The 72,089-nt window shown below is 34.0% G+C and overlaps 5 protein-coding genes and 1 pseudogene across 6 annotated transcripts; 5 read left to right on the top strand and 1 right to left on the bottom strand.

Moving 5' to 3' along the window:
• The first annotated feature begins 4,902 nt into the window (after positions 1–4,902).
• LOC132066147 (uncharacterized) lies at positions 4,903–6,975 on the top strand. The gene is made up of 4 exons (XM_059459522.1): positions 4,903–5,442; positions 5,536–6,001; positions 6,119–6,159; positions 6,463–6,975. The coding sequence occupies exons 1-4, from the start codon at positions 4,903–4,905 to the stop codon at positions 6,973–6,975; spliced, it is 1,560 nt and encodes a 519-aa protein (XP_059315505.1).
• An 8,266-nt stretch (positions 6,976–15,241) lies between these two features.
• Positions 15,242–22,949, top strand: LOC132067625 (uncharacterized). Of its 2 annotated transcripts, none has more exons than XM_059460914.1 (6): positions 15,242–15,942; positions 17,177–17,388; positions 20,344–20,638; positions 21,384–21,469; positions 21,546–21,637; positions 22,617–22,949. In XM_059460914.1, the coding sequence occupies exons 1-6, from the start codon at positions 15,664–15,666 to the stop codon at positions 22,847–22,849; spliced, it is 1,197 nt and encodes a 398-aa protein (XP_059316897.1). In that variant the 5' UTR covers positions 15,242–15,663; the 3' UTR covers positions 22,850–22,949. The 2 variants fall into 2 exon arrangements, with proteins under 2 accessions (XP_059316897.1, XP_059316896.1); XM_059460913.1 differs by having other exon boundaries at positions 15,245–15,942; positions 20,341–20,638.
• Positions 22,950–25,413: 2,464 nt separating this feature from the next.
• On the bottom strand, positions 25,414–29,855 carry LOC132066731 (putative glutamine amidotransferase GAT1_2.1). Its single transcript, XM_059459961.1, has 4 exons — positions 29,561–29,855; positions 27,849–28,696; positions 26,654–26,860; positions 25,414–25,821 (listed from the first exon to the last, which is right to left on the bottom strand). Exons 1-4 carry the CDS (start codon positions 29,646–29,648, stop codon positions 25,579–25,581), a joined length of 1,386 nt encoding a protein of 461 aa, XP_059315944.1. The 5' UTR covers positions 29,649–29,855; the 3' UTR covers positions 25,414–25,578.
• Positions 29,856–37,363: 7,508 nt separating this feature from the next.
• LOC132066730 (LEAF RUST 10 DISEASE-RESISTANCE LOCUS RECEPTOR-LIKE PROTEIN KINASE-like 2.7) lies at positions 37,364–43,097 on the top strand. Its single transcript, XM_059459960.1, has 4 exons — positions 37,364–38,118; positions 38,507–38,545; positions 41,272–42,413; positions 42,860–43,097. Exons 1-4 carry the CDS (start codon positions 37,482–37,484, stop codon positions 42,881–42,883), a joined length of 1,842 nt encoding a protein of 613 aa, XP_059315943.1. The 5' UTR covers positions 37,364–37,481; the 3' UTR covers positions 42,884–43,097.
• A 13,917-nt stretch (positions 43,098–57,014) lies between these two features.
• LOC132067624 (uncharacterized) lies at positions 57,015–63,663 on the top strand. Its single transcript, XM_059460912.1, has 3 exons — positions 57,015–57,317; positions 58,695–58,900; positions 63,003–63,663. The coding sequence occupies exons 1-3, from the start codon at positions 57,225–57,227 to the stop codon at positions 63,286–63,288; spliced, it is 585 nt and encodes a 194-aa protein (XP_059316895.1). The 5' UTR covers positions 57,015–57,224; the 3' UTR covers positions 63,289–63,663.
• An 8,268-nt stretch (positions 63,664–71,931) lies between these two features.
• LOC132067623 (reticulon-like protein B14) overlaps positions 71,932–72,089 on the top strand; it is a 7,929-nt pseudogene continuing 7,771 nt past the window's right edge.

Here is a 72,089-nt window from a genome sequence, read left to right as displayed (position 1 = left end):
GTCCCCGGACGAAGGTGAGACCAACCTTATTATGATTAGCGAAGTCTTGATACTTTTTTGATAGAACAAATCGTTATGTTTTACCTATTCTATATGATAATATTCATCTTGATTGATGTGTTTTCCCTATAGATACTAGCAAGAGAGTGAATAACATATGATTCCGTAAACTAAAAAAGTGATTGAGTCTAATTTAAGCGAGTGAGCGAAAGGCATTACAAGGCAGCGTATAAGGACTTCTTCCTCAAATTTTGTTATGATCGCACACTCGATGAAAGAGCTATAAAAGTGGCTTTAGACTAGAAATTGACACCAATTTGAAGTCTGAAATTGACTCCGTCAAGGTTATACGTTCATGTTGTCTAACTTAAGAACAGATTATTAAGCATGATAACGTCCAAATCCACTCCTCAAGGAGAAAGTGTACACGGTTGTGCAAGTATGTCGGGTCCGGCGTAACTTTGGTTATTCTTTAACAAGTGTATGTCAGGTCTGGCATACTTATGGGAAGACTTTTAGTTAAGCCTTATCTAAATTCTTTTCCTAGTTATGCCTTATGTAAGTGCGTACTTTTAGTTGATAACTAAAAGTATGCCCCGTAAGGCATAACTTTTCCGTAAGACATAGACTTTGCCTTATAAGGCAAACTTTTAGTTATGCCTTAAGGAAAGTTCCGCCTTACTTAAGATACTTAGTTATGCCTTATGTAAGACTTTTAGTTAAGGCATAACTAAAAGTATGCCCCTAAGGCGGAACTTTTCCTTAAGGCATAAACTTTGCCTTATAAGGCGGAACTTATAGTTATGCCATATCCGGCATAACTTTAGTTATTCCTTAAGGAAAAGTTCCGCCTTATCGGACATACTTTTAGTTATGTCTTATGGGGTACACTTTTGTTTAAGGCATAACTAAAAGTTTACCTTGAAAAGTATTTTTTAAAAAAATAATTAATGCCTCAAGGCAAAGTCTGCCCCCATCGGCAGACTTTTGGTTAAACATGACTAAAATTCTGCCGGTGGGGACATAGCTAAATTTAAAATCTGCCTTGTGAATTTTTTTAAAATTTTTGATCGAGCGGGGTTCGAACTCGGAACCCATGGGTTTTAAATGGAAGGGCAAAATTTAAAGATTACAAATATGATAGACAAAATTTAAAGACCACCACAAAATAAGGACCCCCACTGATTTTCGGAATTTGCAAATCTGTCTCATTTTTGCAAAACTGTCCCTTTTTGACAGTATTGCAAAATTGTGCATTTTTTGTCCAATTTAGCCTTTTTTGACTTTACTTTCATTTGGTTTCTTCCAATCACTTCTAAATCACATAAAACTTGTAAAATAGATGTAAACGATATTAAATGCACTATTTTCTCAATCAAATATAGCAAAAATATAAAATTAAAGAAGAGATAAATTAGTAAAATACCAACTTATCAAAACACATTTTTTCAGAAGTATAAGTCACCTTCTTTAATTATACAAGTCAGATTCAAATTGAGAATAAGCCTAATGTTTTACAGCTTATTGAGGATAATACGTATAATTAAAGAAAGTAACATATCTTAAGTAGTTAGATTATTACATAATTGACATTTGACAAAGACGCGCATAAGATTTTCCAAATAGTGAGGTAGTACTATCTATTCAGAACACTTATGATGTGTTCATATAATCTTATAACTTGAATGTCGAAATGAAATATACTGATAAATTTAAATGGCTGTCGATGTATTCTGCCAAAAATACTAAAATACACGCACCTCGAATAGCGTGATGACAAAGGAATCCCATCAGACAAAATATATTTCCCATCACCTTCGCCGCGTCGAAACAGAGGATGTGACCGTCACGATTGTCCTCCACATAAATTAAGTCCAACTACCCTCTGTGGGGTACACTTGAGAAAGCAACATGATGCCTTAAAAGTTCATTTAATTATCAGCTCTTTATTTTATTTTTTTATAGTTGATTGATACTTATATTGATAGGATGTAAGAAGTGTGTCAGAATAATCGAGGTGAACGCAATTGATCCGAATACTATTGTTATAAAAGAAAATGATGCTCGTTTTCCATAATCTTTACGCTGGAATTTGGTGGAAATGGGTAAATGTTGCTAGAGACGAACTTAAATTTAAAATTTATGATTTTGGGATATCGTAAATTCATTGATCAATTGAATTACTAGGTTCGAAATTTATATTTATTTAAATTTAATATATTTTGTAACACATGTACATGATCTAATCCAAAACTATTAGACTGGCTTGAACCCTTAGATCATAATGTGAATCGTGAATTCTTGATGTAATCTTACGAAATTGTCGTTTAATTCGTATATGCAATTAAGATAAAATCTTTACGTGTTGAAAGATGTTGCTATTGTGACTGATGTAACAAGTTGACAAAACAACAAAAAATAAATTCAACAAGAAAAATGACAAAACAAGTACCCCAGCCCCCAGGTTAATGAATGTCGATTAAAACCCATTAGCGTTTAGATTAATGTCCAAATCAAATAAATGTCTCTATAAAACACAGCTAACGGGGAAATCAAATTTATGACATAACTTATTTGAGGTGTGAGAAAATTCTAAATCATTTTATAAACTTGTACAAATAAATGAAACAATCTCTTCCCCTTGTTTAATGAGAGAGACATATAAAAAGAAGCTTGACTAAGATATAGTTTTAATTTTAAAAGTCAAATCACACAACTATCAATTAACAATAAATGCTTAGGTTCACCAAAACTTAAAAGGGAGTCATCGAGAATTTAAAGATATGTTGGTCAAACAACCAACAATTAAATTTTTTCTCCCAAAATTATATGATTGAGGATTTAATAATTTGTCTCTCTGACCTAACGCAATTGCTACCACAAAGTTAGACCATACTTATTTCTGAAATTTCATCAATATTTCATGATTCTTCTACCTCCACGTGATATTGTTTCATCAGACTTTCCATCATGCCTCACATAGTAGTTGAGTCGCATTTCACTCTCAGCATGATGATCATTCACTCAGACCAACTACTGATTATCGTCTTGATAAGCTACTGCCTTACGAATTAGCTAATCAATCAAACGCAAACCCTTCCTCAATAGATTCCAACCTATAAGCTCTTTCATAAAAAATGCAAAAATAATGTTCTATGTCTACTTGGAATATAAGCCCATGACTCTATAAATATCGTGTGTTATTTATAGAGATTTTATGTGTTATTTTATATTGACTATGTCAAGCGAAAAAAGTCATATAATTAAAATAATTTTTATAATGGACTACAAAATTAGATCCTCATCATTTTCGAATAATTCATATGAAATACATTATAGTATAATACGAAGAAATCCTTCTTCTTTTTTCCTCAAAAGTTTTTCAAAGAACATGTAAGTCCCTTTGTTCGTACATTCTTGATTATATTTCGTATTTGGTCAAACGTATATGTGGCAATCGTGAGGCTTGGACCTCGACTCCAAAAATACATGAAGTGTCAACATGTCACAACAAGAGGTGTTAAAGTAGTTGTCTTGTCTTGTCTTTTTTTTTTTTTTTTTTTTTTTTTTTTTGGTTATTCTAATTCTTGTTTTTTCCTTCATATGTTTGGTCATTTAAATATTATTTGTTTCATAGTTTTGAAACCTAAAAAATTATATTTTACACCACCATAGATGCATAATGTATATTCACAAATTGCAGATAGATATTTTCTACTTTAACTGTAGTAAATTAATGTTTATTCTCACTATCTAAATTACTTAACTAGTAGTTAGCACAATTTGGTGTACACTAAATATGAGTAAGTTTTGACCGCAAAGGTATTCCAAATTTAATGCACTTGAAATAGGAAATTTCAATCATTTTTTGTCTAATCATATGGTATACAAAGTATACGGCCATTATTAATCTTGATTAATGTCATGGTCATGATATATTTAAAAGGATGAAAAAATAATATTATATTATGTACGTAGCTATCACACACCAAAAGTATCATCTTTTTTCCGAATTTACCCGATGAACACAACTCTTTCTCAGGTGGGTAGTGTCTATTTCCAATAACTTGTTAAATTTCACCATGAAGTGGTCATTGCCTATATACCCTAGTGCGTAAAGCTTATTAAAGAGATAAGCGTTTTCACTAAGAATTTCTCCTCCATTAAAACTTGAACCTGAAGCCTCTAATTAATGTATGAGGACCCTATGATATTGTCAAGATAATTGATCCAGTCCAAGACACAAGACAGACGGCCCACATCAGTTTCGTTACTTGACGACCCGACCCAGCTGTAGCTTTTCTATTTTGTAATTCAATTCTATTGTGACAAGTTTGAGGGACTAAAGTGTATTTTTACATAGAACATGGGACATTCTGTACACATAACACAATAGATGATATTTTCGTTTCTCTCTCTAGCCGACTCTCCCTTCTCTCTATTCACCCAACTGGGGTTCATACTTATTCCGTATTTCTTGTTAAATTACCCAAACTAACATGGTATCAGAGCATAGAAATGGAATCACCTAATTGAGATCTATCGAGCGATCTTGCCCTTGTCAAAAATTGAGGTTAATTTTTTTTTCAATTTTTCCACTGTAAATTTGAGGTTTCAACGAATTTTGGGGTTTCTTCTTCGATTGTGTTGAGATTCGGAGTTGTTATTGGACAATTTTGAGCTCATTGTGGTTCGATTGGTGGTTCGCAGCGATTCTGAGGTTTTTCGGGTCGGCTAGGGTTTCATGGTTGTTGAACAAGACCTCGCTTCTTCAGGATAAGAAGAAGTTCAATATTTTTACTCTCCTTACTCGATTTACGGCTAGTCTAGGCTGGTATTTTTTTTGTTTACGTATCTAGAATTTGTGTTTTTGAACTATATTGTCACTATTAGTTCGATAAAATGAGTGGTAACCGCACTACTACTGGAAATAATACATCGACATTTAGGGATGGTACTGCTACTGAAGGTTTTAGTCATTTCACCATAGATCCCTCTCACACTTATTATGTACATCCCTCGGATAACCCTGGAAGTCAACTGGTATATGTACCTTTCAATGGTAGTGGTTTTGTAATTTGGAGAAGTAGCATACTGACCTGCTTGTCTGCTAAGAACAAATTAGGGGTAATTGATAGCAAACTCACTATTCCTACTCCTGACTCACCATATTTCCCTTATTGGGAGAGATGCAACGATATGGTGAAGTCCTGGATTGTTAATTCTGTTTCTAGAGAAATAGCCACAAGTGTTGTGTGTTTCAAAACTGCCAAAGAAGTCTGGGAAGACATAAATCAGAGGTTTGGTAATTCAAATGGGTCTAGATACATCCAAATTCAAAGAGAGATTTCCTCAACTATTCAAGGATCCTCTGATATATCTTCATATTTCACCAAACTAAGGAACCTATGGGATGAGCTGAACTGTGCCTATGTTGGTCCAGTTTGCACATGTGGTGCCCTACCTAAATTCATAGAAGACCAACAGCTCTTTTAGTTTCTCAATGGCTTAAATGAGTCTTATTCTACTATTAAGAGCACTATATTGATGATGAATCCTCTCCCTTCTATAAGTAAAGCCTATTCAATTCTACAACAAGATGAAAGTCAAAGAGAATCAACTCAGAATTCTAGTTTCACCAGTGATTCTACTGCTTTCTTCACATCCAACTCTCACAACACCTTCAACAAATTCAATCCAAAAGTGAATTTTGATGCCAAAAGAGCCCCTGGATCTAGTAATGTGAGTTTTGATCTTAAGAGAGGCTCTGGTCCCAACAATGGTTCTGGTGGTTTGTTTTGTAAGTACTGCAAAAAGACAAACCACACCATAGAGAAGTGTTATAAACTGCATGGATATCCACCTGATTACAAATTCACCAAGAATAAGAAAGTGGCTTCTCTTGTACAAAGTGAAAATCAGTTTCAGCCACCCTCTTTTCAGCCATCCTCTATGCCTCCACCACAGGGCACTACTACTGCATCCTCTCCTTCACCTCATGGTTTCACTCCTGAACAGTACCAACACCTTCTCACTATGTTTCGGTAGTCACAACTAGCACAAGGTTTCCCTACAGAGCAGTCATCAGGAGACCTCAATGTTTTTGCTCACTTTGCAGGTCTGTTCACTGCCTATGCTGTTAATTCTGCTAGTTCTTTTGTGTGTGCCTCTTCCCAGTTAGGTGCCCCTTAGATTTTGGATTCAGGAGCCACTAACCATATGACCCCTCATAAACACCTTCTCCAAAACCTTTCTCCTCTACCTAAACCCTTTCTTGTCACCCTTCCAAATGGATATAAAGTCAGAGTTTTGTCCACTGGTAGTTTACAACTAAGAAAAGACATAATTTTACTCAATGTCCTACTTGTGCCCTCTTTTCATTTCAACCTTATTTCAATCCATCAACTTATTTCTCAACTGGATTGTATAGCAATACTTACCAAATATAACTGTTATTTAAAGGGCCCTTCTCAGAAGAGGCCACTGGTTATTGGTAAGGCTGCTGGCAGGTTGTACTATCTTCACCCAGATGATGAATTATTTCCATCTAGTTCTTCTGCAATTACTTCTCACTGTGCAGCAGAACATACTTCATCCAATTGCATTCCAGTTGCTGCTCCTTCTACTGTTGTCAATAATTCTCAGTTTTCTGTTATGTCTAATGTCATTACACGTGTTAGTATTGATATTTCTACTCCCAGTCCCAATGTTGTTTTACCTACCTGTAATCAGTCCTGTACTATAAATAAGATGGATCTCATTTGGCATCAAAGATTAGGTCATGTCCCTTTTCATAAAATGAAAACTATTACTTCTGTTGCTGCTGAAGTGTCTACAAAACAACCTTTTATTTGTCAGATTTGTCCTATGGCTAGACAACAAAGACTACCTTTCCAGAATAGCACCATTCGTTCTACTGTTCCATTTCAATTAGTTCACATAGACATTTGGGGCCCCTACAATACCACCACTTAAAATGGGTTCAGGTACTTTCTGACTTTAGTTGATGATTATACAAGAGCCACTTGGACTCATCTTCTCTCCTCCAAGGGCAATGCCCTGTCCATCCTAAAATCTTGTACCTCCATGATTAAGGTACACTTTAATTCTTCTGTCCAAGTTTTTAGGTCAGACAATGCATTTGAACTAGGCAGTAGTTCTGAAGCTACTGTTTTCTTCAACAGCCAAGGAATTCTACATCAAACCACCATCCCTCACACCCCTCAACAAAATTGGGGTTGTGGAAAGAAAACATAAACATCTTTTAGAGGTTGCCCGAGCTTTATTATTCCAATCTCATCTTCCTCTTAAGTATTGGGGTGAATGTGCCTTGACTGCCACTTAGATCATTAACAGACTCCCTTCTCCTCTTTTGGGTCAAGTTTCTCCTTTTGAAAAACTTTACAAACATCCACCTTCTTATGCTCATCTCCGATCTTTTGGCTGCTTGTGCTTTGCCACCTCACCTAAGGTTGGTAGAGATAAATTCCAAACAAGATCTATTCCTTCTCTATTTTTGGGGTATCCCACTGGCAAAAAGGGATACAAACTTCTTAATCTCTCTAATCTGTCCATTTTTTTTCTCTCGGGATGTCGTGTTTCATGAACATGTATTTCCTTACGAACATAAATCTGTCCCTTCTATTTTTTCCTGCTTCTGCTCCTAGCTTTGTGGATGTTTCTCCTCCCAATCCTGTCTCTTCCCCAATTCCATGTTCTTCTTCCTCTCCATCAATTCCTCCACCCACTTCTCCTATCTCGACCACTATCTCTCCTCCTTTAATTCCTCCTGTCATTGTCACTAGACATTCCAACAGACCTAGTAAACAACCCTCTCACCTTGCTGATTACCACTGCTATAGCGTTACTGTTCCACCTAAGGTGTCCACTGGTGAGTTGCTTGCACATGAACCTCAATTTTTTCACCAGGCAGCTGGTCACCCTGCTTGGCAGGAAGCTATGGTTAAGGAATTTCAGGCACTTGATGCCAATCACACATGGGACATTGTCCCTCTTCGTCCCCATAAGAAAGCAATTCCTTGCAAATGGGTTTACAAAATAAAGCAAAGAGCTGATGGTTCAATTGAGAGATTCAAAGCTCGACTTGTTATTAGGGGTGACACTCAAAGGGCAGGCATTGACTTCACAGAAACATTCTCCCCTGTCATCAAATTAACTACCATTAAATATCTCCTCACCTCACGTTAAAAGAGGGTGGACTGTTTTCCAATTGGATGTCAACAATGCCTTTTTACATGGTGATCTCCATGAAGAGGTCTACATGAAGGTCCCGCCTGGTTTGGCAGTTTCATCCCCTTCTGGTTCTTCCCCATTGGTTTGTAAACTCAAGAAATCTCTCTATGGACTTAGACAAGCCTCCCGATAGTGGTTCTCTAAGTTGTCTGAGGCACTGCTGTCCCGCGGTTATCATTCCAGCAAAAATGACTATTCATTGTTTACTAAAACTGTTTCTGGTTCTCTGGTAGTTTTGGGGTATATGTTGATGATATACTCTTAGCTGGTGACAATATTGCTGAACTTCAATCTTTGAAACTATTTTTGGATACTCAATTCAAAATTAAGGACCTGGGTTCAGTCCATTATTTCTTGGGTCTCGAAATCTCTGCTCATCCTGATGGTTATACGATGTGTCAACAAAAATACACCACTGATCTTTTGGCTGAATTCCATTGTGATCGATTCGGGGTCCGCCCACTCCCTTGACCCTTCGTTAAGCCGGTTGGACACGGGCGACCTCTTCCCCGACCCTAGTGTTTATAGACGATTAGTTGGGAAGCTAAATTGCTTGCAACATACACGGCCTAACATAGCCTTTTCGGTCCAACATTTGAGCCAGTTCCTCCAACAACCTCAACTGCCTCATATGATGGCTGGTTTACATGTTCTACGGTACCTGATGAATGCACCTGGGCAAGGCATTTTGCTCTCCAACTCTCCTGATTTTTCTTTAGTTGCGTATTCAGACTCTGATTGGGCATCTTGTTCTCTTTCTCGCAAATCTGTTACTGGGTATTTTGTGACTCTTGGGGCCAGCCCTGTCTCGTGGAAAAGCAAGAAACAACCCACTGTTTCCCTCTCTTCTGCAGAGGCTGAATATCGGGCTCTTCGTAAGGTTGTTTCTGAAGTTTCTTGGTTAGTTCGCTTGCTTGGTGATCTTGGTCTGTCTATAACTGCTCCAGTTCCTATATATTGTGACAGCCAAGCTGCTTTACATATTGCCAAGAACCCGGTCTTTCACGAACGCACCAAACATATCGAAGTTGACTGCCACTATGTACACGATTGTTTGTCTGCTGGTTTAATCTCTCTGCATTTTGTTTCCAGTGCTGATCAGCTGGCAGATATCATGACGAAGCCTTTGTCTGGGCCTCTTCATTATGGTCTCCTTTCCAAGCTTAGTGTGTATCCACCCTCCAGCTTGAGGGGGGGTGTCAAGATAATTGATCCAGTCCAAGACACAAGACAGACGGCCCACATCAGTTTCGTTACTTGACGACCCGACCCAGCTGTAGTTTTTCTATTTTGTAATTCAATTCTATTTTGACAGCTAAGCTTGAGGGACTAAAGTGTATTTTTACATAGAACATGGGACATTCTGTACACATAACACAATAGATGATATTTTCGTTTCTCTCTCTAGCCGACTCTCCCTTCTCTCTATTCACCCAACTGGGGTTCATACTTATTCAAAGATTTCTTGTTAAATTACCCAAACTAACAGATATATATTATCACCCAAAACAAATGAAAACATTTTTTTAAATAATATATATGATTAGAAAACAGAAAGTGCTTAATAGCCAACGATGATCTCTAGATTACATAGAGCTTTTTCACATTGACTTCCTTTATTTTGCTACCTCAGCCACAAGACATTGGCTTTGGCCATCTACTCCATAAAATAATTACTTATTAGTTAGCCATCAAATTTGCCAATTAAATGAGGAATTATAACTGTAATGGACCATCGGGCCTACAAATCCTAAAATTAGGTGAGAATTGTGGATACCAAATATTTGTGGGTAGGTTGGTCGACGTTTTCATTAATAAAGACATATTTCCTTTTCATGTGTTACAACAAAATAGTATATAATTATAGTGACCTTTTAATTAGTGTTTAATCTTATCTTTAATTTTTTCATCAATCTTGTCCCTTAGCTTGTATTACACAGCTGTTATGAATAAATGAAAACCACTAATATAACCCAAGAACCGAAAAAGAAAAGAGTTCTCAACCTTCAAACTTTCCTTTTCCATTTTTTTTAAAAATAGTTCCAAGAGTATTCCAGCAAAAGCGTCATTAAGAAATTTATGCTTTTAGTAATGTTAAATGCCGTACCATATAAAAAGAAGGTATTATTCATTAAATATTTTTTTTTCTTGCAACAGCTGGTTTAATTGTTAAGACGTCGTAATACTACTCGCAATCTCATACTTAATAATGCTGAAGGTCATCAAACTTATATATAATTTAACTGCAGAAAAAATCATCAAACTTAAGTTTTCTAATAAAAATGTCATTGGCTTTCTCTAAATATCCTAGAATATCAGTTTGATCAAAATTCAGTGAAAATTGGTTGGAACTCATCAAATACACATTCTAAAATAATTTTAAATATTTTTTTCCATTAAAAATTTACTAAAAGAATATCCCTAACCCCCTCCAAGCAAAATACCTTTTCTTATGTTTTAGTATTATCATATATTCACATTTTATCAATTTAATATCCAATGGCAAGTAACATAAGCAATCAATTCTTGTGTAAATATGTTTTTCACATATTAAAATCTTATGTTAGACTAAAAAGAAATTATATCTCTTGATTCAAAAAAGGTCTAAAGCCCTTTGACGAAATGTGAATAGAATCCATATAATTGTTTAATTCATTTTTTATATCAAAGTGGGGTTCCAATATGATGCACATGCAGAATCAGCACTCGCTTTGTGTGATTAAATAAGTACTAATCTTTTTATTTTAAAATAATCAGCTGTCCAACGCATGTTTGGAAGATCCAGTGTGCTGAAAACTATAGTTATATTTTCTAATAACCACTTGTAGGGAACTCTTTAAATGAGTTGAAACTATTAGCCGCGGAGAGTTACAGTGAGATGGATAGAATTCCTTCACCTTTAACTAAAAGTATCGATTTTAAACCCTGGGATTAAGAAAAATCATAGTGAGGAATGCTTTCCGCTTTAATGGACATTACAAGCTCCGGATTTGAATTACACGAGGCTCCGATGCGGATACTGAAAATTGGATGGAGATTTTTTTTAAAAAGTACATACTACCCATGACAAAAAATAATGCCTATAAGGTCCAATATCACCACCTTCCATGAAATTTTGCTTTCATGTTACAAGTTAATTAATTGTATGTGACATGTGATTTGAAATATTTTATCTCTTTGAAGGTTAATTAATTATTTTATACTGCATGCTCGCTCCCACACTTAAGAGCCCGTTTGGATGGGCTTATGGCTTTTGACTTATGAGCCAAAAATCATAAGTTAGGAATTGTAACTTATGACTTATTTTGGTCATTTGGCTTAAAAACAAGTGCTTAAAAGTTATTTTGGCTTAAAAGCACCTAAAATAAGCTAATCTAAACGGGCTCTAAGTATCTCACTTTTAAAGGTATATGATTTTGAAAATAATAGTTCTAAGTTTTACATGATAGTAGGGATATTATCCCTTGAACTTTGGTCAAAATTGTTGCAATACACTTTACCTTTACTAGGGTCCCTATTAACCCCCCCCCCCCCCCCCAAAAAAAGTATTTTAAAGTGTAATAAATGCCACCCTAAGTGCTGAGGCGGCATAAAGAACCAAACATTTGACAAGCAGTAAAATACATGCGCTGCCACATGTAATTTCACAATTTTTTTAAAGTTGATTTCATGTTTCTTCCTTTCTATTTTCTTTTAATTCTGAAATGTAATGAAAATATTATTTTTATATTTAGAAAAATGAAAAGTACAATTGTTATTGTTATTATTGTTGTGTGAACTTGAAAAAGAATAAGAGGTGTTGAGCATATTCGTTGTTAAAGTTTTAAAGTTCAGATTCAAGTACTAAATTCATTCTAGATCCTTAGTTTTTGATGAGATGCGAAAATGAAGAAAGAATTTCGAATCCACCATTGTTGAACTTTAAAAAAGCTTGAAGAACAAAAACAATGGGTTTGTTGAAATCTTTAGTTGTTGGCCAAATTGATTACAAGGGTTTGGTGATGATGTTATTGTGAAGTTGTAGTTGAAATTTGAGCTTGATTGGTGCGGATTTAGCTGAGTTTTTGTTGAATTTTGAGACAAAAAATAAGAGTTGGAGCTCTTGAAAATAAGTGATAAAATGGGGATGGAGAGCTTTGGAACTGACACGTGGCCATATCATATAGGTTTGAACCCCCCTCCCCCCCTTTTTTTTTTTTTTTTTTTTTTTTTGTTCCCACGCGCTTGAAGGAGGTGTTCTCACTCCCTCCCCCACGTCAGCACGTAAGGTGCAAAAAAATACAGAAAAAAATTAGTGGGATAATAGGACCCTAGTAAAAGTAAAGTGTGCCACGACAGCTTTTACTAAAGTTCAGAGGGGTACTAGTGCCTTATCCCATTGAATATATATACAGTTTTCATTATTGAACAACTTTTCATATACTAGTAATAATTTTCAAATAATGAGGTCAATGTTTAGCAAATACTGAAACGAAATGTACCTACCCCATAACAATTTTTTTAAGTTCTCACTGGATGATACTTATATTGCCTTTGCGTACACTCTATCCCTTTCAGACCTTATTTGATGAGATTTGACTGCATTGTTGTTGTTGATGCTTGCATTGAGGTTCAGACTAATCAGAGGTGAGACATTTTAAAGGGGATCAGGGGCGTTTTATCCGTCGCACCACAATTTTTGCTATTCAAATATAAACTTCAATACTGTTAAAAATCATGTATGGTTAAATACTGAAATTTGTATATACTATCGCCAGCTCACACTACTAGTCTTGGGAGTTGGGATGATAACTTTAGACAACATAGTTTCGACATCTCATCGAACACATGTCTGTTCAGCTCTCATTCACAAATCCAATTGTTCGAACTTTGAACCAATCAAATTTTTTGGCTTAGCCATTTGTTGTTCAGTCCTAACCTCCCATAGATAATGTTTCAAATTCCACTTTGTCCAAAATAGTGGTATAGAACCCTTCATCATTTGAAATAATTTACATAATTTTATTTTGATTTTTCATATGATATTTGATACTTGTATTGTGACCATACTAATTTGAATTCGCGTTGTATAAAACTTGTTAAAAAGGAAACAATATTTTTTCCATAATCCTTTTTTGTAGGTAGAAGAACTCAAACACAAGATCTCTGACTAAAAGTGGACATACTCTATCCATTGCATCACACATAAATTCTATCCAATCACAACCCTCAAGAGTAATTAATACTCCCTCCGGATAAAAAAGAGAGTCTACTTAGTCATTTGTACACTCTTTAAAAAAATATTAACTCCTAGACAAAAATAGATAATTTGACTAAACTACTAAACTACCCCTAATTAAATAGGCATTGAGATTTGATCATATAACACTTAATAGGGACAAATATGAAAAAGCAAAATTAATTTTTTCTTGATTCGATAAATAGAGGTTAATTTTTTCTTGATTCGATAGGTAGATATTTTTTTTTACTCAAGAAAAAAAAGCTAGGTAAACACTTGAAAGGGGGAGTATGATGTTTTCTACAAAAAATAGGTTCCAAGGCCTGTCGTGTGGTAGGCTACATGCTTCTATTGGTGTGGGGTACAATTCAAAGAGGGGTACACTTTTATGTACCTTGTATTTATTAAATTAAATAATTTAGTTTTGGTAATTAAAGGCAATGTAAGAATGTTTTTATTTTATCATAATTAAATGATAAATATGTAAAATGCATATTTTTGTATTAATTGATTCGATATAAATACTATATGCAGGTAAATATTAATTATTTAATCTTTAAGAGTTTATTGAAATTATTTAATCTTTAAGAGTTTATTGAATTATATTAATTCACTTTCCATAATCTTTTGACTAGATTTGGTAAAGTTTTCTTTTGCAATCTGGTCCATGATTTTATTGTTTTAAGTATTTGGTAGGTCATTAACACTTTTAAGGATCTACCAAAAAACTAAAAAGTGAAAATGAGAGTGAATAAATAGTTTATAACATTAATCTCTATGTATTGCACTATATCAATTTTGGCATGATAATAGAAGCAAGAAAAAACATGGTTAACAGTATAGGTCATAGTGATGGAAAACTTCTACTCTCTTGCAAAGTAGACTAATTAGCATACTTATTAAGACTTATGATGAGCAATTGAACTTTAATGAGCTGAACATATTAGAATCTTTCTCAATCACACATAGGTATACTCCAATCTCCAAACATAAAATATATAGTCCCAATTCCATATAATGAGATATTTTCTTAGTTCCTAAGTAATGGTTTTTTTTTTCTCCAAAGGAAATATAATTTGAACCACAATTTAAATAACTTTATTTCTTTTGTTCAAATCATCGTATTACTTCAAATATTAATACCAAATGGTAAAAATAACAAACGAGCAAACAAATAAGAACAATATCAGTAATGATTATGACAGAGTGATAAATACTTATTCATCCCAATCAAAAGTCTCAGGGTTCAAGCACTAGGTATATATTTATCAAAAGCGCTTACTCAATATCAAACTTTTTGGTGCGACTTTGAATTTAATCGGGCGTCAATATAAATTTCGGAAAAGGATCACATTTACCCTCCAATTATCGTCTATAGTTTAGAAGTACCCTTACACTAACAGATCGCTAACTAGGAGCTCTTATCAATCCACATTTTTTTATTTTAAAATTGTGTTTATTACAATGGGGTAGGGGAAGGGGAAATGCGGAGGGGATTATAATGTGGGGATTCGAACCCTCACTAACGAGGTGAAAGTTCAAGTAGCCAACCAACTGAGCTGTTAAGTCCTTACTTATCTATTCACATAGACATCACGTGTATATATAATTTAACTTTTATTTTAAATCATACCAATTGAATTTTTCCAAGTAATTTTCTTTTTTCTAAAAAAAAAAAAAAACAAAACTCTAACTAAAGTAAATCTAAATCAAAAAAAAAGAAAAAAAAAAAAGACAAAAATTCAAATAAACTTGTGTTCTTCTTTCCCACTTTCCCCTGCCCATACAATTTTATTCTGTCACTACTTCTCTCTCTCCTCCATTTTTCAACTGCAATTTCTATCTGCAAAAAATAATAATTTCTCTCTTTATACAACACTCACATGCCCTTGATTATCATATATATATATAAACATTTTGATCTGAGAGTCAACATTTGCTAGGGTTTATTCAAAATCCTTCATAAACTCACAATTCGTCGAATTCCCACAAAAAAAAAAAAAAACAATTCTTTTTTTTAATTTTGTTTATCTGTGGCTAATTTTTCCTCGTTTGATTCATTTCTACGAGTATCAATTAGCCCATTCAACCCCTAATTTCTATAATCCCCATATACATATATAGAAAAAAGGAGTTTTTATTTTTTTATTTTTATTTTATATTTAAGGGTTTTTCATTTGATATAAAGAGATATGATGGGGAGTGGATTACAGTTTAATGGTAGTTTTAACGGTGAAGATCGGTTTTATAGTGCTGCTAAAGCTCACCGTAATGTTAATCGGAGTTTTAACGGTGCTGACGTGGCAGTTAAGAGTGACGTGGCTGTTAAGCCCAAAATGAAGGCCGATGACTCGCCGGTGGCCGGAAAGTTATCGCCGGCGACGGCGGAGGAGGGTGTTTTGGGGATATGTAATTTAGAGCGGTTTTTGAAATCTGTTACTCCTTCTGTACCTGCTCAATATCCATCTAAGGTTTTAATTAAATTAATTATGGCGCTTTATTTTGCTCTGAATGCTATGTTATACTTTCTCTATTATTTGCTATTGTCTTTTTTAAGACTGCCTTGTTATGTGTCACTTGAGCGGAGGGTCTACCGGTACATCCTACCTTACTCAGACCCGACTTGTGGGATTAAATTGGGAATGTTGTTGTTGTTGTTTTAATAAAGGGAAAATGGTCAAAAATACCCCTCTACTTTGGGAAAAGGGGTTAAAAATATGTTCCGTTACAAATTTGGGTTAAAAATATCTCTCCTATCGTTAAAGATTTTAAATATTCCCATGTTTTAAAGGAAATCCCCAAAATAGCCCGATTTCATTTTTAAATCTGCTCCATTTGAACACGACCCAACTAAATAAAAAACCCATAGGGTTACCTGGTCCTGTGCGTAGTGGCTTCAAATGTAGGACTCGGGAACAAGTTGGTCGCATATGGGTTTTTAATGTAGTTGGGTCGGGCTTAAAAATGAAATCGGATTATTTTGGGGGATTTGGGGATTTCTGTTATGATAGGGGTATATTTGAAAACTTTAATTACGGGAGGGGTATTTTTGACCCAAATTTGTAACGGAGGATATTTTAGCCCTTTTCCCAAAGTAGAGGGGCATTTTTGGCCCTTTAATAAATTATGGCTTTATTTTATCAGCTGTTTAACTAAATTCTTTAAACTCTTTTATGGGTTTTGAGTGAAAGTACTTGTACTTGTATTACTGATGGGTTAATTCAAGGGTTTAATTGAATGGATTAGTATAAAATTGTTATACATTAGTAGGTATCACTGAAAATATAACTGTTGTTAAGATTAAAAGCTTGATTGGAAATGGTTGTATTGGTTTAAATTTATAATCTTTTTGCTGGAAAGATTGAAAATTTAACTGTTGTATAGTGAAGTTGAATGAAAGTTTAGCTTTGATCAGTTGTTTAGATTATTGGTTTTGATTGACACATGGTTGTATCGAAATAAAAATTTAATCTTTACTGGGTATGATCGATAATACAACTGTTGTCTATTGGGTATGGTTGAAAAAAAAAAAAAAAAGATTATTGGTTTTGATTGAAAAATGGTTGTATCGATATTAATATTTAATCTTTGACTGGGTATGACTGGTAATTTAACTGTTGTCCATTGGGTATGGTTGAAAATTTAACTGTTGTTTGTTGTTAAGATTATAGGTTTTGAGTGAAAAATTTGTTGTGTTTGTAACAGACAACTATGAGGGATTGGAAGACGTGTGATGTGGAGTTTCAGCCTTACTATGTGCTTGGCGACTTATGGGAGTCGTTTAAAGAATGGAGTGCATATGGAGCTGGAGTTCCGTTGGTGTTGACTGAAGGTGATAGTGTAGTTCAGTACTATGTGCCCTATTTGTCTGGTATTCAGTTGTATGGTGACTCTACAAAGGCTTCAGTCAAAACAAGGTATATACTCGCATGGTTTTTCCTTTCATGTTTAGCCTAAAATTTGTTGTTGTTACTCATGGTCAAGGCAATTTTGCTGGCCGTATCAATTGATATCGTCAATAACCACACTGAAGGTGTTTGTTTTTGTATTATCTTTGGTTCTCTGTATACTCTGTGATGCTTATAGCAGCTCCAAAATTATTATTTTGGGTATATTAGGCTTTGTAAGTAATGATCATCTGCATCGACATGAAGTGCGGATACAGAATAGTTGTGGCATTAATTCAGATTTGTGTCTATACTAGGTGTTCATTTTAGACTCAGCAAGGAGAAAGTTTTTGCATGATATTTTGTTTGTGCGTCTTTCCTTTTCCTTTAGGCTTGATTGAGTATAGAATTATTGAATTTACTTGGTGCATCATCACTTAGGGAATCTGTCAATCAATATTACTGATTTCAAAAAAAGTTGATAATTCATTACCTGATTTTCCTACACTATTACTAGGTGGAAAATGTTCTTTAGCAAGTGACATAATTTCTACAATAATCAAATAATATAGTGTGCTTCTTTCTTATTTATTTTAAGAGTTAGCAGGGCAAGAAGAAACCGGACCTATTTGTCCTTCCTTCTCCTCGTATAAGCATGCAATTCCACTAGTTATAATCAAGCTACTTATTCCCCCTTTTCCTCGTATATGCTTCAAGTGTTGTGCTTTTTCATAGGCTTTCGATCCCTTCTCAACTAACATTCACTTTCTAAAATGAACTTATTCTTACCATACTTGTTGTTCCTTCTTGAACTTTATACAACTGGCACACACTTTTGTTTCTGTATTGATAAGAAGCAAAATTCTTCTTTTGAATAGGTGATTACATTTATTCAACTTTTGTACTTCAGCCAACATTTAGAACTTCCATATTCGGTTGCTTTCCTTCCTTTATCTCAAACTTATTTTATGCAATTTGCTCGCTCTATCCCATCTATGTTTTTATATGTTAGCCAATTTGTGGTAGTGTTAGCAATGTGTGGATTCACTTGCCAAGTGTCCAATGAAATGATGATTTTCACTTTGACATATCTATTATTTGCTGTGTATTGTTTTTCTTTTATTTTGATAAATCAAGATCTTTTGTTAAAATCATGCCAAAATGGTGTAACTATACAAAAGAATTGCTAGTGTGTCTTAGGCCTCTCGAAAGTCTGGCCAGCTTTATATACAATAAGGAGTTTCCTTTTTACATCAAAAGTATGATTAAAATAATATGGAGTTTTTGATTCTTTGCAGTGAATACTTGACACGGAGACTAGAATTAGAGTTACATTAGCCTCTGTTTTATACTACTTTAAAGCTTAAATTTAACAAATAGTATTTTCAGTTCCTCGCTATCGCCCTATTCTCTCTTAATTCCTTATCCTTTCTAGATTAGGAGGAGTCCTTTAGCGATAGCTTCCAGCACTTAAGATTGACCTCCGTAAGTGCCAGATATTAATGTTTAACAATAGAATAATTAACAAATAGTTTACTGTTCTTCAACTTTGGACTGTTCTCATTATGATAAAATGTTATTTCAAATTTCACCTTGTGGGCCTAATGCTGACACAGAAATTGATTGTTGTTCTTGTTCTTGTTCAGGGGAATGCTATTTCATGCTTGCTATATGAAGTGAATTAAAATTTCCCATTAAGTTAAATAACGAAATAGTTTATGACTTTATTTTTGGTCAATAAGTTCTTAAATTTTTATGAGTTTTTAAACAACAGTTGTCCTGTATGACTTGACTTTAAGGGCGCGACTCCGGTAGATTCTTTTTTTTTTTTTTCTTCATTTGATATGGTTCTAACAAATTACAAATTATGTTCTTGCTCTTATGTTTAGCAGAATCATCTATATTTTAAGGAAAATTTAGTGCTTACATTAATGATGTTTTGGGGTTCATAATATCACTTAAAGAAGTCGTTTTAATGAGCTGTGCATTTTAGGTTTGGTAGAAAACATCTTTGGTCCTTCCTTGAACTGAATGCACGATATAGATCTTTTTATAGGTAAACCAGGCTTGGCATGCCGGTACTAGCCATTACAATACATGAATTAAAACTTGGGGTTATTAACTATTTTGAGGATCTTCTTTGATGACCTCTCAAACGTATTTGTAAATGTTTCAACTGATTTAGGGAGTAAATGTTTTGCTTTTCTGCCCAAGAGAACCTCTAGGGCTACATTTGTAAAAATACTCATTTTTTGTACATATACGTACATACATACATTTATTATATATATAAATTTTAAAATATGTACATACATGTTATTTATAATGACTGAATTGCATGTTATTCCGATTATCTTGATGTTAGCTTATATTTGTTGTACGACATGGTCTTCCAGCCGGCCTAACACTTCCATCTCACCAGGAAGACCCAAAAACTGAATACTAAGAGTTATAAATGCTATTTTGTTTTATCTTTCCATATATTTTTATTGGTAAGCACTGATATAGGCTTCTCATTTGCACTTTGCTTTGCTCTCTTTCTCTCTCCCTCTCCCTATTCTCAAGCCTGCTGTTCCCTATTCACGATCTGCTTTTTCTGCTTTCCAACATAGCAACAGAATATTTAGTCAAATGTTATGGAATTTTCTATTTGCCATTCTCTCTTCTGCATCCATCTTTCTTTCTGATGTATCACTTATATCATTCTGTGCCGTCTGAGATATTGTTGATTTCATCGCACTTCTTTAGCTAGTACATGGGTGGACATGTAGCATATAGATAGGTCTCATGTTTTATGAGCGTGTTTATGTTGTAAATGCACATGATTGTGTGTGAAAAGTCGTCCTATACGACCCCTCACCTCCTTTTTTTTTTTTTAAATCTGAAAGGGTCTGAAATCTTGAATTGATGCTGTTTAGATTTTGATTGAGTAGCTTTTCTGAAACATATGATGTTATTGACTAGACATTTTCTCTTGTATAGTAGGCGACCAGGTGAGGAAAGTGATAGTGACTATTTTCGGGATTCTAGTAGTGATGGAAGCAGTGACTCTGAACACGAGAGACGTTGCTTGAATTATACAAGGGAGCAACGGTTGTATCATAGCCAAACAAGTGAAAGCTCTCTTAGTGTAGACGGTTTGTCATTAAGAGACAGAAATGCTACCTTCCAAGAAGGATTTTCAAGCGATGAGAGTGAATCTGGGTCTTCTCAAGGTGCCTTGTTGTTTGAGTATCTTGCGCACGATCAACCTTATGGCCGTGAACCTTTGGCAGATAAGGTTGATCTTTTCCTCCCTCTCCCTAAAGTACTCATCTTTTGTTTCTTTTAGAGGTATCAAATTGGCGGATTGGGCTGGATTTGGGCGGGTCAAAGTGGGCTGAGTTAATAATGACCCACTCAAAAGTTACTTGGGGGGGGAATGGATTGGGCTAAAAAGCGGGTCGTAACCCAACCCGCCCAGTTCTTACGTAGTTTTAATTTCTTTGTTTGCTCTTTTATAATCTTTAAGGGTTCGTTTGGTTGGAAACAAGTTATCCCTGGATAACTTATCCTGGGATTAGTTATTCCACCCTCCCACAATGATAAAATAACACTACAATCCCGGGATAACTAATCCGGGGATTAGTTATACTGCCATTTTATCCCAATCAAACGTGGGATAAACTCATCTCAAATATAATCCCTGGATTATTTATCCTTATCCTTTGTACCAAACGAGCCCTAAGTAGCTAATAAAACTATTTTTTTTCTTTATTATGGTTATTTATGACATAGCAAATAAAAAAATATCTTTCTGAAAATATTTTGACAAGGTTTCTATGGGTCAATTTAGGCTACATATCAGTCCAACTTTTAGATGGTAGATGGGCTGAAATGAGTTGGGGTAGAATGGGCTGAGCTAAACTTGAGGGTTGGCAGGTTTTGTTTTCATGGGCTAATTTTGCCACCCCTAATAGGGAGTAATGGATAAGTTACTCTTCTTGCCTTTTTGTCTTATCTCATATTCTCATTTTTTTCTGTAGATATCTGATCTTGCTCAACGCTTCCCGGAATTAAAAACGATGAGAAGTTGTGATCTCCTTCCTTCCAGTTGGATTTCTGTAGCCTGGTATTTTTGCTTTCCTTGCACATTTCTTGTCACTTTTTTTCCACTGAATTTTAATGCTCTGTTGTCTCTCTCGCAGGTATCCAATTTACCGGATACCTACGGGACCTACTTTAAAAGCTTTGGACGCCTGTTTTCTGACCTTTCATTTTCTTCATACACCCACAACAGGTATCTAACAGTTTGTACCCTAAATTTCTTTTGTTCTTTCGGTTGAATATAACAACTGCAACTTCTTCTGTTCCCATTTGTAATTTTCCGTGTTTATTCTTTTCATATATGTATGTTCATCTGTCTAGTATGTTGATATTCATATATTTCCTTAACCTATTTGAGAGAAGGAAAAAAAGAAGAAAATTAGTCACTGTCAAACAAAGAATGATTGACTGCATCAATTTCTTAGATTCATTGCACTCAATATATTTAACTTATTTGGCATGGCAATAAGGATTCAAGAAGCCTCCAATATAGTTCTATGAAAGAAACATAATCCATGTGGAGGTGGTGTAGGCGAAGTTTCCTTTTCCTTTTTTTTTTTTTTTTTTTTTTTTTTTTGACAGAAAAATCTGTCTGGGTCAACTCTTAGGACCACTCGCAGCCTTCAAAACTCAGGGATAATGGGTCCGCCCCTCTACCCCTTCTCCACTTAAATACCAGGCTTAGTTTGCATAGTGCATATGTCGAACTTCTGACCTAAGTCACAAGGGGAATAAGAAGCTAATTTATTCTTTTAAACACTTTGTTGTTTATGTTGAAAGATATAATCTGAAAGGAATAGAATGGCAAAAAATTGGAGTTTGGTATCATAAAAATTCAAAAGTGAAGTTGACAAAAGCCTCAGTTTGTGTCATCTGTCATGCAGTGTTGTTTGGCTTGAATGACTTATGCAGCCTTAAATCTGATTTCCTCCAAATTTTTAGTTTTTTCGTCTGTTGATTTTAGCATGTTGTCTCGGATATAACTGGGGCGTTAATCTGGTAAAAAAAAGGTTTTGGGAAAAATGTCCACCAGCAAGTTCATTAACTCTTAGCTAGTATGAATAAACCTGGTGAAGTATGTATTAAGAGTGTGTGTTACAATAGCCTAACGTGGGTTACTTGTAAAATTCAACGCGAATGTGTTGTTGAAATTTTGCATTGACTATCTGCAGGAAGTCCAAGTGCTCATGCTGCGGTTGTAACATGTCCGAGTGATTCGGATGGGGCCCCTAAGGTCCCATTACCTACTTTTGGCCTTGCTTCGTACAAGTTTAAAGCCTCACTTTGGACTCCAAATGGCGGACCTGGAAGACAGTTGATGAGCTTCCTCTTACAGGCTGCTGATAACTGGCTAACACAGCTTCAGGTCAATCACCCAGACTTCAGTTTCTTCTGCCAAAGGTGAAACTAGATATTCTCCTCGGCCAGTGGTGAGAGAACCACTCTGTGCTTGATGCAGCTGTTGTTTTTGTGAGGAAGAGATGGGTTAAGGATTCACTCTATAACCTTAAGTTACGATGCTGTTATGTGTACTGTGAAGCAAAACAAAATTTGAAAAAAATATAAAAAAAGAAAAGAAAAAAGAAGAAACAGTAAATGGAAATCCAGCCCGCAGGCAAGGGCTGAATATTGATGGGAAAGGAGCGGAAAATAGTAAAAGTTTGAGGGAAGTTACGAATAAAAGATCGGTAACAGATGACCCGACGAGCAGCAATGCCTATACAGTGATCAAAAGACTTTAAGAAAAACGAGTATATTAAGATGGCACCGTAATGCTCTCATTTTCGCTTTATAGTAGAGAGAGCAGGCTGATTTTGACTGACCTGAATTTGTAGGTGTGCTATTTATATTAGCATCTATAGGATTTTAATAGAGCTACTATGGTGGAGGAAATGTAGCTTCCCCATGTCATGTACATTACTTTTTTTTTTTAATTTAGACTTTCTTTGTTAGTAATAATATATTAATAGTTAAATGGATTATTTAGGTATAATTCTGTCTATGCTTATTCTTTTTTGTTTTCCTGGATAGTTTTTGTATCTCTGATATCCTGCTTTTTTTTTTCTTTTCTTTCTCTGATCTGTTCTTGGAGCTAAAATTGAGTTATTATCTATTTGGGTGTCTTCTTGGTGCCGATTAATGATTCTCGGCGCTTTTTTCCCCAGTATCAGTTTGAAAATAAATCAGTTGTATATCCAGAAGATTAGTTGTCTGCTGGTGTTTACGCTGTGAATGAAGCGATTGAAATATAGTGGTGGCCTTCTTGCTGTTGTGAGGCTATGTTGCTCGTCGGATCATATGAAAATGCATTACTTTTGGAGGATTCGACATGCACTTGTTGGCATTTCCTGAAGAGTCTAAGCAACACAACGTAGTTGTGAGGTCGATATGTCACATAGGAATGATAATGTGGTATTAGGTAGCAATTCAAGTAATTCTACTTTTCTTAATACGTAAGGTTTTTTCCTTCTCTTTGCATCTAGCATATAACTTCAGGTGGCCACATTACATAGGAGATCAGATACATATGCTGCAAATTACTGTTGTTGTGACGTTAAGTATAGTTCTATGTTAGAGATTGCTCTATAGTCGGTAAGTTGCAGCCAGCATAAAATTAGCCAAATTATGATGATTTTTTTTTTTAAATTCATTTGAAACGTTGTGAGTACCTCTCTGCTATGTTGCTCGGACTCTTCAAAGGTGTGTGTCAGATCCTCAAAAAGTAGTGCACTTTTTTGGAGGATCCAACACGAACATGATAACAATTTTGGACAATCCGAGCAACAGGGCCTCTCATCATACATCATTAGCTTAATATTATTTGTATACATCACCCGGTTGTGTAAGTGAGTATTTTCGGAAACATGACGTGCCCTTACCATTGGAAAATGTCTGTGGTGCTCCATTTTTTAACTACTTGCTTGCCATCACTCCCTGCCCCCCTGAAATAAGATTGTCGATGAAAGTCATCCCCATTTGTATGGGATTGAGACATGGTTGTAGTTGTCAATGAAAGCCATTTGTAAGTAATCGCTAATAGATACGCTAATTTTGTGTATATACTAAATAACGAGAGTTGTTTTCCTGCATTGCTAATGATAAACTTACTGATTATGTTTTGAACAAATATCAAATAAGGCGTATATGCAGGGATTGTTTGCACTGTGCGGCCTTTTTAAGGTCAATCCTTAAATTCAATCTTCTGTTAGTTCAGTAGGCTAAGCTTTGCTTTTATAGACAAATATAGCCACTGGACTAGCATAAAATTTGAAGTGAAAGGTCCATGGTCATGATAAAAGGACTGAAAAATTGTTCAAATTTTGTGACGGATAAACTGTGATAGACATATTGAAATCTTGTGAGGCATGAGTTTGTCGTAAAATTCCACCTGTTATCTCCTTCTAAGACATGTTGTTGTCGTCGCCATATTCCGTCACTTAAGTCTTTATTTTTTCGAAAGAGAAGTTATTTAGTGAAAAATTTGTGTGGGATATATACGTCTACTATAATTTGTGACGAAGTTGTAATGGATTTTTATTTCCGTCATAATTTGTGGTAGACCTCCATTTTCGTCATAAATTTTGTTCACGTTGATGAATTCCGTTGTAAAATTATCACAATCTATCAATTTTTTGTGATGAACTTGATCGTCAAAAATACTGTCATAAAGCTGTGTATGTTTTTCTTGTAGTGACCACCATTATTCACCCGCAATGGTGGCTCAGTTGGTTGAAAGCACGGGAACCGTAACGGAAGTCTCAGTGCTCGAAACCCCTACCTACGATAGCAGGGGATTTGCCTTGGGTCAAGCTTGTCGCGGCACGGCGCTTGCCTAGTGCGTTACCTCTCCCGTGTGTTTGTGAGCTATCAAGGCAGCCCGTTTACCCCCGTGCGCACCAAGCGTGGCCGCAGTTCCCATGTCATCAAAACAAAAAAACAAAAAAAAACCTCTCCATTATTCAAACAGTTTAACTCTTTAACCATCCTTTAAATTATAGACTTAATTAGCAAACCAACAATAAACAAACAAAAGTCGATTTCGTAACAATAAACATGGAGGGACATTTTTTTTTTTTTAAAAAAAAAAATGAAGACAAAAGAATTCAATTTTACATTGAAAATGAGATGTATAATTCAAGCTAATTCCATCTCACTGAACTTCTTGTCTAAAGCCTCAGAACAAAGCTGTCCCATTTTATGGTAAAAACCAACCATATCTGAGAGTTGTTCAATTGACATTTTTCCAAGAATAGCCCTAGCCATCCTCTCTCTTTCTTCATTCATCTTCAATCTGTTCATGTATGTTGATGCATTCCTCACTGTTGCTCCCATTTGCTTCAGCCTGTTCTCTTGTTGTAGGCTCAGTGCTGTGTTTGCCTACATGTTACAAAAGCGTTCAGAATCTAGAGTCAGTGAGTTTAAATTCTTTGAAATAAGTGCTATTTTATCAAATGTTATATATTCGAGCCTAAAGCAATGTATTCAATTGAACCAACATAAGTACTTAGATTCGCCTTTAACACATTTAGATAAAAGAGTTAATTGTACTTGTCATTTCTCTCTTCATTCATCTTCAATCTAGTCATCTAGTTACTTTTCCATTGTCTGTAATTTCATAAAATGAGTCTAACTTCTATAACCTGACCGTGCACATTTTCTTTTTTATCACTTAAAAGATTCATGTAATCTTTCATAAAGTGGCACTAGTAATTTGAAAAATGACGCAAGTTACTTTTTAAAAGTAAGTTAAAATATACTGACAGTATAAAAGTCTTTTATGTAAAACAGTTGTACAAGTACGAGCCAAATTATTCTAAATAAAAAGTGTAGAGAAAATAACCTTAAACGTAATGCGTGTTACTTTCTATACGATAAGTTAAAAATATGCCAATAGTGTAATAATGTAAAACAGATTTACAACTTCAATATATATAAGTTAATTCCTTTGGAAGTTTGATTCTTATCCTGCGTACTTCACATTAATTCCACCTTCAATTAGGAATATTAAAATTATCCAACATTGCATCCTATTATATTTAATTTTCTGCGGGAAAGATAATCTGTGGATTGGGGGAAACCAAATCATCAACTAGATATTATAATTTATAGGAGTTCGTATGTGTTACTCTTGTAAGTTGTAATATATGATAAACATGTTAATAATCTATTTAATACTTAGAAAGTTGAAATGTAAAATTAATTTTTGTACCTCAAGAAATTCAGCTCCTGCTTCAAGCTCAGACTCTTTTTCTGAAATTCCGCCACGTCCAGTGCTATACATGTTTTTTGCAATTGAAAAACTTCGAACAATGCTCTTTCTCTTGGTCTCTAATTCATGGTTGAATTTTACACCTCTTGGTATATTTCCAGAACCATTAAGCTTCTTCTCATATGCAATTACTGCTTTAACAAACTCCTACACGCCAATCAATTTATATTTAAAATGTCAAGTTCTATGCACTGACAGTGTACAACACATATAAAAAATATTAATAACAAGTAATACGATTGGTCTAACTATCGAGGGATGTGGTGGAATGATAAAGGTTCCTCCACTTTTAATCAGAAATCTTAGGTTCGAGTTCTCTCTGGTAACGAGTGCTAAAAATCTCACTAGTGGACTCTTTATGGCGTGAATTCGAATTTCTCGGGCCAGTAAGTTGTGGACACTATACATTTACTTTGATATATGTATCCTAAAAACTTGTCTATATTTCTCTAAAAATAATTAATATGCAAACAATATTGCATGCCTTAAGGTCGGTGTTTTCTTCACGTTTCAAAGCTTACTTTCTATACTATCTTCTCATTTAATTTTCTAACACTTTATAGGTGATCAATCACATGCTTTGATCCAAGTTTTCTTGATGTAATAGTTGTATTCTTCGTAAAAGACCAAGACAAGTGGCAAGTATATATCAATCTTTACAAGTCTCTTTATATATATATATATATATTTTTTTTTTTTCTTTTTCTTTTCTGTATGACCATTTGATATTTAGTATAATCAACACGGTTAATCTAGATTCTGGCCAGTCTATTAAAGGGATAAACATTCCTACCAGAAGTTTCTCCATGCAGAACTTGAACTCGAGATTTCTGTATTCGTGTAAAAGGAGATACACAAGTAGCTAATATAATAACAAAATTTATAAAGTCTCTTTCTATATTTATTTTGTTGTATGACCATCCGGTATTCGGTGTTTATTGGCCCGATTAGTTCTAAGATCCGTTTCTAGTAGGGCTCACTAAGAGGGACACTCCCTATAAGAAGTTTCTCTATTTCCAAGACTCGAACCCGAGATATCTTATCCGTATAAAGGAGATACACAAGTAGCCAATAAAATATATCAAACTTCAGAAAGTCTCTAAATTAATTAGCAAGTTGAAGTTTAATTAATTACCTGGTAAGCCATGGCACAACCTGGATAATCAAAATCACCAGAATCTTGTCCACGCATACGTTCAGGATGAAACTGTAATCCCATAATAAACTTCCCTTCTTCAGGATTATAAGCATCTGGATCATAAAACCCTTCAATTAATCCATCATTAGCAAATGCCATTGGCACAAATCTTTGTGCTAATTTCTTAACTCCTTGATGATGATAACTATTAACCCAAATCTCCATTTTCTCATCATCATCTCCCAATGAATCTTTAAACCATTTATGTAATGGTGTATTTTCAACTATTTTTACCACATGTCTATGTCCATCATAATTTTCATAGTTCATGTGCACAACTTTTTCAAACTTCTGGCCTATGTCGCTCGAACTCTTCAATAATGTTGACTGGTGCGTGTCGGACCCTCTAATCTGACACGTGTGTTTCAACATATCTGGAGAGTCCGAGCAACATAGCTTTTGGCCATCATTTTTGGACAATTCTTTCTCTAAATCTTGATAAAGGGTGCCACCACAAGCAACATTAAGGACTTGTGAACCTCTACAAATTCCCAAATAAGGTATATTTCTCTCAAGACAAAGTTTTGCAAGAGCTAATTCAATTGAATCTTTCTCTCGATCAATTGTTGTGTCACTTGCATGTAGTTTCTTGATTTCTTCAAGTTCTTCTTGTGAAAATCCAGATAATTCAGCATCATAAAGTGATGGATCAATGTCTTCTCCTTCACATAGAAGGACTCCATGAATTGGTTGAAAGCTTTCTAGTAGCATGTGGACCCCACTAACTCGCGGCACTATAACAGGCGCTGCTCCATAACTCACGATGAGATCTAAGTGATATTCACCTGCAGAGGTTGAAGATATAATTAAGTAAATAAGAGTTTATGTCGTTTCTAATAACTTCAGTTATTGGATGTGTTGATCACATAATTCAATATGATATTAGAGCATACAGAAACCCTATGGTGCAGAAAAAAAGAAGAAGAAGGAATCAAGACTACACATCAAGGGGAGTCTCGAAGGTATAATTAAGTAAAATAGAAGCATGTTACTTATAACATTTTGAAGTTTTTAGATGAGTCGATATACTCTTCCATACTGAAATTCCAAATGTCACCTTATACCTTAAAAAATTGATTAGTTATGAATTGATCAATTCTCCACAACAATAAAAGTTTTGACATCAGAAATTATGTGAAGGGTAATACACACGAATTTTAGGCAAATAAAAATAGAAAACAATAACATTGAAAATTTTCAATAAACAAAATAGGATCACCACAAGAAGTAATGTAGCCATGGAGATGACAAATTTTCGAAGATATCATGGTTTTTTTCTCTTTTAATTATATGGCAAATCGAATATCTCAATTCCATGACAGTTTCCATTAGATATCTTATAACTAGAATCCATTTTTTTTCCGATCCAGTTCCTCCACCGACATGGCTAACTCCAGTAAGATTCGGGCATGCTACAACACTTTTTAGTAACTGAAAAAACTCATATTCTCTTTCCCATCTAGAAAACAACTCTCACTACTACAAAAACACGAATTACCGATAAAATTTCACTAAAATTCATCGAAAATTGGTTCGGAAATTTGTGTTTGTTTAGTAGTAATCTCAGAGATCTACTTTTATAGATTAAATCCTTACAAAATATTTTTTTTTTTTAGCAAAAGTTAAAAAGAAAAGAAAGAGAGACTTACCAACAAAATCAACAAACTTGTTCTTACGAACAGTTCTTCGAGAGACAATAAGAACCCTAGGAAGAATCATTGATAGATCTGGAGCCATCTCTCTTTACTTCCAAAACCAAGAATTATATTAAAGAGAAGAAAGAAAAAAGAATCCACAAAGATTATAGAAATATATATTTAGATCTTTATGAACATATATAAAAGATTTTGTAGCATTAAATCTTTCAAAGTTGAAATAAACAAGGCAATGAATAAGGATGTGATCACAACTAAATTTTTGTGTATATTTACAAGTTATATGTATAGAAAGAGAGACAGGTATATATAGGAGTAGATTAATTATTAATTTATAGGAGCAGATTAGTTATTAATTTATATGCATGAAATAATTGCAGTGAGAGGCGTAGTCGAGTCGCAGCGTAAAATAAACATAATAGTTTGATTGGTTGGTGAAAGTATTATAGTATTTTTTAATTGGACATTTGTTTTTCTAGCATTATCCAAGGATTAAACAAGAAGTCAAATACCCTGATTGTATTGCTGACGTGCTGATGAATGTATCAAAACTGGATGGATCTTGACGAATATGCCATCTGGATTTTAGAGGGGCTCTTTTCGAATTATTCTAGTTAGGGTTATTTCATATTTATATTATTTTTGCACCCATTGGTGTGACCGACGTCAATTAAGTGAAACGAAATTAAAAGATCTAGATTCTAATTTTAGCAGAGCTTTTTTTTTTTTTTTTTTTTTTTTTTTTTTTAAATCTATCTAAACATTGGTGGACAAGCTCACCCGGCATACTAGTGAGAGGTAAAAAAACCTAGTGGAATAATCCGACTACTCTTTCCCGGAAGTCGATAGACTATTCATAGCTATTACCTTGACACCAAAGAAGAGTTCGACCCAATGCTTTATTTTTGTCCTAGTTGATTCTAATTCGACATTAGAAGTTTATGCGCAATTTGTTAAGACCCCACTATTGTAAAAAGAATATTTACTAATATTATTATTTTGACTTTTCTTAAGAGCTTTTTTCAAAACCTATAGATAAGGTTTGACAGAGTGGATCCAATTAATGTTCCAAAATTCTTAATTAGGGAATTCAGGCGAATGAATGGCCAAACATGGAACTAATCACTCAAAGATTTGATTTTTCTAATTTGCAATACGATATTTTGAAGATGATTTTTGTGATTGATTACACGTTCTTTGATACAGTGTTACTGATAACATCTTTCGAGTATAACATTCATTGATAATTCTCAATTTCCCATTGTTTTTGTGTGTTGCACATAAATAAACTGGAATTTCTTTTATGGTATTTAGTCAACTAATATTGTAGTATAAGCTAATTATTGCTTGATCAAGTGTTAAGGAAGTTTGACTATATTTGGGTGTATTTTTTCCCAAAACGGTTAAATGTATACCATACGATTTATAGCTCAAGTAAATGAGCCACAATAAACTCACAAGATAGCAACGCATGCAAATTTTGAACACTGACTTTAAAGTTGCTTACTTATTAGAATAAATTAAATCGAACTAATGAACAAGGTTATATATCTTTTTGACGATCTAGATAAAAATTGCCAGATAAATTACACATTAGAAATCAATTTATGTCACGTACTTATCTCAAAGCTGGGCTAAACTCCTCATGCCCATGACATTCATGAATTAATTATATGTATTAATGTGGTTATGTGTTGCTTTAATATCATTAAATTTTCAACGAAAGATAAGGCACAACTAAAAAAAGAAGAAGATATAGATAACAAGCTTCATCGACACAACTAAATTAATAGTATATTAGTTCATTTGATAGTTGATTAGTTGGCAATTTTTCATCAATCGTTACTCAATTGGTGCTTTGCATGTAGCCGTATTCTATTTTAGCATAATCACATTTTGAACGTTAAAGATATATGACTTCAAATTTTCTCTATTTTTTTGCTTGTTCACAAGATATAATATAGTAAAAGGTCAGTTTAGATATGCTTCTTCCTGTTATAAAATTTAAGAGCTAGTGGACTAGAGATCATGATAATTGATGTGATAATTCCCTACTTCTTATTAAGCTAAAGTTATCGACAGACCCCTGAACTTATCCTGATATTCCATTTAGAGCCCCCAACTGAACGTTGACCATCTGGACCCTCGAACACAAGCTAAACTGTGCCATTTGAACACAGTCCAGATCAAGTGTGGTGCGTGAGCTACACTTGCTGTGACATGGAAAAATAGACCAATAAAAATAAGCCATGTCAACAAAAAAAATTAATTTTAAAATCTATTTAAATAATTAAAAAAAAATCTGAAAAACCCAACCCATCCTCTCCGATCTAAAAACCTAGCCCACTTCGCCGCCTCCGCCGCTGCTGCCTCTGTCGCCGCTTCAAAATCTATTTAAATAATTAAAAAAACGGTGCCGTTTTTCGTCGGAGATTTGTTTAAATAGATTTTGAAGTGGACGGCGACAGCGGAGAGGATGGATTGAGTTTTTCAGTTTTTTTTTTTTAAAATTATTTAAATAGATTTTAAAATAGAGTTTTTCTTAAAATTAATTTTTTACTGATTAAAAATTTTAAAAAAGAAAAAATTTGGTCTCTCGCGCTCTTTTTAAAGCAGTGTATTACACACATGTGCCAAGCTGGCACGATGTGTTCAAATAACACAGTTTAGCTTATGTTCGAGGGTCCAAATGGTCAACGTCTCAGTTGGGGGTAGGACAAATTCATAGGTCTGTCAATGACTTTAGCCTTCTTATTATATTATGGATTTGATCATCCATCACTTCATCTTTTATTCTTTTACAAGTCGTGAAGTGATATTTATCCATTTCAACTTATTCTTCAAGCAATTCCAATGATATAAATTAATTTTGTATATATACATATATGATCTGCGTTTTTCAATCTCTAAAATTGCAAAACATGCTATTGGTATGATTTAATCCAACATTTTGTTTGTTCGGAATTTTTGAAGAAATATTTAAATTTGAAACTTTTAATTTAATACCATCAGACGATCATGAAAGGCTAAAGTCTCGTGGGACTAGCGAAACAATAGATAAAACATTCATCCGATACATCTTTTAGATTATCCGTCTTGAATCGCACAATAATTTTTCAAGATATTTGAGTTTTTTCTTTTTAAAAAAAAAAAAAAAATCCTCAACCTGAATTAGTACAAGCAACGGGGGCTAGGCCTTACCTTATAAATTCTAATGAGGTAACGAACCTCTACTAATTAACAAGCATTAAGAAATAAGAGCTAGAGAAAACTAAGTATTCTATGATCATCACAGAGTTATACACTCTATGATGATATTACAAATGAGGATGCTTGAGTAACGCAAAAATATGAACGCCAAGACGAAGGTTGAGTTATCAACCTCAAGCTTCCTTTTATATATGTATGAACTAAAAAAGATAGCTTGCCCGTCTAAAGTAACCTGAAGTATTTTCCATATGTCTTCTTCTTAAAATCTGTCCAACAATATTTGATAGTTCATCTCTCTTTCTTGAATTTATTGGATTGTGTTGAAGTTGTTGACACTGCCATATGATTCTGCTTTGCCAGTCGCATCGGTAGGTGTCTTGGAACAAATTCGACAGTCACCTTACCATCCCAACTATGCTGCCTTCCATGTGTCTTCTTTTTGCTTTTGTTGCTTCCACTTCTTTGTTGCCTAGGTGAGAGATCCCCATCCCTAGCTACTTTATCAAAGCATATCATATTATATATCTTCCTCATCCTCATCAAAAAGTTCATCGCCCAAATCAATAGCATAAGCATTAGTTGGACTAAGTCCTGACACTAAGGTCCCCGACTCATTCTTCTTTGCAATCGCACTTTTATGCGCATATATTGGAGCTTCTGGACTTAATTTGCTTTTCAAGGAAGGAGGTGAAACCTTCTCTTCTTCATCAACCAAATCAGCCCACCTAGGAGCATTTATCTCTCCTTGAGTATTAATTTCCTCATTTACACACTGTCCAACCCCGTCCAGACAAGAGTTTCCAAAAACATTCACAATATCCATATTGTCACCACAACATACAGGTGACTTAACACCACTTTGGTTCACCTTATCCAATTGATTCAAATTCATATTTGAATTGGAAAGAGACATAGCTTTCTTAGTGGCATTATGACTTGGTGACAACTTATCAATAGACACTTCTTATTGCAATGACTCTTTTTGTTGGTTCTTATTGATCAAGCATCTAGCTCCATTTGCTGTAAATTGATTGAGAGCAACCTGAATAGTTGTACCAGAGTCGTCATGCGGTAATACATCGTATGTATTTTTCACTATTTGTTGCTGATCTTTGGATTAACAGGACTCCTATTAAAATGTTCCAGTTGCATTTTTCCAGTATCCAATAGAGGTGCAAAAGCATTTTAAATAGATAAATTTACCTTAGGATCGACACGCTATTGTATCTTCTCAGTCGCACCTTTTTCACGACCCGGAGACTTACTTCAACTAGCTGAGGAAGTACCAGCCGAATTTTTGTGTGCAACCACTGTCCAATTCCCCGTTGCATTATCATTTTCATTTTGCAAACCACGGTGCCCGAAAATTTCAGCATCTTCTATATCACTTATAACAGTTGGATTCTGCCCCGAATCAACTAGCGATGCTCCTGCAACATTCACAATTTTTTGTTGCTGCAATATCTCTCCCGTTTGGGGAACTAGAGCTAACTCTCGATCCCCTGAATTTTCTACAATTGTACCCGTTCCCATATCACCTATAGCTTCACTTGTTTCTACAGTTGTTCGCTGCCCAGCTTCAACATTCGATGCAACGCTCTTTGCAGGGTTCTTTTGGCCCTCAACATCACCTTGTGTGTCTATATTATTGATTTCGTTCTTCCTTGTAGGTATATCCTCTGTAGGAACAATAATTTTAGCTAATTGTCTCTTGGCATTCAAGTAGGCTCTTACATCACCTTGGAGTTTTTCAAACAAAAGCCCTTCTCTCTCCGATGCATCAACACTTTCTTTTTGTTCAACCAGCTTTTTTCCCAATAGCCCACGACATTTACGTTCATCATGTCCTTGGTGCTTACAATGATTGCAATAAAGTGGTAAATTGTCATAGACGACCTCCTGGAGCTCCTCTACGACCTTACCAGTTTTTCCATCGACATATTGTAACCTCACATGATCCGGATGCTTGTCCAAAAGGTCTAAGATAATTTTAACCCTAGCCGTGCTAGGTCTGGATCGAACTTGATTTGCCTTGTCAATGGCAATTGGTTTCCCAACTGCCGTTGTAATGGACATTAACGCTCTCCTAGCAAATAATTCTGGTGGCAGATTTGGCAAAGAAATCCATACCACTGCCCTAGATGTCTCTTCCTTAGAGTTATAGCCAATACTCCATGGAAAAATCCTACATTGATGTTCCTTCCCATTGAAAGGAAAATAAATCACGATCGTAGATAATGAAGCCACGAAGTCTTCATACTGATCCATCCTCAAAAGAAGTTGCCTTGAAGCATGCAAACCAATTAAACAATGACCTTTAATGCCAAGGTTTTTTGGCAATATTGTGCGCAACACTTGCAAATCCGGCGCTCCTGGGGATAGTTTCACTTTTATTGCTTGATGGAGTCCCTCCTCTTAGCAAATTCTTCACGTTCTTCCATTGTAAATTGTAAAGTTGGTGTTCCATGAACAAGTTCACTAGGTTTTAGTAACGTTTTTGTTAGAGATGTGGTTGTTTGGTTTTGATCTAAGCGTGAAGCATAAGATAGTTGTTTAGTAGGATTGGGGCCGCTATCCTTAGGATTTTGAGGGGGCTCTCCCACAGCCAAAGGCTGGGGAGAGATAGCGGTAGCCATGGATGTCCTAACTCGCCATCGAGAGAGAAGAGAGAGGAGAGAGCGACGGCCTTGAAAATTATTTTTATTACATAGGGGGTAGGGGAAGGGGAAATAGGGAAGGGGATTACAATGTGGGGATTCGAAGCCTCACCAACAAGGAGAGAGTTTAGGTAGCCAACCAACTGAGCTATTAGATCCCTTTATTTGAGGATTACTTACAGAGTTACAGTTTGTGCTTCATATAGGTACAATATGCTGAATTAAAGTACACTTATTATGTACGTATATAATAAATTTATAATGCATAGATGATGGCCATAACAAATGGCAAGAGTTTGATAACATGAAATCTCATTTGACGCAAACACAATATATATATATAGTTTAATTCTCAATTACGCGCACACACACTAAATGACACTGAATAGTCATATACTGCGCCCGAGGATTGAAAAAAGAAAAGAAAAAACTAATAGAGTGCGTCAATTGGAAAAGAAAGAAACTTCTGTGAGGGTATAAACTTACCCCAATTCGATGTCTACATTAAATTACAGGAGTACTAATTATCATAATTAAATCATACTTTAAGAGAAAAATGTGTATTAATCAACCATAATTTTGTGATAATGAAAGCATATGAAGACATATGCCTTTGTAGATACTGAATTAGCGTAAACACTAGGAATGTGTTTGGTATGGAGAAAGTGTTTTCGAATTTTCTTATATTCTATTGGTGAAATGTTTTGGAAAATATTTTTTAAGGGAAACAAGTCCCTTTTAATTATCATGAAAATGACTTCCTTAGTAATTAGGGAAAACAAATTACATAAATGACTTTTCAAGTCCATTGTCTTCTCCGACCCCAACCCCCACCTCTTGCCACTACTTAATCCCAGTGTTATAATTCTCACATCATAATCTCAAGAGACAATTAGTTTTTGTTAGTAGTATAAGGTTTGACATAATAACTTTGATAAGAATCACTAAAAATTTAACCTGATCATCGGTAAATCATTATACCAGTAGTAAATATAGACGAAGTTTAATTTTGACAAAATAATCCAATATCCAAAAAAACGTTTATTGGGAAGTTCTTTGCTCACTGCGGGCCTGCTTCTTGTTGTCAAGTCATTTCTGTTTAAATGCTGGAGACTTACGAGTTATTTATAAATAAATTTCACTCTTAGTACTTAATATTGTTTACATTTCACTTTACCTCCTCAAATTTTTGGTTGAGAGAAAATTATGAATGATGTATATTGCTGAATCAGAAATTTCAGTATTTAATTAATTTCTTCATAAAAGTCATCATATGTCACAACCCAAAGCCTAAGGGAGCCATGAGTTACCACTAGGTCCACCCTGTATCTAACTAAAACAACCTAAAAAATGACAAGTACTCGTGAGTGACAAAAGGTTGCAATACAAAATCAAAAGGGAAAATAATGTTATTACTTTGTGAAATGGTTTAAATTTGGTCCGTCAATAGTTGGATTAAAAAATACCTAGCTATACAAGATTGGTCCATATATCTTATATCATAAAAGGCGGAAGCTTTCATACGAATGAACATTTTTATAAGGGAAAATAATCAAAATTTCCCTTGAACTCACGAGATAGTCCAAATTTACTTTTGAACTTTGCAAATCCCAACAACCACATACCTTGACCTCCACAATATTGCTGCAGTATGAATCATTTCGCATAGTTCAAGGCATATTTCACCTTTTCCCTTGTAGAAAATGTCATGCATAGGAAAGTTTTCGCGGTTAGTTAACAAACACATATTTGGAACTATCTTGTAACGATAAAAGTATATTTGACCTCTGGAAAACTTGAACCTTTCCCAAAATCAAAATATACAGCTCAATTGTTGGCCCCTCCTTTTGCTCCCTGCCCTTAGTGGGTATCTAGTCGTTTCTTTGCTGTCTTGCAGATGGCCCCAGTTGACTTATTACGTAGACCCAATCAACTCATCAGTCCATCACGTAAATGCTATAGCTTCTCTACATAAAAATAAATCAATTGTCGCTCTAAACCAATCACCACCATTATACACTTATTTCTTTATTTGCTTGTTCATCAAAATGGAAATGTACCTATCCCTACTCATAATCTCATTCTTCTTCCTCATTATACCAAACAAATCCTATTGTGTTGATCCAAGATATGAAGCATGCAATAAACCCCAAACATGTGGAGCTGAAAAGAGCCTAGAAATCAAATTTCCCTTTTACATTAAAAACCAACGACCCTCTTACTGTGGCCTGAAAGATTTCGCGCTAGCTTGTAACTATGACTCAGGTTATCCAATTCTCCAAATACGTAACCAAAACTACAGCGTAAATCAAATTACTTACGCTAAACAGATTGACGTGTCTGTTACTGAATCGTTTGATAATCCGAAGAACAATAGTCACCAAAGTACGTCGAGTTCTAGTAGTTGCACAGAAGGTTATAATAAAGAGGGTCATTATGTTCGTCAATGTTCTAGTCAGAGCAACGCTTCGATCTCTAGCGACGATAACCATAGCTCTCGATCATCTAATGGAACTTTGTCATTATTGGAGTTTTATCCGGAAATGTGGTCTGAAGCAAATTGCAGTGTTTGTGAACAAAGTGGCGGGGTTTGTGGTTCTGTTAGTGGTGACACAAATGGATTTACGTGTTACTGCCAAGATAGGTCACACACTCAACGTTGTAATGTTGCTGTTACTTCTCCAGGTAAGTGTTACTCTGTTTAACTTTAATTTCTTTAACTTGTTTTAAATTAACCATCTTACAAGTGAATAAAGTGGAAGTAGTTAGTATGCTGGTTACCAGCTTACCTTTACTACTACAGTTATTGTCTTATTGACGTCCCTAATGTTGTTACCATCATTGTTTTGATACGTTGATGCAATTATTTTCTTTTCCAAAGATAACTTAATGCATTTATCAATGTTCTCTTTTAGATATTTAAAATTTATACCAAATATGGTAGTATCGAAACCATAGTTGAAGTGCTTGGAATCGGATCTTTACAAAGTATGATTTTGAGTGCTTATGTCTTTTTTCTTCTTGGCAATTTCAATCTCTAACTCATATTGACAATAGACATACTGTAATGCAGGGCACAAAAGGAGGAGGGTCTCGATAATAATTCTAATAGGTGAGTCTTGCAGCTTGGCCTTTTTTCTAGCATTGGCGTGTGTCTGCAGGGGCGGACCTGGGGGGATGCAAGGGGGTTATCAAAAACTTACACTATATATATAAGATAAAAATTATTTTTTTTATGTATATATAGTAGATGTTGAATCCTCTTATTTTTTTGTCCGTATTATTACTAGTTTCTCTATATATTGAATTCCCTTAGGGTGTAATTGGGTGTAATTACACAGTTTGGCCTGTTTGTTTGACTAGGTAATTACACAGTTAGGTGGGAATTGGGTGTAATTGAGAGGGTATAATTACACTCTCCAATTCTCAAGGGGGGACTGAGAATTGGGTGTAATTACACCCTGTAATTACAGGGTTACTTTTTAGTTTATTTCTTGTTAATTTAATTTAATTTTAATTTCTTTTCTTTTTTAATTTATTTTTTATTTCTATTATTTATTTTATTTTATTTTATTTTAATTTCTTTTCTTTTCTAATTTATTTTTATTTCTATTATTTAATTTCTTTTTTATTTTTACTTTTTAATCATTTGCATTTTTTAAAATATATTTTTCTTTTTATAGAATTTATATTTCATTTCCTTTCTTCTCATTCCCAACCTTTACTTCTTGTGGTTCCTCCATGTAATTGCTCGTATTTTTTTATTTTTTATTTTATTCATTTAGCATAACCATGTTAATATTCTAATTTTTGAAACTACGTCTCTTAATATTAGAAAGAATGAGTCATTAGCAAACTTGGCATATAAAAAGTGACGTTATTAAAGTAGCATTTCATTGTGAATGAGGTTATTGACTTATATTTTTCCTTTCCTTTGAATTATAGGACTATTTACTTATGTTAAGTTGAAAGGGAAAATACATAAAAAACCCTCCAACGTATAGCCAGATTAATTATGACGCACCCAACCTTTGCGGGGGACCTATTAACCCCCTCCCCCCCCCCCCCCCCCCGTCTTAATTTTTCAGTATTTTAGTACCATTTTTTGACTGACGTGGCAAAAAAAAAAAATTGAAGCCCAGTTGCACAGTGGAGAGTGTTGCACGCTCTCTGCCATATTGGTGCCACGCCACTGACACTTTTCCTTTTTTTTTTTTTCATTTGATTTTTCTTTTATTAATTATATTTACACTAATTAACCTCTAATTAACCATTAAATCATTAATTTAGTCTTCTTTATCACTAAACTCTTCTTCTTCATCACTAAACCCTTCTTCTTCTTCTTCTTCTTCTTCTTCATTTCAAGAAATCCATCAACCCATTTTCTTCCTCCATTAACACACACACATTCAACCCATTTTCTTCCTCCATTAACACACATTCAATTTAATCATCAATCATAAAGAGCTTATTTTCACGAAACATTCAATCCATTTTCTTCAACCCATTTTCTTCCTCCATTAAAACCCATTTTCTTCAACCCATTTTCTTCCTCCATTAATATACACACATTCAACCCATTTTCTTCCTCCATTAACACACACATTCATTTGAAGGCAAATCAAACACCAAAATATCTCCTCCACCGAAATGGCATTATGTTTTAATGGGTCAGACCCATTTTCATATTGGTGCTGTTGTTGCGGTGTTGCTGCTGCAGCGGTGTGGCGGCGGCGGCAGCAGTGGTGGTTGAGGAGAAAGAAGAAGAAAGAGAAAAAGGAGAGAAAGAGAAAAATAAATTGCATTTAACAATTGAAGTGTGGAAGAAAGGGAGGGTGGGGGTGGGTGAGAGGATAAAATATAAATAAATTTTTAAAAATTAATTCTTATTAAAATATAAAAAATATTTTTTTCTTTTGCTTTCACTCGCCATAATTTTTTTTTTTGCCACGTCAGTCGAAAATGGTACTAAAATACTGAAAAATTAAGACTGGGCGGTAATAGGTCGCCCGCAAAGGTTGGGTGCGTCATAATTAATCTGGCTATACGTTGGGGGGGGTTTTTATGTATTTTCCCAAGTTGAAACTTACTTATGTAACGTTAGAATTTGACATAAGAGTATTATGTTAAAAATATTCTTTCGGATTTTGAATTTAGGTTATATTTTAGATTTTAAAAATATTTGCTTTAGTACTATTGTCTTGTTATTTCAGATTGCATGTTGTTTATTTTTCACTTACAGTTGATATAATTATTGTCAAACATTTGAATAGTGTTATGGCATTATATTTATAAATATTCTTTTTTGTCGAACATCCAATCCCATGATGTTCTCACAAAAAAAGGTATGCTTTAATTTTTATAATCAATTAAAATTAAAATATTATTAATTTGAAATTATATATTAATTATTTTTTACAATATTAATTACAAATATATGATTATTAATTAACATATTTTCAAGAAACAATGTATTATTAAATAACTAATCTAATATCATTTATAAAGACACATATTTTTTAAAAATTTTTTTTTATTTTTTTTATAATTAAATTTTAGTTTTAAATTAAACTAACTGTGTAATTACACTTGTGCAACCAAACAAAGACGCTTGTAATTACAACTTTGTAATTACATTATGACAAACAAACACGTCGTTGTAATTACAATCTGCGTAATTACTAAGTTTGTGTAATTACTAGGGTAGTAATTACACCAATGCCAATTACAGGTTGGCTTTCAAACAAGTTTCTTAGTGAAAATTAAGGTTTGGCCCGCATTATTATTACGTGCATTTCCTTTCTTGAAATTGACTAGTAAGCCCATTGCTTAATGCAGCAATCCTAATTGTAGTGGCGATTACAGTCGTCGCCCTGTTTTGTTCCTTCAAGAGGCTGCATAAACACAGAAAACGCGGAAACGAGGTTAAAGACTCTCTGGAGAAGTTTCCTAGGCATAGTCACAATGTCAATGATGATGATGATAAATCTTCCTCCTTGGAGATCTCTAGGCTCATAACTCCGAGAGGGTATAGCATCTTAGATATCGAGAAAATGACTAATAACTTGGCGGAAAAGCTCGGTGTAGGAGGCTTTGGCAGTGTGTATAAAGGAATGTTAGAAGATGAAACTCTTGTAGCTGTCAAGATACTGAACAGATCAGATGCTGCTGCCAAAACATCGTTTCACCGTGAAGTTATAAGTATCAGCAAAACTTCTCATATTAACGTCGTTGGACTTCTTGGTTACTGTTCCGAAGGTTCCATGAGAGCGTTGATTTATGAATTCATGCCTAATGGATCGTTAAGCCAGTTGACAAAAGATTGTCATTTACTGGGATGGGATCGATTGTTGCAGATTACTTTGGGAGTAGCTCAAGGGCTTGAATACTTGCACCAATTCTGCCAAAGCAGAATAGTCCACCTCGATATTAAGCCACACAACATTCTTCTCGACAAAGACTTCCGCCCAAAAATCTCTGATTTCGGGCTTGCTAGGCTATTTTCATACACAGGGGCCAGTGAATTGATTCTCTCAAACAAATTTGGAACGCCAGGTTATATGCCTCCCGAGTTGTTGTACAGAGCAAATGCAGGGGGCGTATCTCACAAGTCCGATGTCCATTCTTATGGAATAACAGTTTTGAATATGGTAAAGCAGAAGAAAAGCCTCGATAACACACTCGACGAGGAAACAGACTATTGTGATGTTATAGTCGACATATTTCATCAGAATGAAAATAACATTGATCGTGTTCGAAGTAAGGTGGAGTATGAAAGTGTGAAGAAGATGATAGTGGTCGGCTTAAAATGCATTCAAGCTCGTCCTAAGGATCGACCATCAATGACCGAGGTGATAAGCATCTTAATAGCAAGCAATGTAGAGGCAATGCGACTCCCAAATATACCTTCCCTTTATCCTTCTCAGCAACTTCCTAGGGTTGATGTTTGCGACAATGGGATTTCCAATGCTAATGATCAGGTACCGGATTCTCCTTCTGTTCAATCTTATCGAGTAACGTGAGAACAATATAAGCCTAAGAAAAATGGCTAAAAGAGTTAAATAAGATATGATTACTCATACCTTGTGCAAGTATATATGTTTTTCAAGAGCCTTGGGCTATATACACAAGTATTTCAAGAAATGAAGCCAAACAAAAAAATTTAAACAAATTAACATAAACAGACTTCAAAATGAAATAGGAGTGCTCTAAGGAATGCTCTTTCTTCATATCTTTCCATCTTCTAGTAGCAAAACTTTCAATTTTTTAGATCTTTAATCTACTTTACAGCCTCTTCTTCTTTCAATCTTTCCATCAAGCAAATGAATGGACTTTGAATTCCATAAAGCATGGTTTAGTCAGAAGTTATGTATGTTTTAATTGTTTTCTGTCCACTAAGTCTTGCTGTTTGAAACTATAATTACAGGATACTATACGTGAAGCTCAGTAGAATTGTTCGTTTTCTTCAGATGATAATTGATGTTGGTTGGAAACTACTGGCAAGTTATTAGAGATTGAAGAGATTTCTTTTGTGGGAAATGAGAGATTCTTGATGTATATATTTAAGCTTTGCAATTGACGTTCAGAGCCTGACTTGCTGTGAGCTCTGGAGCTTGTTGTTGTGTATTTGAAATTTATTGATTTGACTTTTTCGGACTCACATATGACCGTCCCATTAAGGGGGTAAAGCCCTATCCATCAAGGAGTTCTCCACTCCTAGGGGTCCAGCTAAGCTCAAAACCCTATTTTAATAGAACCGGTCTTATTCTCCAAACAATCAGAATTTTATACTTTAGTTGGATCCTCGCTGTCTCCTAATTGAGTTTGTGTAGGTAAATGTTGCCTAACTGGCCGATAGTAGTACAGTGTGTCATGTGTGTGGGATGGAGTAAAAGAACTTAGGATCGTATATCTCTCCCTTAACGATTGGGATGAGGCAATGTCGACTGATGATGTGAAAATACTTCACCATATTGAATTACGGAAAACAGGAAACCACTGGTTAAATGTGCAGCGAATCTAACTATCCCGTAACATTTCTTGGTCACAATTACTTCTAATATCTTTTTTTTTTTTTTTGGCTTTCCACCCGGTGTCCAGTACCCGCATTGGAACCCGACTATATCCGGATTCGCGCCACGTAGGGCCTCATTTTGGGCGGGAGGGGGGGGGGGGATGCTCCCTACCAAGGATTTTTTCATACCTATGGCTCAAACCCGAGATCTCTGGTTAAGGGAGGAGCAGATGGTTACTTCTACTATCATTTACACTCTTGTTTCATATTGTTGTATCCGAATGTTTCATTATGCATCAAGTTGTATTTTATTGTATTGTTTTATATAGTATTATGTGGATAAAATATTTGGATAGACAGTATTATTTACTGTGGTTGAATAACTTTTTCTTTTTCTTTTTTGGTTTAACTGTATCGTATTGTACAATAATTGATATGCTTACTAAAATATTCTAAATTGTTGTAGATATTAAACTTATCATCAATTACTCGTAAAAATATTTTTAAACAATTATGTTCTGTGAATATAATCAAGCTATTAAATGCATGCTACTCATATGAAATTAGTTAAATACACAACACTAGTAACAACAATAATTAGCCCACACCTTAAATCATTTATGATGAATTTCAGTTTGATTGTGCATAAGTAGAGAACCAAATAATTAGTAAGCAAGCAACATGTGCTACTGAAAAGCTCATTCGTTTGGATTGTGCTTTTTATACGATTTTAGGTTTAACATTTTCAGTATGATGACGGTGCATAAGTTTAGAGCTATGCATTGTATTGCTCAGAAATTACTACACACCAGTAGGGGCTCAGAAATTACTACACACCAGGAGGGGCGGAGCTAGGAGCGGAAGGGTTCAGTCGAACCTTTTGTATGCCGAAAAATTATATTATATATAAAGGTTAGTAATTTTCTTTATATATTTAATAAATGTTGAATTTCCTCCGCTTCTCCACATGCTTACTTCGATATATTGTGAATTTCTTTATGAAAATTCTAACTTCACAACTGCTCGCCAGAACCACTAGCATTCAAGGGATTATGACAAGCAGAATTTCTTTCAGAAATTACAGCTGATGTGCGCAATCCAAAAATTGAACATTTCGTTAATTTTATTTTCTAAGCAATTAACATATAATTTAATGATCTTTTGTTGATACAAAATATAATTTTGTGACTTTATAAATATAAAAAGTAATAGTAAACATGCGTGAAATTAGAGAAAAGGTCATAAATAGTCCCTTATCTATGGGAGTAGGTCTAAAATGGTCCCTTAACTATACACTTACCGGTTTTAGTCCTCTAACTATCAAAAAACTTATCAAATTTGGTCACCGTCTATTTTTTTATACAAACAGCATACAAACTCATAAACCTTCGTGAGATTAATCATTAAACCATTCCTCAGACCTATATTTCTCTCTCCTTGCTTCTTTTTCCTCAAGTTCGTCTTGTTTTTTTTTTTTTTTTTTTTTTAATTTTTAAAATGAGCATTTTGGCACTGGTGTCGCTCTTGAGTCTCTAAAATTCGAAAAGACAAACCCAGGCACAAAATTTCTGTAACCATTCTTCTCAAACACTACTAAAAAACTGGTAAAAACCGACGGAAAGACCGACAGATTCTGTCTGTTTTTTCAATAATTTTTTTAAATCTTTTTTTTGTTAAGAAAACCGACGGACTGCGTCGATTATTTTTTGCACAAAAATGCGCGAAAAAATATAATTATTTGTTATATTATTTTCTAAAATATACCGATGGAGTCCGTCGATTTTTTATTTTTTTATAAAAAAACCGACGGAGACGGAGTCCGTCGGTTTTTAGAGCAAAAAAATAATATAAATTAAATCAATGTAAGTATATGAACAAGAAATATCAGTGATCTAGTGGTAAAGCCCTTTAATGCCAAGGAACATACCCGGGTTCGACTCCAAGTTCCTACATTTCATTCTTTAATTTTCAAAAAAAAAAAAAAAAAATCGACGTGAGACCATCAGTTTTTTTTTTTTTTTTTAACAAAACCGACAGACTGGGTCGGTTTTAACCGACGCAGTCCGTTGGTTACGAAACGCGAGAGAGAACTTGAGGAAAAAAGTTGAGGTTAAAGAATGAACTTGAGGAAAAAGAAGCAGGTAGAGAGAAATATAGGTCTGATGAATGGTTTAACGATTAATCTCACGAAGGTTTATGAGTTTGTACGCTATTTGTATAAAAAAATCGATGGAGACCAAATTTGATAAGTTTTTAGATAGTTAAAGGACTAAAACTGGTAAGTATATAGTTAAGGGACCATTTTAGACCTACTCCCATAGATAAGGGACTATTTATGGCCTTTTCTCCATGAAATTAACCTGAAGGCAACCAATACTGAGGGGACGTTTGGTTTAAGTATAAAAAGAAGGGATTAATATCAATATAAAATCTCACATAAGATGCTCTGTGTTTGATCGAGACATATAAATAATTAATCATCTCAACATAAAAATCCGTATAAAATACTAATACCGCTCCGTCCCAATTCAAGTGTCTTATTTTTTTTTAATTTGTTCCAAAAAAAGTGGATATTTCTATATTTAGTAAGTTGACAATTCAAACATCCTACATGACAAGTTTATAATCACAAGATTCAAATAACTTTTTTCTACTTTACACATCTTTAATTTAAGACCACAAGATTTAAAAGACTCCCTTTATTTCTTAAATTTCGTGTCAAGTTAAACTAAGACAGTTAAATTGGGACGGAGTGAGTACAATGTCTTATTGGTAGTAAAAATAGTACCTGGTTAACTTATGTGGGAAACTATATATTATTTTATGCAAAATATAAAATGAAATAAGAATACACGTACTACTAATGCAAGGATTATACTATTTAAGAAAAAAATAGAAATTATCCTTTTAAGGCAATTAATTCATCTATAACATTCTTTAAAAATATTAATCACCGCATAACAATCCTTTCATTATATGGTACTCTCTCCGTCCCAATTTAAGTGTCTTAACTTGATTGGATACAGAGTTTAAGAAGAAAGGGAGATTTTTGAATCTTATGGTCTTAAATAAAAGATGTGTGTAGTCTTTTATATCTAGTGGTCTTAAACTTGCCTTGGGATTGGAAAACTTACTAAATACATAAAAAGACACTCTTTGTGAGACAAACCAAAAAGAAAAGTAAGACACTTAAATTCGAACGGAGGGAGTACAATCTGTTTATTACTAGATAATGGTAAGCCCGGGCTCAACCAAAAAAAAAAGTCAACATAAAGATAATTATAATTCAATTAATTCATATAGCATTTGAATCAGGGGCAAATTTATGCATAAATTTTGGGTAAGTGAACACATGGTCACTCGACTAAACTCCATATATTATGTGTATAATTCTAAAAATATATCTAATAGTAACTAAAAGAACACATAGTCAAAATAGGCTGAGTGGAGCACTAGGTAGAGGCTATGTTTACATCCTTAAGGTCATGGGTTCAATCCCCAGCTCTTACACATTTTTGCTATTATTTTCCAAAGTTGCCTTTTGACCTTCCTTTTAATATTATTAACCAAGTAAAAAATGTGTTTTTATTTTATATTGCATCAGATGACTTTTCTTTCCTTTATTTCTAATTATACCAAGTCCAAAAAAAAAAAAAAAAAACTCCATGGGATAATCTACAACGAGAAGTCTATGTTCTTATAAAATTTTATATCTTATCTCAAAGCAATGGTGAATCCATTCTCATGAAATTCTAGATATGTCTCTGATTTGAGTAGTCCTATATTTTTAAGTACAGAGTTACCGATTGAGCGGTAGCTTAATAAGTGAGCTTCCTATATACCTTCCACGATTGAAGTGAAGAGTGCAAACTCTATTAGCAGCGTAGCATTCCTTTCCCTTAATCCCCACCCTCCCCTCCCCTCCCCTCCTCTCCTCGTCCCCTCCCACCCGCCTTCCACGGTTGAACTGAGGATTAAAACCCCGTTAGTGACGTAACATTCCTTTTCCTTATCGATTTATATTGTCCAAAAATAATATTCGGATAATTCAAATGTTTTTGTTAATAACAATATTAATCTGAAAACAATTAAAGGAAGCTAAAAGCTTGATATGCAAGTTTACAAAAAAAATTATTATTAAGAGAAACACTTTTTGTTGCTGGAGAATACAAATTAGAGGGGAGGGATGAGCTACTTGCTTGCAGCTAGGGAAAGGGGCCCACGTGGGAAATTATTTGTGAGGGCACGTGTTGATGACTGATCATCGAAGGAAAGGGGCAAAATGGTCAAGGGACTCAAAGCATATATTGGAGGTATACAATAAATTAAGGCCAAATCCATCGACAGACACCTGTGGTCGTCCACTTCTTTCACTTGAGCACCTAAAGTGGCCCTTGTTCCATTTAGACACTTCAGGTGGGTCATTCCTATTCTACTTGGAGCACTTTTCTTTTTATTATCGGAGCAAAAACTAACACCAAAGGGAGCGCCACCTTTCATTGCACATCCAACCAAAAAGCCCCAATTTTTAATGGTCAAAACTCCACGAATTTACAAATTATTGAATTTACAATTAAAATGAGTTGACACAATTTAATTGAGTCAAAGACAATTTAAATGAGTTGGCACAATTTAATTGGCCACTTAATCCACGTAGAGATGATTGTGTTGGTTTTGCTCCGATAACGGTGCAAAAAAGTGTCTAAGTGGAATAGGAATGGCCCACCGAAGTGTCTAAATGGAGCAGATCACTTTAGGTCTTTCGAAGTGAAAGGTGTACGATTTAATTGTCATGTGTTTGTCGATGGGTTTGGCCATAAATTAATTTTGCAACCAATAGGATTGTTTCATTACAAGACAATTATGGGTAGGGTAGGATTCGTTAAATGACAAAATGCCTTAAAACAACTTTTATTGACTATTAACACACATGTGGATCCCGTATATTAACCCACATTTCTATATAGTAGAAATTAATCACCAAATAAATAGCTAGTATCTTATCTTATCTTATATATATATATATATAGTTCTGCGGCCCGTCTTGCCCGGCCCAACTCCGTATATATAAGAAATAATATTTTAATTAAAGAAATAAATTTTATGTTGATAATAATTAAACTTCAAATAAGTATATTTTTAATATATAAATGCAAAGCTTTCATTTCACTCGAATAATATCTTAACTTTCATTTTGATGAAATTATTTACTCCAAATTAAATGCGGAGCCATAATTTGAAATATATGAGCTTCGAATCCTAATTTTTTAAGTTATTTATTTCTAAATTAATAATTTGTACATATTTAATAAACTATTAAGACAAATACAGAATTTGGACCAAAGTGCTATCGAATCCGACCAAATCGGTAGCTGAGACTCTAATTCTGCCCTACTTCAAACTCATTTTTTGTTTAAAAGATTAATTTTAGTTAACCAAATAAGAGATTTTAAAGATAACCCGATCTTAACTGATAATGTTGTCTTTATTTTAACGTTATATGGCATCATTTAATAATTTTTAAAACTATCTGAAAATCATTTTTGTACTAATCTTGGTAAACACATATGAGCTCATTAGAGTATAAATATAAAGTAAAAGAAATGCTTACATGTAAAAATCTATAATAAGCAACAAATGAAAACGAAGAGCAACAAGAAGCAAGAATATCTAGCGAAGAAATGATAATTTTTTGGGTTAATAGATAAGATCAATATAAGAAAGCAACAGGGAAAATAAAGTGCAGCGAATGGGGTTGTTCCTCCCTTAACAAGGGGTTTCGGGGTCGAGCCTGGGAAAAAAAATTCTGGGTAGGGAGCGCTCCCTCAATTGGGCCCTATGCTACACGAATCTGGATTAGGCGAGCTCCAATGGGTACCGAATACCTGATAGAAAACAGGTAAATAAGAAAGAATGTTTGACAGCTTTTAAAAAGTAGGTCATAAGAACAAAAAATAAATTTGACTTTAAAAAATAAGATTAGGACCTAAAAGTAATTAATTGAAAAGTTTAATATTTATTGGGAAAAATTTGTGAGGACTATAAAAGTCCTTATGTTCTCTCTTATATATAATAGTAATATATATATATATATATATATATATATATATATATATATATATATATATATATATATATATATATATAATTGCGGAGACAGCGCAGTGATGTGGCATTCTCTGTTTTAAACTCTATTTATCTTTATTTTCCTTTTTTTGTCTTTATTCTATATTTTAATGTATCAATCTATATCTAATATAAAGCTAGGCATAGATAAGGTGATGTGGCACCTCTCTATGGCTAAGAAATGTATTTATCTTTTTTCTCCTTTTTTTGAACTTTTCTTCTAATTTTCTATTTAATTAAAAAATGATTGTGTCTACAAAACAAATGCAAAAATCAAAGCCACCAGTAACTAAAGGCTGATATTTAACACTTTAACCTTTCCAATAAAGTCATCGACCCACGTAGCAACAACCTTAATGATAATTAAATTTCTATTCGTGCATTAAGTAAATTTCTATTCATGCATTAAGTAGTGGTTTTGATGCATTACTCATATTTTGTATATATGTATTCAACAACACACTTTTCTCTCATTATTTCATTTACGTATAGGCAGGTGAGGAGAGTTAAACTTTTCATTTCCACTCTTTACTTCATCATTTAGTGCACATTTAATTCTGAGCTTTAACATAACAATAATTGCAAATTAAAGTACCTGAATATATAAATAAAGAAAAGAGAAACATAGACGTCTCCAACATTCCTTTGGATCTCTAATCATTTAGACGAAGTATGACTTAAATCCTTCCCTGCCCAAACTCCAAAGACATATACAAAGAGGTTAGAATGTGATTTTTTTCCCATAGATTTTTTACTCTCTTCTCTTTTCTTGCACAATGAATTTTCCTTTTTATTGAAGATGTTGTTTTAATATATGTTAATTGAAAATCGATTTTCAATGTTTTTATTTTAAAACAAACTTGGTTAGTTATGAGTTTGGTTTTCAATCTTTTTCAAATTTATAGTATTTAGAGGTGCTTTTTTATTTTGATATTCAACATGATGATTCTTAGGTGGTGTTATTTGTCCATTAATTTTCTTGCATATTTATGCATACAATACAGTCAAAATTTCACATTCTGAATATTATCTAACTTTTCTTCTTAAATACTGGCAGAGATGATCCTAACCAAGTGGAAAAGAAATGAGCACATGAGTTAGGATAATACTTTCAATTATGTGGAACAACCAAGTGATACAATTTCTATTGATAATATTAAATTTGAAAGCTCTACTCAAGATTCAAAAATGGTTTGCTTATAAGCTCTGATTCTTGTATCAATAATACGTTTATAAATTATTTTTATTCTTTTGTGTTTCAAAGGATTATTTACATGAAAAGTATAGTGTCTGAAGGCAAGCATATGAACATTTAAATAGAATTAAAAATAAGTTATTCTTTGAAAAATTTGACATGTAGAATCATATGCGTATATGTACCATATTTTTATTTAAAATAAAATCCCATATTTATAATCACATTTTTTGAGAATTCTTTTCTATTGCTCCCTAGATCCATAAAGGAGTGGGATTAAGAGTATATGTGTAGTGAACAAATTGTACTTTCATGCACATACATGGTTGTTAATTAATTTCTGTGAATTACACTTACATATTTAGAATATGCACACAACAACAATAACAACAAACAACATATCTAGTGAAATAGCACAATGTGGGGTCTGGAGAGGGTAAAGTGTATGCAGACCTTACCCCTACCTTGGATATTACTCCTACCTCGGATATTTAGAATATGCATCAAAATAAAAAAATAAAGCACATTATTAATAGTTAAAATTTTAAAGAATACCTAAAAAAAATGTATGATTGTAAAAGAGTTTGATTAGCTTATCAAATAATAATAAACTGACAACTATTATTTTGTAAACTTATTAATGATTTCAATTGCGCGGAAAATTACACTAGTTAATTAGTAACAAAAGTTAAATGATTTATCCTTTGGAGTAGTTGTGTGACTTGTGTCCATACTTTTAAACGTTGCATTCCTTATTTTTTTTGCCTTTATTCTATATTTTAATTTAATGTATCAATTAATTAGTGAAAAAAAGGTTAAATGATGCATCCGTTTAGAATAGTTGTGTCCAAATTTTTAAACGTTGCCTTCTCTTAGTTAGTTATTACCGAATTAATCCCACCTATTCCTATACCCACGTTCTTTTCACCATCCAATGTCATTACTGCATTACTTTCATTGCCATCCATTTCCACTACCCATTACTTCCAATATTGAAAAGACTTCTTCCATTTGTGAGTTCCCTTCTCAAGATGATCCCAACACTTAAACAAGAAGTTGTCAAACACCATAATATATTCGTCTTCAAATATGAGACGGTGCTGAACAACGTCCATGTTTGCATCAGGAATGGCATCATCCATGTTGTAGTAAAGGCGGAATAGCATTGGAAACGGCACTGGAAAGAGGCATTAGAAAGGGCACCAGAGAGACGCACCGAACAAGACTGTTGTAGTCAGGGACGTTGCAGAGTCTTTCCCATCAATTGTTGAGATTCCTCGGATGCCATTGGAATTGAAACAATGTTCCCACACGAGGAGGACACATTCATATCAAATCATTTATGGAAAAAAAACACAATCCAACATCTACAAAGGTACTTATTGAAAGGCCTGTTTTAACTCTTGCTCCTGCCAAGTAAGCATATACGGCATTAAGTTTGCTACCATTGAAACTAAGCTCATTATTTTGCATGAACTGCTGCTAAGAAATGTGTTAAAATTTTCCTTAGTTATCCCTTTTATTGATCACTAGGATGTGAGCCGAAGTTATAAGAGATCCCAATATAGCCTCGATGTGGGTGCCAACGGCAAACGATTGCACGACACATTTAAATTGAGAAACAGAACAGCTTTGGAGGTTAATAGATTCATCGATCTTATTTGTCAAAAGGTGCACCTTATTTTTTTCACTCTGTTGAAGCACATATATAATGAGAGATGAATGGTTTGTTTAATTACAAACTGATAAAGCTGATTTTAATTTGTCAAATTAGAGATGTAACATCTATAAATTGATCCAAATACTTTTAGTTAAGTATTCATAGTGAAATTAGAGATGGAAGCGGTAACATCTATATATTGATCTAGACTTTTAATTAAGTGTTCAACACAAAATTGATACATCGGAATAACAGAGAACTCTAAAATTTAAATGACATTAATCATGTCAGGGCCAAGAATAAAAGAAACGACAAACTAAGAAAAAGAAAGTATAAGTAAGAGTTAGCATTGTATATAGAATTTACTTTCCCAACAAGAAAGAAGCGCAATAGCAAGGAAGCATGGATGAAACGACCATTTAAAAATCAAATGGAAGGGGCCAAAAATTATTAACGTAAACTGATTCTATGAGTTTTTGCCATAATTATATCAAGGGAGGTTATGACCATTTGAGAAATCATTAAAAAAAAAAACTTGATAAAGTATCCGGCAGTCAAATTGTGAAAATGAAGGACATATAGAGTTTAATTTTTTTTGCTCTTTATTCAGCTAATTATTAATTTATGTTTCGATTTTTAACAGCTCTTTCCTTTTTGGCTATGATTCTGAGTATTTTCAATGTCCTATGATGTGCATGTATGATGTCCCTCCATTTTTTTTTCTCTTGAGTTTTTTAATATAGGAATTGATAAGAGGAACTAATTAAGAAAAGAAAGTGTCACACCCCAACTTTTGATAGGGCATGATGGGCACCCGACCCTTACTTAGGGCCGAGCGAACCCGCTGGTTCTCGTTATACTCATAATCTTACTGGACTCTTAAATCATGAAATGAGTGCATAATGAAAGCTTTTCAAAAACATGCCTTTCGTCTTTCTCAAATCAAGTAAAATCTGTAATCATATGAAATTTGTAACATAATGCATAATGATACATCGGCTTACAGAGCCGCTTACAAGACTGACATGTTATATACGTGACTCTGTCTACAAAGTCTCTAACATAAATCAAGATACCATAACATAGATACTCTGACTCGGCAGCACTCCGGAAGGAAATGGAGCTCGCCAATCCAGCTGGAACATCTTCAACTAATATCCTCTACTCATCTGTATACACCTGCGTGGCATGAGCAGCGTCCACAAGAAGGGACGTCAGTACGAATAATGTACTGAGTATGTAAGGCATGAATAACAACATAATATAAATATGGAAGGTAACCTGGAATAAGAGAGATAACCCGTACATCTGGATGCCTCATAAGGCGGATGTCATGCATGCTCAGCTTTTAAAAAAAAAAAACTTTTTCTTACATACATATATATAATATCATCATCATAACGTACCCGGCCTTTTCAGGACTCGGTGTGTAACGTACCCGGCCCTTTCGGAACTCGGTGTGTATCGTACCCGGCCCTTTCGGGACTCGGTGTGTAACGTACCCGGCCTTTCGGGACTCGGTGTGTAACGTACCCGCACTTTCGGGACTCGGTGTGTAACGTACCCGGCCACTTTCGGGACTCGGTGTGTAACGTACCCGGCCCTTTCGGGACTCGGTGTGTAATACCAACGATCGGTGGTTGCCTGATAGGTGCCGTACCGCCGACTATAACGCGGCTCGGTGTGAGAAAATACATACATATATATAAAGCATGCATGAGACGATCAAAGCCACAACTATATCGGAGTGACGTAAGGTCGGTAGCCTCCGATTATATTATGGATCAATCATTATCGTTTACCCCACTCAAGGAACAATTATTATAAGGTGAGATCAACAACAATGAATAAAATCGAGACAATCATGAAATAAGCTCAATAATCTCATAATAGCATTAAAACCATAAGCTTTGGAAATTTCTAGAATTTAAAATCATCATCATCATAATCATCATAGAAACATTCTCATCTTTAACATCGTCATTCATATTGTAAAAACATGTCCGTTGTTGTTGTTGTCATAAAAGCTTATAGAATCATAAATCTTTGACTCAGAAATTTTGGAAAATATTTATGGATTATCAAGAAAGAAGTCATGCCTTTGAATCATGAACTCTATAAATCATGAATTTCTAGCTTTTGAAAATAAAAATATTCTTGGAAAACATTTATGGATTCACATAAAGGGATCATGGGACATTTGGAAAACATCTATTGGATTCATAAGAAAGGAATCATGCCTTTAGAAGAAAGGGACGAATTAACATACCTTTGGGAGCTTACTCTCCGACTTTCCAACTTGCTTCACGTCGCACGATTTATTTAGGATCGTTCGTCATCTCATAATCTACATAGGCAACCATTCGTATTATCATTAGGCTCATTGTCACACTCTTATCTTATGTCTCTAAATAAATTCCTTTTAAGGTCCGCCGAAATTCGGACGATCTCTCCCCCATTTATATGCCTAGCCCGAATTCTCAATACCAACAATCAACAACCAATAACAACAACGAAACAACAACAACCTCATTACTACAAAAATATTCCATCAAATACACCATATGATATTTTCTCCAACTCCTCCACAAACGAATTCGCTACATAATTATTCTATAAATTTATCTCCGTAAATAAGCCTTAAATGATAAGATTCATACCTTACTTCCGCTAATACCGCGACATCTCCAATACTTGCCTTACTCCCAAGCCACAAATTCACCGCAACACAATATTATAATCGTAACTATACGCCAGTACCCGAATACGGAGATTTTTACTTAACTCGCGTTGAAATTTAATGGAGGGAAGGTTGGAGAACTCTCTAGAATTGTTGGGAAATATTTTTGGGCTGGTTTCTTGGCTGTTAAACCCCTTTATATAGTTGCTCCGAAGTCACTGTAGCGATCTTGTAGCGATCCTTTGTTCACCGACTTCTTGTAGCGATTCTTGTTCATCGGCGGAAATTATTTCGAGACCTAAAACTTTTATACACCGATCTCTTTATTTGCATACTTGGATATGTCCAAAACTCCATACAGTTTGTATAACTTATTCAACATCCCAAACTTAGCAAAACTTATATTATAATTTTTTTTTTCCCGATTCGTTTAACCTCCAACCTTCGCAGCACTTTCTTATCACTTGTTGAACATAACATAAACACTTATAACTTCAAACATAATCCTGTCCTTTGAGCTTATGTGACTAACCTATGATGGAACTTAACGCACGAAAATACGGGATGTAACAGAAAGCATCCCTTTTTAAAATTCTTGATTTTGCAAAAGCATGAGAGTTTCACAGAAGAAATCAAAGGATAAAAACTGATAATTTAACGGGTGTTTTTTTCATATTTATTTTCTCTACCGAACAAGAAGATATTAAAGAAAATAGTGAAGAAGCTATGTAAAGGTATTATTCTACACAACTGGTTTTTTTTAAGCTACCGTTGAATATGTTTGTTTAGTAAGCTTCAGATTTCGTGCGTGTCAATGCATAACAGACGTTGCTGTAATTTTGAAAAGAAGACTTGACACTATCTTCCTAATGACCAAGTTTGTTGTGCACAATAAAGTGAGATGATTGTTTATTATGAATTAATTGGGCAAGACGATCGTTACGTGTAAGCTACTCGAGTATTCCACCATTGTACAACTACAAAGTAATGCTTTAATCCAGATTAGCTTTTCTTTTCATAATCATATACATATACAACAATAACAACATACCCAGTGTAATTTCACAAGTCGATCTGGAGAGAATAGAGTGTACGCAGACCTTATCCCTACCTTGGGAAGTAGAGAGACTGTTACCGTAAGACCCTCGGCTCAAGAGAAAGAATGACAAAGAAAGTATTCGAGAATCAACGAAAGAAGAAAGCGCGGCAAAAATACTTTTATAGATAAGCATGAAGAAAAGTAATAATAACTGCAGCAAACTAATACAATAATTGAAGTACAAGAGACAAAAAATCATAACAGAAATATATAGCAAGGACAAATGTTACAATCACAGAAAATATAGAAGATTAAGAAACTGAAGACTAATATTTTATATCATTCATTGAAAGTACTTGACTATGTGACTATGCTAAATATTTTAATTTTATGTGGATTATCTTAACATTTCTAATTTTCACGAGAATCTGTCTTTAATTATTTTCAGTATTAATTTTTAGTTAGAATATTCTCAACATTTCTAAATTTTACACGAATCTGTCTTTTTTTATTTTTAATATTCAAATATTGAGAAACGATGAGTCGCAAGATCAACGAGATCATTCACGACCGCGCTTTTCTAGTTACACTACTAATTTTTGCATAACTTCTACACCAAACGACCCTTAAGTGAAAAAGAAGAAGAGAGAAAAGAAAAGAAAAGAAATAAAGGAATAGAAAAGTAACGAAAACAGGCAGCCACACAAACTCCAACTATACATTTGTTTTTCTTTCACTTTCACATTTCACTCTCTTTTCTTTGCTCAAAGGAAAAAACACTCACACTAATCACTATACACTCCCACTATCAAATAATTATTGGACCATACCATTTTAACACTATTGATTAATCATTTCCACTCTTTTGTTCTTTACTATTCCTTTTTTCCTCATTAAAGCAACAAAAGCCAACAAAAATATTACACATCTCACTACCTCCCAAACCTTCAAAAAAGCAGCTGGCTAAGTGGCTAATATTCGAATAAAAGTAACCAGCTTTTCTTTATGAACTAAAAAAGTATAGTGAAAAACCATATAACTTAATTGAAAAATAAAAAGAAGGGAAAGTGAAGAATAATGGGTGTTTCAATTCCAGTTCTTGTAATTGTTATTGCTCTTCATCTCATTGCTTTTGTTCTTGCTGTCGGTGCTGAACGACGTCGTAGCACGGTATACTCATTTTAGCTCATCTTTTTTTTTTTTTTTTTTTGTTTGTGGGGATAGTTAAAGATTGTTTTTTTTTTTTGTGCTTTGTTTGTGGATATAGGTAAAGATTGATTTTTTGTTTAGTGTGTGTAGTTAAAGATTGGGTTGTTTTGGATGTTTTTGGTTTCTTGTGTTGCTAAAGATTGATTGTTTTTGGTGTTTCTGGATGGAGTTGGATAGTTGAAAATTGATTTTTTGTTGGGTGTTTGGTGTTTTTGGATGGAGTTGAATAGTTAAAGATTGATTTTTTTTGGGTGTTTGATGCTTCTGGATGAAGTTGAATAGTTGAAAATTGATTTTTTTGGGTGTTTGGTGTTTCTAAATGGAGTTGAATAGTTAAAGATTGAACTTCTTGGGTGTTTGGTGTTTTTGGATGGAGTTGAATGGTTAGAGATTGATTTTTTTTTTTGGGGTGTTTGGGGCTTCTGGATGGAGTTGAATAGTTGAAGATTGATTTTTTTGGGTGTTTGGTGTTTCTAAATGGAGTTGAATAGTTAAAGATTGAACTTCTTGGGTGTTTGGTGTTTTTGGATGGAGTTGAATGGTTAGAGATTGATTTTTTTTTTGGGTGTTTGGTACTTCTGGATGGAGTTGAATAGTTGAAGATTGATTTTTTTGGGTGTTTGGTGTTTCTAAATGGAGTTGAATAGTTAAAGATTGAACTTCTTGGGTGTTTGGTGCTTCTGGATGGAGTTAAATGGTTAGAGATTGATTTTTTTTTTGGGTGTTTGGTGTTTCTAAATGGAGTTGAATAGTTAAAGATTGGATTTTTCTGGGTTTTTGGTGTTTCCAAATGGAGTTCAATAGTTAAAGATTGATTCTTTTTTGGGTGTTTGGTGTTGCTGGATGGTGTTGAATAGTTAAAAATGATTTTTTTTTTTTTTGGTGTTTCTGGATGGAGTTGAATAGTCAAAGATTGAATTTGTTGGGTTTTGGGGTATTCTGGATGGAGTTCAATAGTTAAAGATTGAACTTTCTGGGTGTTTTTTTGTTTCTTGCTGTAGTTAAAGATATGATTTTTATGGGGTGCTGTTTAGCTTCTGGGTGTTGTAAAGATTGAGTTTTTGGTTTTACTTTTTTGTGTCTAGTTCAAGATTAAACTTTTTGGTGATTTTGTTTTCTTGGTATAGTTAAAGTTTGGAATCGTTTTTTTTTTTTTTTGGTTTATGGGTATAGTTGCATGATACGCGAGGATTCATATAGCAGACTCCAACTTGCTTCGAATTGACGCTTAGTTGTTGTTATGTTTTCCGGGTGTAGTTAATTCACTTTTTTTGGGTTTTTCTTTCGTTTCTGTGTAATTAAAGATTGAATTTTCAATGTTGTTTTGTGTTTGTGAAGGCGAAAGTAGTACCGGATAAGTATGATGAAAGAACGTACTGTGTGTATGGAACGGACGCTTCCACGGTGTACGGGTTGGCAGCATTTGGGTTGCTACTGATTAGCCAAGTGTTGGTTAATGGCGTTACCAAGTGCTTATGTTTTGGAAGAGGAATGATGGGTGGTAGTTCTACTACTTGTGCCATTTTCTTCTTTGTCTTCTCCTGGTAAGAATATGGTTCTCTGTTTTCCCTCTTATTCTCGGTTAAATTACATTCTTTTGCCACTATTTTTTACGCTCTGGTTATAGTGCATGCACTGCTTAGAGTTTAAAATATTCACGTGATTTAGGCAATGAGGTTGTTTTTGTCAATTAGTCTTAATCGGTTCTGTTTGTTGGATGGTTGGTCATTGGTGGATCACTACTTGTTTAAGTGTTGATATTGCTTAGTACCCTTTGCATGTATCTGTGTGTTTCTATGCTTGGTGATTAGTATTAATGTGTCTATACAGCCTTTCGATTTGGTTAGGTTAGCTTGTAGTTGTATTTATGGTATATTACTCAAGCAGGCGTCTCAAATGTTTGAGCTTTTCTCACTCTTGCTAGAATAAAGGAGAATGAAGCTTTCAAGCCCTTCTCTGTTACATGTTTTATTTCTGTTTGTTTTCTCCAGAAAGTAATGTCTTCTTGTGCTGTACCATCATCATTTTTGTGTCCTCTAGCCTTTAGCTTTGCCAGTAGCAACGTGTAAATGCTCATTAGACGCTGAAATAGCAATGTCTATTAGGCAGCAGTAACTGTCCTTTCCTCTCTTTTAGGTTCAGATTGAAGAGCTGGGAAGTTAAGATTGACTAGTTCTTGAATTATAAACTAATAACTTAAACTTGCCATAGAGTAACTGTAGTTGGATGTTAAGTATTCCAGAGTTTCATTAGTGACCTTATTCTTCCTGTCTGTTTGCACCATTTTGATGAAGTTCTGTACCCCTCTCTTTCATCCACGGTTTACATTCTTTTTATTTGAGCCAAATCAGTGTCACTAGATAAATTCTGACCTTTATAGTGTGACATTAAGTTGTGATTGTACTTGTGCAATAGGTAAAGAAATGCTCAAAACCAATTTAACTTTTTCACTGAGGAAATTGATTCATTAAGTTGTTATGTGAGTAGCTGTGATACCTGTAACAAGTGCAAACCCTTGATGGATCTTTGAATTACCACTGGATGTTTGCTCCAATCTTACCGGCACTAAAATTAGTGGTTGAGAGATAATGAAACTATTTTGGAGTTCTGCTGAGGTGAGTTTTGACTTTTTTTAAATTCTTGTACAGCAGTTGGTCCTGTTATCTCATGAACTATGAGCCTTAGCAAATGTTGTATGTTTACACAAGATAATTAGGAAGAAACATGAATAGTAATACCAATACGGAATCAATATGTGATGATACTATTTTCCTTTTGGAAGAATACATATGTAACTTTTAACCAGTTCTGGTTAGTGTTTTCTTTATTTTTGTGATCAGTTAGTGTCTGCATAAATTAGGAAAGGGAGATGAGACAGGAGGTAGAATTATGAGCAGTAAATTGTACCACTAGTTTGATGGAGTTAGCACGAATGATTTATGCCCGAATAGAGCAGAATGGTTACACAAGATTCATACAATCGACTCCTAATTTGTTTGGGATTAAGGTATAGTAATATTGTTGTTTAACATTGTTTCGCCGGAGAAGCTTAATTGTTGTTCTCGCGTATTTCTATTCGTCCTCATGTTCACTTCCTCCCAAACTCGAAAGCTTAGTTCGCACCAACAGTTCAAACACCTAACAAGTCACCCTTTGCCTTCCTATGCCCAGAGCCGAATCTAGGATTTCTAGAGAATGGGTTCACCACTAAAAAAACAAAGAAGTAAAAATGTATTAAGTGGGAATTGATCCCTAGGCCTCTGGGTAAATAACTCAACATTCAACCAAGTGCACCATTTAGCCTTCTTGTAGCATGTGTTCCTGCAGTTAATATTATACCAATTTTTAAAAATATATACATAAAATACCTAATTTTATGGAGAGACCATGTGTTCACGTGACCCAAAATTAGTACATAAAATCGCCCCTGCCTATGCCAGCAAAGCTTTACATTTGTTGTCTTTCACACTCAAGGGTGTGGAATGGGGGGCCATGAGGTCTCGGGTTCAAAATTCCAACAAAAACAAAAAAAAGTTTTACTAGGTGAATTATTCCCATTTGGCTAAGCCTTGGTGTGTAGAGTTATCCGGTACCTTACTGATTGGAGGTAGCAGGTACCCGGTGGGATTAGTCAAGATGCGCGCAAGTTGTACTGGAACACAATCGTCATCCAAAAAAATTGTTATCTTTCATTTTCTCTTTTTTGATAAGTTAAATTATTGTCTCTCATACAAAGCTACAATGGCTAGTGTAATTCTCTTCTCCCTGCACTTTCAATTCTTAATCCTCTCAAAGAAAACTAATAGATTCTGGGACCATACTTCTTATTTTTAAGGGAAATCTACATGGTATGGAGAACATTAAGCCTTATTTATATTTAGTAGCTATATTTTGCCTAAATTACATCTCATAGCTAAATCATATATGTCAATTACACAAGATAACTAGTATAGTAAAATTATATTGTATTTAATATTTAAGACTATTTTCTCTCTATTCTCTCACAATCTCCTCCCATTTTCCTCCATTTTCTCTCTCCTCCATCACATTTCTCTCCAAGCCGTCTTCTTTTTTGCTTCAACAACCATGGAGATCTCCACTGCCGCTTCTTCTTTCTCCACCGCCACCTGCCACCATGGAGATCTCCGGCGAGTTCCACCACCGTCGCTGTTCTCTCTCTATCCTTAAATCTCTTTGTTTTTCTAGAGAGAGAAAGCTCCAAAGTTACATTAATGGCTTCAAAGCTTCAAAGTCCGCCGGAGCTATGCTCGGATCTGGCGTCATTCATCGCTGCCGCCGCCGTCGCCACCTCCTCATCATCAACAACATATCTGAGCTTTATTGTTTTCTTAGAGAGAGAAAGCTTTTTTTTTTTATCTACGTCGTTGCTGCCTCCGGTCGTTTTCCGGTGGCGGCTCAGATCTGAGCTTTTTATTTTTTTTTAATTTCAAATTGGAGTGTATACATAGTGTATACAGTGTTTTATCGCATGTATTTCGAAGGAGATCTTTTTGTATACAAAATGAATACAGTAAATTTGAAGTGTATACAAATGAATACAATGAATTTTATTTCTTGTATTCAGTATTTGAGTGTATTCGTTATTTTTTTTGGGAAAATTCAACTCAGTTGTGCAAGCTGAATACAATTTTTTTTGTATTTATGTTGTTTGAATACCACTGATTTTCAAATACAATAAAGTGAATACAATGTAAAAGTTTCTATAAATGAATACAACTGAGTTGAATACAATTGACGTGAATACAAAAATCGAGTTGAATGCGTATGACTTGAATACAGTGAAAAGAATTTTTGAAAAAATTTTATTCGTTGTATTCATGAATACAGCTAAGCCGTTTTATGAATACAGCGAGCCATTTTTTGAATACAGCTGGGAAACTGTAGCTACGCAATGTAAATATTGAAACTGTAGCTATGGCAAATTTTAAACCCCCAAAGTGTAGTCATTTATGTAAAATTCCCTATTTTTAATTGTTCCTCGGTGTCATTTTTCAGAGAGACTTAACTAGGGAAAATAAAAGTTATTTATTAATGTAAAACTAAAAAATCAATTCAAAGAAATTTCTTTAGTAGTTTGCCCTTATCCTGATCTCATGCCTGCCAGAGTCCCGAACCAGCTCCTCCGATAATTTAAAATGGTAACAGAGTTGAAGACTAAAAAGGGGATAAGAAGGACGTTAGATAGTTACTCGTACTTGTTGTTTACATCAAACCAAGCAAGTTAACTTTAGCAGTTAAATATTAGAGTAATTATACATTTCAGTTAACCATGATTGTATAAGCATGAAGAAATAAGAACAAAATCAACTTTGTTCCCCAAAATGAAAAGAAAGGAGAAGGGGAGGGAACAGGGGAGAGGGGATTGAGAATACTAGCAAAATTCTCAGAGATACCTTCAGTATACTTTGACATCTCCTCTATCACATTTTTTTTTACCTTTTGGCTCGTAGTCTATGGCCGTCATCACGATAGTTACTTGTGCATGTAAATCCATTTAGCACATCTGTTGATCTTTTCCTTTTCCTGCTTAACCTCTCTATCTAAAGTCATCTAAAGCAGCCACTGAAACTTGATGGCACTAGAATTACATAAAGCTATTCCTTACTTCTTTTGAATGACAAACAGGGTTAGCTTTTTAGGAGCGGAAGCATGCTTATTGGCTGGATCAGCAAGGAATGCATATCATACAAAGTATCGCGGGGTTTTCCTAGCTGACCACTTGTCGTGTGCCACCCTCCGAAAAGGCGTATTCGCTGCTGGCGCCGCCCTGACTTTATTATCAATGATCGGATCCATTTTCTACTACTGGATTCACTCAAAAGCCGATACCGGTGGATGGCAAAAGCACAAAAATGAAGGACTTGGAATGGCAACATCTAATTATAATGAATCTACTGAAAGAAAGGGCTAATCCGTGTTTCTTTTAAACGTGAAGGATTCCTGGTTTTGTTTTGTACCACCCTTAGTAACATACATAATATTATATATATCATATATGAATGTAGTCTGTAGGAATCTAAGTAAATGCATATTAGCTGTATCCGCGTCCACGTCCTGTTTGTAATAGCTTTTCTGATTGTCATTTGTATGCATATGTACAATGTAAGCCTTCATTTCTGGGAAGGTCACAAATTATGATCTCTATGATTTTCTTGGTAGTGCACTTGACAGAGAGTAGTACAATTTTACAGTCTGAATTAGTGTTCTGCAGTTTATTTTGTATTTCTGTGTAAGTGAACAAACTATGAAAAGAAAGATTGCTATACACTTCAATAGAATATGTATGCATAATAACTTTATGTAGCAGAACACAGATAACTGTTTGAAGCTTGGAAGCTAGATTTCAGGGGCTGTAATTTTTGTTCATATATCAACCCAATCCGATATATATATTGAGTGTTGTATATCTTAGAATTTGAGTTATGAGTCTTAATAGAATGTATTCTCCTTGAGTCATGTTTACAACTTGTCTTCTTTAAGCCTTGCCAATTACTTGTTGAGTTCATACGCCTGTTATTCACGTAAGCACCCAATGCGAGTAAGTTTTTATCATATGATAAATTAGATAAGAAAGGGGATGAGAATGAAACAATCAATATGGAATGTTATGGACTTGTTTTTCCAGCTCCCACGGGAAAGTCATTTTTCTAATCTTTAAAATAGTTGTTTTCCTATATATTTTGACCAACCAAATATAGGAAAACTGAAAACATATTGTTCGATGGAAAAGCCGAAAATTTTGCTCCTGCATACTAAAAAAGCACCATATTTGTGTTTCTTTTTTCCGTTCAACTCAAGATTTCATTTGAGTCTAGTTTAAAATTAGTAGGCCTAAAACAGTTGGATTTAAATTGTTCAGTTCGAACCGTGAAAAAGAATCAATAAATTAAAGACAAACAAATTAACTATGTACTTGTTCATTTTACATCAAGCAATATGTGGAGTAATTTACTAAGGAGCCGTTTGGACATGATTTGAAACCATAAGATGAAATCATGATTTGAAATCATGTTTGGATATGCAATTTGGATTTCTTAAGTTATATTTTTTCTTATAAACATAAAAACCCCACAAGTTGTGAATACTATCAAAATATTCTCAATTCTTATACAATCTTACCAAATAAGCAAGTCATAGTTCATAACAAAATTAATACGCTACTAGACAACCTTTTTAAAAAATACAACATCAATTGATCAAACTTTAGTTCAATAAAAAATAAAATTTAACATGAATAGTAATGTAACTACTTTTTAATATAATCCTCTCACATGGTAGACATAAATAAAGGTTGGTAAATAGTTGGTAGGAGTAATTATTAAAAATATCTATCAACTTATGGGTCTTTTTTTACAAGATATAAATTTTATATTTAAAAATTTTGAAATCATGATTTGAAACCCCAAATCATGCATTTTTGGATAATTTAGGATTTGAAACCATAGTTTGAAACGATGAGATGAAATGCATGATCAATCGCTGATTTTATCTCATGGTTTCAAATCATGATTTCAAATCGCATGTCCAAACGCCTACTAACTCCCGATAGACAGAGATAACTGTGAAAGCAAGATGTATAAGTGGATCGATTTATCAAGCCAACAGGTTCTGAATGAGGGAGACATCTCTCCCTCATGATTAAAAAGTGGATAAAAAGAATTCATATTATCCGTTCGAGAAACGTGTCTCAGTTACAGCCAACTCCTCTTTCTGTATCTCTTTCCTCTGGGAAACTAGCCTTACTTTTTTGTTTCACAAATGCTAGGACCAATAGATCTTTAAGAGCTCGTCACTCGTCAATATAAAATTTATTTGGCAACTAGCTTGGTTATTGGACATGGCAATTGTCTATCTACATAGATCTAATCAATTTGATCTAACCATGAAGGGGTATTAATTGTGGCGATGGATAAGATATTTTCACTCTTAACTGAAGATCTCGGGTTCAAGTTCGGATCGGAAGAAAATGTAGGCAACACTTCCTTATTAATGAGGTCGACGCAATGTGAATTCGGATTAGTCAGGCAAAAGAAATTAGTGTTACAAAATTGACCTGGAGGAGATATATGAAATTTTATCCTTCTTTACGTTACACTCATTATTGTAATTTCCACTATTAATTATGTGTTAACAAAACTTCAATTAGTTAGCTAGAGGCAGCAAAGTGAATGAAATAACTCAAATAGGAGACATAATTAAAAAGCAGATTTACTATTGAGCAATATAATACTCATTCCTCTTGGAGAAAATTAACTAGAATTAGAACAAACAACAGTGGTAAACTTTTTGTAACTTAAAGAGTAAGAATTTCAAGATAACTCCCAATTTTAAAAGCCATACTATTACAATTAATTGACGAACAACATTAAGGATATATGACACTCTTCAACAACAAGAAAACACACACTTTAGTTATATTGATCTTAAACATAAAGGCTAATTATAGAGAACAACAACAACAACTACGTACGCTTCGGTCCCAAACAGATCGAGGTTAGCTATATGACTCCTCACGGACCATGCATGCTACTGCACATAAACACATCTCGCACCAATATAAAAGACTAATTATAGAGAACAACAAACAATTACTACGTACACCTCAGTCCCGAACATGTCGGGTATGACTCCCCGTATTGCCCATACCATGTTACTCCATATAAACTCGTCTTAGGCAATATTAAAGGGAATTAATTTTCTTAGCAACTTGGGAAAGGGGAACCACAAGTAGTAGCCACTTTCTTGGCATTAGGAGAAGAAATCATCTTTTGAAGCCTTGGATCCTTCATGTATTTGCAAAGACATGGTCTTTGTTCTTTCAGCTTTGAGCAACAAATTGCACTTGGAGTTGTGGATGATGTTATGGCATTTGCACAAGGACTTAATTGCACTGGGTTGCAACTCACATCTGCTTTTGCTACCTTAGTTTCTTGAACAAGAATCAAAAGTACAATTGCAAAAATAGCCACAAACCTCATTGATGCCATTTTGTATGAACTAGTGTGTGTGTTTGTGTGTGCAAGAGAGAGTTGTTTGCAAGTCAGAGTACTATGTTGTTGTGTGTGTTGTGATGAATGCATTGGCATGTAGGCTCAATTTATAGAAGGGGAAGGTCAGAGGCGGAGTCAAAATTTAAACTTGATGAGTTTAACTTTTAAGACTCTCATTATTTAAAACAATCTGTTTTTGAATTATAGGTTCATAATTTAAAATTTATCGAAACTTTAATGAGTTTTTTAATCACACACACATGTATATATATTTATACATATGTTCTTTGTAAAAAAATGTTGGGTTTAGTTGAACACACCGTACAAAGGCTGCATCCATCTAGTAGAAAGTAAAGTTAAATATATATATTTACTGAAAAAGCAAAAAAAAAAAAAAAAAAAAAAAAAAAAGATTTTTTTTTCCTGTCCTTAATTTTTTTTCCCTTCATGATCATGTGTCCGGTTAAAGTAAAATAAGATTTTAAAATATACATAAAAGACATCTAAAAGTATTTTTCTCAAATCATTTGATAGATTTGGAAGATTGTAATCTTTCCACTTTTTTGTGCTACACAGAGAAGTAACTTTCTCATGTTATCTGTCATATAAAAAAAAACCTACTCTACTTATCTGTTGTTCGTGAACAAGGGTATCATGCAAACAAAAAGTATATAAAAATAAAAACTAGAGAGAAAAAAAAAAAAACAGAAAATGATCAACCCAACCAATATTAATTATGAGCATCCATCCTGATTATTTTTTTTCGGTTTTGTGGTTTTAGTTGGTTATATATTCAGAATATTTAAGTTACAACTGAGTATAAGTAGAAAGAGGAGACTAGATTGAGCCTAGTACAACTAATTGATATTCAGAAAATGGAGGCCTATAAAATTTCATGCATAATTAGTAATTATATCGGCATGCTTAACCATTAGTTGAAGCTATCATAACAATCATGAGTGTGAGCAAATATTATGGATCCATAAAGCTCCTTCAATTCAAAGCTTTTGTTTATGTGGTCCTATTCTTTGATTGCGTAGAGTCAGAGACGAATTTATGATTTGAAACTTATGAGTTTTAGATTCTAATTTTTTAAAGTTATTGAGTCCATATATATATATATATATATATATATATATATACGCGCACGCATACACATATATATAACGAAATCTTTAAAAATACATAGAGAGTTTTAGTAAAAGTTATTGGGTTTTGCCAAACTTGTATCGTAAACGATACATCCACCCTTGCATCGAGTTGAGTTGAAAGGTTATTCCATGCGAGTCTTGCACGATAAAAACTTATTATTAACAGCTTATGTTTATAGTTTAATCTTCATTCAACATCAAATTAAATTAATAATTTATGGGTCTAATTACTTTTTATCTTAAATATGAATATCTTTTTTACGAGAGTGCGTCATCAAGGTTAAAATGAGATTGTTGAATTTTTAAATTATTAATTAAATATTTTTTTCATGTATATGGGGACCAACAAAAAGTCGGCCATTCCATATATGTGGAATGGAGGGATTAAGGGTGTAGCAGGGGTAGCTCAACCATAAGGCCAATATAGCAATCGCTTGGGGCGTTAATTTTTTGGGGCCCTATTTTTTCGTTAAAGATGTATTTTATATACTCTCTCCGTTTAATTTATGTGAACCTGTTTGACTGGGCATGGAGTTTATGAAAAGAGAGGAGACTTTTAAACTTGTGGTGTTAGATGAGTCACATATATTTTGTGTGGCTATAAATGATTGCATAAAGGTAAATTGTTTCCAAATATAGGAAAAGGGTCATTCTTTTTGGCACGGGCTAATGAGGAAATAGGTTCACATAAATTGAAATGGAAGGAGTGTATAATTGTTGCCAAGTAAAGAAGTTTTTCAAAATTAAAATTGATGAAATCTTTTCTAAGATCAATAATGTATCAAGATAAATTGAATGAATTAGCTATATTATCAATTGAAAAAGAATTGTTAGAACAAATCAATTATAAAACAGCAATTAATCACTTCGTATCTAAAAAAGCTAGAAAAATTGACTTTAAATAAAAATACATATGACGATCTTTCCTTTAAAAAAGAATAGAACCTCTTTATGAAGTTTGGCTTTAGGCTCCCAATGTTGTTGAGACGGCCTCGGGAGTGGTAATTGCTAAGTATTACTTACTTGCCTTCGCTGTTAATTATAACTAAGTAATAAATATTTGTATTAAAAATAAATATTTTATTTATTAACTTGATTATATCTACTGTGAATAAATAAAACATTTGACGTAACAATATATAGTCTCTCCTAATCATTAAGGATTCATTCTTTTCGGTGATGTGATCCGATCCATTACCTTTTGGCCGTGGCATGCGCCTCCTATATATCACACTTTATTGCTGTCGTGTTTTAATTCAAGTCAAGATGTAAAATGATTAATTGAAAAAAAAAAAAAAAAAAAAAAAAAAAGAAGATGTAATATGATTTCATCATTAGAGGAAGGGCCCAACCCTTGCATGCATCACGTATTCTTCAAAAACGAGAATATATAACACAAGTATATAAATACGATTCTATGAGGAAAACTTACGCCTTATAGATGAATATGAGTTTAATTAGAGGTGAGTTTTAAGTATCTCGTGTTCATGTAGGATGGGGAAGAGTCGCATCCTAAAGGCGTGTAATGTAGGCAGTCTATTTTAATGCAAGTATTAAAGGTTGATTCCACCGTTCAAACCCATCACTATATACAGCACGGATACGGAAATAACTTTACCGTTGCTCCAAAACTCCCCATAAACTACATAGCGATAATATAAAAAATATTATAATGTTCTTAGATATAACTCATATTCTTAGTGATATATATCAAATTATCAATTATCCGGGTCTAACATAGTAAATTGTTAAAATCTATCATTGACGGAAATAGAATATCACTAGAATAAGTCAAAATGTTACAAGTACCATATTCAATTGTATAATTGTACTAATTATTATGGGGTATTGATGGGATGAATGCCGAGGCATCTTCACTTTTAATTAGAGGTCCCGGATTCTAATATTAGGAATGATGATTTTTTAATAGGGAGCGCTTTCCCCCTTTATGGACCCTACACAATGCAAATCTGAATTAACGAGCCAGTAAATTTCAGGGGTACCAGATGGTTACATAGCAAACAAATATAATTCGTTTTACTGTAATCACCTTCATGAACAAAGTTTTGTCCACTGTAAAAACAAATTATTTTCGCTTCTCCAATTCTCCCGTTTCTCATAAAATTTAAGTTAAAATCCATGATTTAATGAAAAGAAAAAAGAGGAGCTTCTTTTGATGCAAAGTTGAAAATGTAGGAAACAAAGTGGAACGGGTATTATGTTGTCATAAAAAGTGAGTCGAAATTCAATGAATAAAAATGCTTTTATTTATTTTGACAATGATTAGTTTATCCAAATAGTTTTTCAAGGACCTAGTGTACCATAAATAATAGGAGCCGCTAATGATTGCTTCATTGTAGAATTTTGATACCCAATTTTGGTGAGAGGTTAATTTTTTTTTATTTTCAAAATGTAAAACTCTTGATGATTAATAAAAAGATCATCATCGCAAGGTAAACTAAACTTTTTGGTTAAGACAAGTTAGTGGTCAAAGATCCTATCTAATCTTTGATTATATAAAAGCCAATAAATATGGAAACTTTTATTGCAAAAAGTTGAAATTTTAGTCTAATGTTCAGATTGCATGAATAAATTGGAAAATGACATGAAATTGATACATGTCTTTGACTCACTACTTTTAAATTTTTAATGTTACCAACAAAATATATAAAGGATGTTTATGAATGTATTTACAACTTGGCAAAACTGGAAAAAAAAATTTAGTGGTCAATGGCATGGATTTAATATGATTTGGTCCTCATTAGGATTAGTTTGGGAACTCTTAATAGACCTAAATAGAGCAATTTCACTCTAGGACCAGTTTCTAAGATACTTTAAAAGTTAAATATATTACGAGGGGAAGTGCAGACTTCCATCCAAAACATAATCAAATTTTACAGAGTATTTAATATTAGAGGATTAATCTAAACAGCCGAACCGTTAAGCTTAATATTGGAGAATTAGTCTAAAATCGATAATCGATAAGTCAAATCATTAACCGTAATTATTTACCCGATCCGCACGATAAGCAGCCCTACATCAAATTCTAACACGAAGATCTGAAATTTGAGCTGCTAAAAGTTGTTGGGCAATTTGCAGGATAGTCCTTCGCTGGGGTTGGTCTTTAATTTTTGTCCCTCATATTGGTAGTCTTTAATTTTTTCCCTTCGCTAATAATCTCTTGATTTCGGGTTCGAACCCCCGCTCAGTTAATAATTTTAAAAAAAATTGCAAGGTAGAGTTTGGATTCGCAAGGCAGAATTTTGAAGGCAAAACTCTAGCAGAGTTTTGCATTTGCAAAATTCTGCCTTAACTCTTCCTTGCGAATCCAAATATCTAACTTGCGATTTTTTTTTTTATTGAGCTGGATTTCGAACCCGGAATCTCGGGGTATTAGACGAAGGACAAAATTAAAGACCACCAATTTGAATGACAGAAATTAAAGACCACCCCAAACGAAGGCCAATCGGCGCAAAAAAAAAAAAAAAAAAAAAAAGGAAGGAAGTTGTTACCTGGTGAAACTTCTACCAGGTGTGATATCCATTAATTCTAACTGGGCCTGCAAAATAAAATGGGCCTAGTTGATTGAATCATAATAGGGATTGGCCATAAGTTTCTTTTCGGATTTTTAATTTTTTTTTTTTCTCTACTAGAACTATTAGCTTTAATTAATTTTACCCTCTATCGGAAGTTAACAACAAAAATACTTATTATCCTTTCATATTATTTTACTAATGACCCTCTGTCTAACCATTTAATCTCTTCTAGTGAGCTCCATGCCATTTACGGTTGAGTTGGAGGGTTCAAACTCCATAAAATATGTAACCTTCCCAGATGTAATAGAAGAAAAAAGAAAAATACACAAGTTTATTGCTTAAATAATACGGTTAATGATATGTATATCCACTTTAATTCTTAATTGTTATAGTTAAAGTATGTGATTTATTTGATACATACAACAAGTATGGTAAGTATTTGTTACTACTAGTCTGGACAATTGAACGTGATTTTTTTATCGTGGTTTGATATTTACAGCCTATGCAAAAATGCCTTTGCGTAATTTCACAAATGCAATTACGTGATTACAATCCACTCGATTAATATATGAAAATTAATTGTTTGCGAGAAAGCACAAATAATTATTCCGAGTGCTCGAATTCAAGATCTCTCATTAATATATTTTTCAATTGTGGATGTATTTTTTTCTACCGTCCACCTTACTTTCTCTGTTAAAAAAGCCAAATCAATAAAGATTAATATTAACAACGCTATAACAACAAAGAAGCTTAGCTAAGTTTCATATGCGATGCAAAACTTCAATTCCATGCTAAAGCTATTCCTTTCTTTGCTTTTATATGTGTATACTTCTTGGTTCCCAAATTTAGAATTACAACAACCTATAAATTAAAACCCTCCTGTTCTTATAAGTAATTCAAACGCCAATAAGTCATCAAAATTCAGCAATATTACTACTGATAATAATACAATAGATCATTCATAAAATTACCAATACAATATGCCAATTTATTCTTCTGATTCAGATGATCCACGCCCTTCATCTTCAGCAACCA

The sequence above is a fragment of the Lycium ferocissimum genome, chromosome 8, assembly GCF_029784015.1.
Source record: "Lycium ferocissimum isolate CSIRO_LF1 chromosome 8, AGI_CSIRO_Lferr_CH_V1, whole genome shotgun sequence".
In the NCBI taxonomy this organism is placed as follows: Eukaryota; Viridiplantae; Streptophyta; class Magnoliopsida; order Solanales; family Solanaceae; genus Lycium; species Lycium ferocissimum.
The sequence above is the reverse complement of the archived record's forward strand: the minus strand, read 5'-3'. Positions and strand labels throughout refer to the sequence as shown.

Coding starts and splice junctions, on each gene's coding strand:
- LOC132066147 (XM_059459522.1), top strand. CDS start 4,903: ATGAGTGGTAACCGCACTACTACTGGAAATAATACATCGACATTTAGG. Junction 6,002..6,118: donor ATCCTCTCCTTCACCTCATG/GTTTCACTCCTG, acceptor CTCACTTTGCAG/GTCTGTTCACTGCCTATGCT. Junction 6,160..6,462: donor TTAATTCTGCTAGTTCTTTT/GTGTGTGCCTCT, acceptor TGTTATTTAAAG/GGCCCTTCTCAGAAGAGGCC.
- LOC132067624 (XM_059460912.1), top strand. CDS start 57,225: ATGGGTGTTTCAATTCCAGTTCTTGTAATTGTTATTGCTCTTCATCTC. Junction 57,318..58,694: donor CTGAACGACGTCGTAGCACG/GTATACTCATTT, acceptor GTGTTTGTGAAG/GCGAAAGTAGTACCGGATAA. Junction 58,901..63,002: donor TTCTTCTTTGTCTTCTCCTG/GTAAGAATATGG, acceptor AATGACAAACAG/GGTTAGCTTTTTAGGAGCGG.
- LOC132066730 (XM_059459960.1), top strand. CDS start 37,482: ATGGAAATGTACCTATCCCTACTCATAATCTCATTCTTCTTCCTCATT. Junction 38,119..38,506: donor TGTTGCTGTTACTTCTCCAG/GTAAGTGTTACT, acceptor ACTGTAATGCAG/GGCACAAAAGGAGGAGGGTC. Junction 42,414..42,859: donor TTTCCAATGCTAATGATCAG/GTACCGGATTCT, acceptor CTATAATTACAG/GATACTATACGTGAAGCTCA.
- LOC132066731 (XM_059459961.1), bottom strand. CDS start 29,648: ATGGCTCCAGATCTATCAATGATTCTTCCTAGGGTTCTTATTGTCTCT. Junction 26,861..27,848: donor GTTGTGCCATGGCTTACCAG/GTAATTAATTAA, acceptor ATTGGCGTGTAG/GAGTTTGTTAAAGCAGTAAT. Junction 25,822..26,653: donor CAGGAGCTGAATTTCTTGAG/GTACAAAAATTA, acceptor TGTAACATGTAG/GCAAACACAGCACTGAGCCT.
- LOC132067625 (XM_059460913.1), top strand. CDS start 15,664: ATGATGGGGAGTGGATTACAGTTTAATGGTAGTTTTAACGGTGAAGAT. Junction 17,389..20,340: donor AAGGCTTCAGTCAAAACAAG/GTATATACTCGC, acceptor TCTCTTGTATAG/TAGGCGACCAGGTGAGGAAA. Junction 21,470..21,545: donor AGTTGGATTTCTGTAGCCTG/GTATTTTTGCTT, acceptor TCTCTCTCGCAG/GTATCCAATTTACCGGATAC.